The sequence below is a fragment of the Natator depressus genome, chromosome 6, assembly GCF_965152275.1.
Source record: "Natator depressus isolate rNatDep1 chromosome 6, rNatDep2.hap1, whole genome shotgun sequence".
NCBI classification, from domain to species: Eukaryota; Metazoa; Chordata; order Testudines; family Cheloniidae; genus Natator; species Natator depressus.
Window position 1 is genome coordinate 13,443,816 of NC_134239.1, and position 71,381 is coordinate 13,515,196.

The 71,381-nt window shown below is 49.0% G+C and overlaps 1 protein-coding gene across 6 annotated transcripts; it reads right to left on the minus strand.

The window, feature by feature from the left end:
• Positions 1 to 3,847: 3,847 nt before the first annotated feature.
• CTNND1 (catenin delta 1) lies at positions 3,848 to 31,840 on the minus strand. 6 transcript variants are annotated; one of them, XM_074954514.1, is made up of 19 exons: positions 31,573 to 31,840; positions 29,554 to 29,625; positions 28,355 to 28,513; positions 27,535 to 28,067; positions 19,738 to 20,201; positions 19,470 to 19,653; positions 18,939 to 19,056; positions 18,111 to 18,264; positions 17,762 to 17,779; positions 17,429 to 17,497; positions 15,626 to 15,753; positions 9,286 to 9,436; positions 8,647 to 8,839; positions 8,381 to 8,495; positions 7,354 to 7,441; positions 6,852 to 6,899; positions 6,512 to 6,612; positions 6,118 to 6,180; positions 3,848 to 5,862 (listed from the first exon to the last, which is right to left on the minus strand). In XM_074954514.1, the coding sequence occupies exons 1-19, from the start codon at positions 31,765 to 31,767 to the stop codon at positions 5,854 to 5,856; spliced, it is 2,862 nt and encodes a 953-aa protein (XP_074810615.1). In that variant the 5' UTR covers positions 31,768 to 31,840; the 3' UTR covers positions 3,848 to 5,853. The 6 variants fall into 6 exon arrangements, with proteins under 6 accessions (XP_074810615.1, XP_074810614.1, XP_074810618.1 ...); XM_074954513.1 differs by having other exon boundaries at positions 3,848 to 5,865; XM_074954517.1 differs by lacking the exon at positions 6,118 to 6,180.
• Positions 31,841 to 71,381: the final 39,541 nt, after the last annotated feature.

Here is a 71,381-nt window from a genome sequence, read left to right on the forward strand (position 1 = left end):
TAGCCATCTGGTCTGACCCTGCCACTAGCTTCAAAAAGATCTCACAAAACTAAGTGATTGGGCAACAAAATGGCAAATGAAATTTAATGTGGATAAATGTAAAGCAATGCACATTGGAAAAAATAACCCCAACTATACATACAATATGATGGGGGCTACAACTAATCAGGAAAGAGATCTTGGAGTCATTGTGGATAGTTCTGACGACATCCACGCAGTGTGCAGTGGCAGTCAAAAAAAAGCAAACAGGATGTTAGGAATAATTTTAAAAGGGATAGAGGATATCATATTGCCCTTATATAAATCCATGGTATGCCCACATCTTGAATACTGCATACAGATGTGGTCTCCTCATCTCAAAAAAGATACACTGGTGTTAGAAAAGGTTCAGAGAAGGGCAACTAAAACGATTAGGGGGTTGGAATGGGTCCCATGAGGAGAGATTAAAGAGGCTAGGACTTTTCAGCTTGTAAAAAAGGAGACTAAGGGGGGATATGACAGAGGTATATAAAATCATGAGTGGTGTGGAGAAAGTGAATAAGGAAAAGTTATTTACTTGTTCCCATAATATAAGAACTAGAGGCCACCCAATGAAATTAATGGGCAGCAGGCTTAACACAAACAAAAGGAAGTTCTTCATACAGCGCACAGTCAACCTGTGGAACTCCTTGCCTGAGGAGGTTGTGAAGGCCAGGACTATAACAGGGTTTAAAAAAGAACTAGATAAATTCATGGAGGTTAAGTCCATTAATGGCTATTAGCCAGGATGGGTAAGGAATGGCGTCCCTAGCCTCCGATTGTCAGAGGGTGGAGATGGATGGCAGGAGAGAGATCACTTGATCATTACCTGTTAGGTTCACTCCCTCTGGGGCACCTGGCATTGGCCACTGTCAGCAGACACGATACTGGACTGGATGGACCTTTGGTCTGACCCAGTATGGCCATTCTTATGAGGGTAGGGGGAGCACACAGTGCCCCTTATACCGCACCATAGAGGTCCACTCAAGGGGTCACTCGGGCACTCTCCTATGGGTACTGTTAGGGGAAAACTTCCGACACCAGTGCACGTGGCGAGCATGCACACCTATTGTGGAATACACATGAGCAATCACTCGAAGAAGAATCTCCATCATTGGAGATTTTTAAGAGCAGGTTGGACAAACACCTGTCAGGGACGGTCTAGATAACAGTTCTGCCAAAAGTGCAGGGGACTGTACTAAATGGCCTCTTGAGGTCCCTTCCAGTCTTATGATTCTAACATCTAGACTTAAAAATTGAAGACGTTTCAGCATTGTCAAAATGCCTCCATTTAATATTTTCAAAGCAAACAAAAAAAGAGTTTTCTGATTTAAAATGACTTTAAAAAATTAAGCAGAGTAAAAATTTCAAAAGCCATGGTCAATCATTTCAGAAAATCAAAACAATGTTTTGGTTGATCCAAAACCAAGTTTGTTTTTTGTTTGGGGGGGGGGGGGGGTATTTTGTTTTTTAAAGACTGTCCTAATATGGGATGGGAGGGGGAACTTTTTCACACCCAGCCCTAATTACAAATGAACTGGAAAGTAGTTCATTATCCTCACTTGTGATGAAGACAACTTTCTTTCCACATACAGACAAAAAAAATATATAGTGATGCAGAAAATGCAGATGTGTTAAACCACCATTTACTGTCTCCATTTGTTAATAGACATTTAAAAGGACCACTAAGATTTCCATTGTTCCCCACCCCCAATATTTTAGCCCCCTCCAATTATCAATTGTCTACACTTTAACTTCTAATGTGTAGTGATTGCCATCCACATCACTTTCCTCCCAGATCCCATTTGTTATGTAGAAATTAAAATTCTAATTGTGATCTTCAGTTCTCAATGTGGATGGGCTTTTAACCAGGGTTGTTCTCTGGCTATTGTGACTTTTTGGGCATCTAGTAAATTCTTAACTCCCAATTTTGATTCACACTTTTCCATCTGAATTTTTGTTCACAAAGCCAATAGTCTTCTGCTTTGGGAAGCTGGCTCTTTGGCAGCACCAAGTAAGTTAGCGGTTGGAACTGTTTGCAATCCACCGATAGTGAATAAACAGGTCACAATCACGCCTGTAGGCCAGTGGTCTCCAAAGTGGGGTTTGCGCACCTCAGAGGGTGCGCAAGACCATGCCTGGGGGTGCACAGCAGGAGCGGTGCCGCTGAAGGAGTGCCACTGCCAAGGCAGCTGCAGTGCTCCTGAACCTTTGGTTCTTCGGTGGTCGCTCAGCTCTCCCCGCTCCGTCTTCGGCGGCCTACCGGCGGCTGCTTTTTTTTTTTTTTTTTGCACGCTTCCCTAGAGCTGGCCCTGGAGTGGGCGATCGAAAAAGTTTGGAGACCACTGCTGTAGGTAACCACCACCTTTCAGACCAGTGAGCGAGGCCTGTGTTTGAGTGTGGAGTCTGGACGTGTGCCACCACCTTTTGTGCTCCCTAACATGCAGTCAGACAAGGAGGAACCGTAACTGCTCAGGCCAAACCTCAAGTTCTGCAGTGGTACCTTCCATACTCAGCATGTCACTGCTCTCCAAGGTATTCCAATGCAGCTGCAAAGCTAGACCTTGCTTTTAGCTCCCCAACCCTATTGGTGCAATAACAGCTTAACCACTGAAGCAGCTCTAAGTTAAATATTTTACCATGGAAGTTGATAATGGAGCCAGCTAAGAGAGACTGCAGGTCTGGCTCCTTGTCAGCTCACATCACAGCAGAGGCCAGCACAGTTGCTACAGGGCAGCAAGGTCAGGGGCCCCTGAACTGGATTTAAAATAGTGTTTTCCATAATGCTGGTTTTCCAACAGAGGCCGTTGCAGAAGCCTATTGCATGTTAACAGCACTGTGACTGCAAATGACATTTTTATAATATATTTGTTTAAACAACCCACTGGGGGCAGTTGCCTACTATTCAGAGACTCGGGGGATTAAGAGCAACTGAGTTGTGCTGTTCAGAACTCCAGTTACTATATTGTTCCTGTGCATGGAAGCGTTCGCCCCATCTAGGGGCAACCTGTGGAAATTGGAGAGCAGAAGGGTTGTGGATGAAGAGGCATGGTGAGCCAAGAATTGGGACTGGCCTTATTGGGATCCAGGAAGTGGGTGGGCGAATTACAAGGGCCAGCTCATGGTCAAGACTGCTGGCACCAAAGGCCTCAGATCACGGGCACTGCTGCTATTGGCGAGGGGAGCCACCCCAGCCATCTAGATTACAGGGTTTAGGGTGAAACAAGGAGCAGTGTAAGGGGGATGTAGTGGAATGGTCGGCTGCTATGGGAATCTGGGATAAAAACAACCCATACTACTGGGCTGGGCTGACAAGTGCTTCTTTTGTAGCCAAGAGGGAGTGTTCTTATGAAGTGTCTCACTATGAGCCAGTGGTGCTCAATGTAGTGGCCTACAACCCCAGTACTGGCCACAAGCCAACCTATGCTGGGCTCATATACCCTAGAAAGCAACATGAATTCACCCCCTACAGTAGCAGATACAAGCAAAGGGTAGGCCCAGTGCTTAGGGCACTACCCTAGGACTTAGAGACCCTAGTTCAATTCCCTTATCTGCCACAGCCTCATGTGATCTTAGGCAAGTCCCATAGTCCATGCCTCAGTTCTCCAACCTGTACAATGGGGATAAACAGTACTGCCCTACCTCGCAGAGGTGCGTGAGGATAAAATACTGTAGCATCTGAGCTTCTCAGTCAAATGTAATTAGGAGTCAGAATACTGGATAAACCCCTTCCATAGTCCTACCAGAGGACCAGCCCCACACTGGTTTGCCTTACTCTGGCACATGGCTCCAGCCTGTTCTGAAGGAGCAACTCCACTTTCCCCAGATCCACACTTTAAAAACTTTATTTATATAAAAAATCATTTTGTTTTAAAAGCATTACAAGAGAGCGCGCAGGAATCAGACAAAGAACAGGTTCCCGGCACCCCAGAACAAGGGGTACAGAAGAGAGCAAAATAGTTAGTTATTGGTTCCCCGCTGCAGGCGCTAAAGCAGTCTGTAGGGGAAAGGAGGAGTTTTTGGTTCATCTGGAATTAAAAAAGGAATTAGTGTTTTACATACATAAGAGTTAGACCCCAGAAAGACAGCTTGGATTTGTACTTCAGTCTCTTCCAGGGGAAAGAGGCTGGAAGTGACAAAGGTGGGGTTAGAGAGGCACAGAGATCTCCCAGCCCAGACCTTCCCCCTTGTGTAGTGCATGCACAGTGGGGGGGAAAAATGAGAATCCCATTTGAGCATGCAAGACTAGAGCAATATAGGTCCAGTTTGTGGCCTTAAGGGGAGGCTTCCAGTTGCACTGTATGCAGAAGAGGGGCTAGGAATGTCTTCCATGGGGAGGCAAAGACACACCCCCTTCATCAGAGCACCCATGGTTTCCTCTTCCACCTGGCTGAATGGTGTGAGAAGGCCAAGACCACTTGGTGTTCCCACCTAAGTCCCTGAAGCTTCCCAGTCGCAGGTTGACAATGCTCTCACTTCCCCACCTCACTCCAATGAGGATTTAGGTAGGACAGAGAAGCCCTTATTTATCCCCACAACCCAAACATTCCTGGGAATCCAGCTACCCCTTGTGTCAAGGGGAGGTATCAACACAGTAAGACTAGAGCCCCAAGTGGGGAGGAGAGCAGAAGCTAGTCTATGCCAGAGATCCCCAACCCCTTGAATCCAAAACACACTCCTCCTCTACCAGGCAAGAGAGCCTATGAGTTGGAAGAAACTGTTTCACAGTGGCAAAGAAAGGCACATGTCGAGAGACCGACAGACACTGCTGCATTCACCCAAGGTGTATGGGATGGGGATAGTAGTTACAAGTCAGTTTTTACTTCCTATCACCATCCCTCCCAATCCATCACCCCCTCCTCCCGGCATACCCTAAGCCATGGCACTCTCAGACTTAAGACAGTTAACAAAACAGTGCACCTCTTAAAAAACCTGACATCCTCTTCCCATCTGAAAGCCAGCCCTGCCCTTGCTACATACCAGGATCTTCTCCCTCACATCCCTCGCCACTTTCTTCCAAGCTGGCTCCTCTCTCAAATACCTGCCCCGAACAACCCATCTGGATGAACGCTCACCCAGGCCCCACTAGAGAGTGGAAAGCAAAGTGTTCCAATCCCCACCCTTGCACGTCCATTTACACACCTCTCCTCCCCCATATAGAGGCGGTAGGCCAACTAAACAGAACTCAGCTCAGGACAGACCTTCCCCCAAACAATCATCTGGCATCCAAATGTAATCAATCATGAGACAGGAGTATTGTGATTTCCCCCTCCCCACAACTGCCAGTCCCTACCCCTCCCATCACCACTGCCTGGAATGTTCCCGTATTCCCAGCATCCTTTGCTGCAAAGTGATCACACACAAAAATATATTCTATAGGCTAAGAGGAGGCAGTGGGCTTTAACCCCTGCCTCCACGAGCAGAGCTGATGTCTCTTAAAGGAAAAGCAGACGCAGTACAACAGGGCTCCACTGAGATCCACCTTGCGCCGAGAGTGCAGCAGGAGATTGTGGCGTCAGGGGAAGAGTTCCTTGAAGAGCCTGCCTTAGTCGCTCCAGTGAGATCCATTGGAAGTATTTGGTCTGCAGGAGTTGCTCTTGGAAGGAAAGATAAAAGGCGTCCAAGGATCGAGGGGCAGCCGTCTACAGAAGGGAGTGGAGGGCCCCGTCCGGATGTCCCCCACCCCCAGGCAGAAGGGGTGCAGAGGGCCAATCATTTGGCTGGGTAGTTGGCACAAAGAGTCCAGCAAAAGTAAGGTAAAAATCAGTCCATTCCACCACAAAGTGTTGTATATAACATACTATAAGCCCAAACTGAGCGGAGGCAGGGAGGAGACTAGATCTTCTGCTGTGGAGAGAGAGAGAGAAAGAAAAATGAGAACTGGTTAGCACCAGGGGGAAGGAGTTGTCATCAAGCAGGAGCACAATGCACACCAAGCAAAACAAATCAAGGTAGATTATGGTCACAGATCAGCAAGTGATTGGGATCTGGAATAGAGTATGATTTGACTGGCCAAGCACCACCAGATTGCCCAAGAAGGTTATCCTCCAGCTTCCTGGTGTACATGAGCAGGAGACTCAAAAAAAGTCTGGGACATACCATAGGGGGATAAGCCAACAAGTCGTCATCCTCCTCATGCAGGGATTCCTGCCCTTCATCCTCCTGCAGACACATATTATTAGTGGGGTGTGGGGAAGGATGAAGACAAAGGAAGGGGAAAAGGGAGGCTGAGCTTGATGGGTTGAGAGGGAAGACAGGGACTGTCCAGGCAGCAGATAGGGCAGAGCAGAAAAGCAGCGTCACCTGACGAAGCCTGGGTCCTCTCCTTGGCTCCTTCCAACACAGAGGCCAATAAGTATCCTTCTTCCAATTTGCCTGTCTTGACGACCTAGGTCCAGAGCCCTTCCCTCCCCACCTGCCCCAGGTTTCTGGGATTCAGTAGAGCAGAAGTAGCAGGGGACTAAAGAGACTCGAGAGGGGTAGCAGGTTTTACCATCAGTGGTGCTCCCTTCAGCGGCTCCACATCGCCCAGGTCTCCAGACCGGTCTAGGGTCCTGTTGTGGTCTCTCTCGTCCAGCGTGGAGTAGTTGTTGTCTGGATTAGAAGGACACATGGCAAGTGAGACAGACCCCTCCAACCAGCAGCTGGGAGCTTAGGCCGCAAGAAGCTGGTAGTGCCAGTCAAGAGTTATTTACAATGACTTTCCTGATCCTTTACACATTCCCTCCCTCTCCAGTGTTGGCTCTGATCTAAGCAGCAGGACATGTTCTAGGCAGATCCCCACATACTCTAGTCTGCATGTCTGTGCCGTAAGCCAGCTGCCCGTTTCTTACCTGGTCCCATGTTGCTCATCTGGATCTCCTCTCGGGAGGATTTCTTATCTAGAGAAAGAGGATGGGAGTTTCAGACTCCAGATCTCAAGGGTACTCACCCAGCCAGGCAAACTCTCAGGCAGCAGATAAGCTGGTTCATTGTTTGGGCTCACTCAGGTAAGCAAGAAGTACCTAAACCTGCAGTGAAGTCAGATGGCTCACAAACTCAATGCAAGGTGCTATAGGGCCTTTATAAACACCAGCTACATTCTCAGTCTAACCCATGGACTGTTAAGTTTGGAGCATAGACACTGTCAGAGGTGCTGAGCAAACAGCTCCCAGTGAAACCACCAAGAGTGAGGTGCAGAGGCAGCTCTTGGAACATGGAGCCCACTAACTGCACTGGACAACAGGGTGGGTTTTGCAGAAAGAGCAACTGAAGCAATCTGAACGTAGGGGGTCAATAGGTATGACTGGACTTGTGAGGGCTGCATGGCTGTCTACAGGGAGTGGCATGACATACCTGCTTTTTGGTTCCTGTCAATGAGGGGCAAGGTGCTGTCATCAAACGAGTTACCTCCCTGGCTCCGAGAGGCATTGTTTAGATTCACCTGAAACAGGAGGGGGGCCTGTAACATCCATGACCCACACATCCCAGTTTCTAGATCACACAGACATAGGTCCCTTAGCCTGCCACACCCAGGCCTCTACAGCTGGAGCTCAGCAATGGCAGAATCCAGACCAATCCAAGTGTGCTGCCCTCTAGTGTCTGAAGAGAGGTCAAGCCCATTCCAGGGAAGGCTGGGAACCGCTGACACGAGAGGTTCAGTATGCAGTGGAAGACAGGATTTGGCCTGGTGAATAAGCTTCTTTGCATTTTGACTCTTCTGCAAGGAGTTGTGAGAATAGCGGTCTATCAAGGGGGAAGTTTAGTACCATCTAGGAACTTGCATATGTATGTGGGATCCAGTATCTGAGGTGCTCAGATACTCATCTCATGCTAATCATGAAGCCCCACAGAAAGGCAGGAAATGCCCATCCCCATCTGTCAAATGGGAATCTGACAGGGATTCAAGCCAGAATTCTAAGATCTGTTCCTAGAGAAGTAGCCAGATTGTCTGGAGTTCTCAGCACACAACAGTATTTATTTAAAACAAGAACCTTCCCAGCTGCACTGAGAATGGAAGCTGCTGGCTTCCGAGTATCTGGCCCCACGTGACTTGCCCAAGGTCACACAGGGGGAGCTGGGAACTGAACCCAGACGTCCAGAGTCCCAGGCCAGCACCTTAGCTACAGGATGGCCTTCCTCCCCAGGATTTCATATAAACACAGCTGGGATTTTAGCCCACCATGAGGCAGCAGGGCTACTGGCCAGCTTGTGTCAGAAGGCTGGACATTGCTCATCAGCAACAGGGAAGGAGTCTAAACAGGAAGCATTATTAGAAACATGCTAGAAGGTCCAGTGGAGTTCCCCTCCCCAAATACCAACCTTGTCTCTCCTCTGAAAGCCAATGACCCCACACCAACAACCTCCCAGTCACCTCAGGTACCTGGAAGTCAGATTTCTTCCATCCTTCCTTCTCCAGTGGCTTCCGCAGTTCCTTATACCCCCAGATTGTCTGCAAGACTAGGGCAGCAGCTCGGACTTCCCTCTCTGATCTGTTCCTGGAAAGAGCAAGACATGAATGTGAAGATGCAGTACAGGGTAATATCCAGTCCCCTCTGAGTCATGCATGGAAAGACAAAGGGTGGGAAAAAAGGGGGCAGGAAGTCTCAGGCAAGATTCCAGCATACCCTTCCCCTGGGACACACCTACCCAGATTTGTTGATCAGCACCAGCTTCTCGATGCCCTGAGTCTCACGCAATTTTTTTGCGGCCTCCAGGTTGTCCACAATGACCTCATTGATAGTGTTCAGGATCGACACCACTGTGTCCTCAGACAGGTTCTTGGCTGGGGTCTGCTGCCCGCCTGGCAGGTTCTTCACTAGGTTGGGGATGGCATGTTTACCTGGAGCAGGTGGGAGAATTAGGTCAGTGACAACTGGATCAGAAGGCATGATGAACACTAAGCAGCCAGATGAATTGGGGGAAGCCATGCAGGAGGGAAGATGAGTCAAGAGGATCATGGATGGACAGAAGTGTTTGGCCATGCTTGGTTCTGATGCTTTTCCCCCTCCCTCCACAAAGCCTACTGGAGGCATTCTGGAAGATAGCACAGCACCCATGTTAGTCATGATTGGGGTCAGAGGAATGGAACAGAAGTCAGCAGTTCCCAGAGGAATGAGGGGCATCACAGTACCCTTGAGGTGGCAAGGGCAGCAAGCAAGAACCATGACAACTCCTGGCTGATGCAGAGAAAAGACATGCCCTCTTGGTTGAGTGGAGTGTAACGGGGCGGGGGCGGGGGTGGGGGGGGAGCAGCTACAGAGCAGACATTGCCTCCACAGCTCTTACCTATCAGTTCTTTGTTGCGGGAATCCACTGCCAGGTTACGCAAGGCTCCGGATGCTGCTTTCACCACCCGCTCACTGTCATGGGTCAGGAGGTCGGCGACAGCAGAAAGCCCCTTCTCCTGGCGCAGCGCTGAACGGATGTACCTGCCATACTGCAGGAGGATGAGAGCAGGGTGCCATGGGGTTACAAGGGAAGGCAGGTAATGGGTCCTCACTGACAGCATTGTGCCTTCCCCCCCCCTTCCATCTCTAGGGCTGGCACCCAGCCCCATATATGAATGGGGGGGTGGGGGGGGGGGGTGTTCAGTGGAAGCAAGGAGGGTCCTCCCCAGGACGACTACGGGAATCATCCCACTCCAGCAGTCTGGTATTGAACAGATAACACTAGATGCTACCAAGGTGGGCAATGCCCCCTAACAGCCTAATCAATGCAATACTACAGCAGAACAGAAGTGGGAAGGTTTCCCTGACCCCAGCTAGTGAACAGTTTCTGGCAGGTCTGTGCACCTCAGGCAGTCCATAGGAGTATTTGAACTAGGAAGCTATGGTCATTCAGGGAATGAATGAGGTACTCCAATAATGGCTGAATCACCACAGTAGAGAGACTTGGGTAACCTTGTCTGGAAACTAGCAGTACATGAGTCCCTTAGATTAAACAGCACAGGAGAGACCAGGTTCTGCTTTGATGGACTTAAATAGCGCAAATTAACCACGTGTTCAGCCACAACACAGGAACCAGAGCTGTGTTGCAAGTACCACTAAGACAGAAGGGTAAGTGGTCATACATCAGAGCATGAGCCATGGACTTACTGCCCAGGGTCAGGAAGAAACTGCATATGGGACCAGTCATTAAGAGTTGTCCATTATGGCACTTCTCACACCTTTATCTGACACAGCTGGCCTGACCACATCAGAGACAGGATACACTGCTGGAGAGACCATTGCCTGACATTTGCAGGAGCATGGGTAGAGGCCTCAACCAACTCAGGAGTCCATTGTGCTAGACGTGGCAAGGGACAGTTCCCATCCCAAAGAGTTTGAACCAAAAATACAATTTACTATGCAGTTATGGGCAACTCAACCATTGACTAGAGAAGTTGCATTTAATGCAGGGTCAGTCTGAAAAAGGAAAGCAGAGGCTCCCCAAGAAGCTAGGCCCCAAAACAAGTTATGTTATTCAGACAGCTTGCACAGCACATGCAAGACGCCGCTTCAAAGGCACAGACGACAACTAGTTTAGCTGGACTTCGGCATCTGACTCACAGCTGTGGGACTCAAGACACTAAGCACCCCTTTGTGGGACACAGAAGTAGTTGTGGATGCTCCACTTTAGGTCCAAGTCTGTGCATCCCTGTGCCGCAGATCGGAGATTTTAGGTAGCAGTGCTCGGTTGGGGCATGCGCACACAGCAGCTGTCTCAGTGTCACTGGCGCCTCTTGTAGCGCACGCAAAACCCGAGCCCCTCTGTTCCTTCACCACCGTGGAGTCAGATAGCAAAAATTCCAAAGCAGAGGGGAGGAGGGCGGGTAGTGGAGCATCCACAAGGGGACACATCTTGAAGAACCATAGTTACTGCACAAGGTGAGTGACTATTTTGAGTAGTGTCCCTGTGGGTGCTCCACTTTAGGTGTCTGTAGAACACCTCCCCCCCTGTGGATGGTAGGGGCTTCGGCGCCTCCGTCTCTCTCTCTCACTCACACACCATTAAAGGGATATTCTTTAGGAAGGCTATTGATGTAGCCATAGCACATTTCTAGTGGTAGATCGTCTGCTGTTTAGTAATCTCTGTTTCACTCTTTCTGAACAGTCTAGTTCTCCATTTTGAAACCACGTAGGAGCCATGCTTTGAGGTGGAACTTCTCCGGATGGGGATGGAGTGTTTGGCCCTTGTTCTGTGACAGAAGATCCGCCCATAAGGAAAGGGTGTGTGGAGCACACACTGCCAGGTGTGAAAGGTAGGGGAACCAAGTCTGTCTGAGCCAGGTGGGGACAATCAGAATGGCGTGCACTCTGTCAGTCCATATCTTGTGAATCAGTCGTGAGATTAAAGGTATCGGCAGGAATGCATACAGGAGTGATGTGTTCCACAATATGAGAAAGGCATCCTTGTCAATTAATATAGAATATGCATGTGATGTTGTCCATTAGTATGCAAATTGATTTGTTCTGTATTATTGGCAGGAAGTGATGACATGCATTGTGTACTGCTCTGAGCTCTAGGAGGTTGATGTGAAGTTGAGTTTCCATCACCAACCACTTGCTCTATATGATGTGGTGGTCCAAATGAGCGCCCCAACCCATCAGGGACGCGTCTGTCGTGATAGTGAGCGATGGAGGGTCCTGTTGAAAGGGGATGCCCATACAAACATTTTCTGGTTTCATCCACCAGTGTAAAGATGTGAGGGCCTTTGGAAGCCATGTGACTCTTTTGCTTAGGCTGTTTGCACTGGGCATATACACAGCGCTCAGCCAGCCCTGAAGACAGCGCATGTGGAATCTTCTGTGCTTTACGATGAAGGCCGTGCCCGCCATATGTCCCAGGAGCTGAAGGCAAGTCCTCACAGAGGTTTGTGGATTCCTGGTGATAGTCGAAATGAGTGTGTTCATTGTCACGAACCTGTGGTTTGATAGTATTGCCTTGGTTTGTACGGAGTCGAGGTAGGCGCCTATGAACTCCAGGCGTTGTGTTGGGGTTAGAGTTGATTCTTTGAATTTATCTGAAACCCTAGCTTATGGAACAGCTCTATGGTTATTTGTACCATGTGTGTCGCCTCCTCCCGGGTCGTACGTTTCAATAGGCAGTCGTCCAAGTACGGGAAGATCAGCACCCCTCTGGGTTGTAAGTGTGCAGCTATTACCTAGAGAGCGTTTTTTAAAAAAAAAACTTGAGGGGCAGTGGAGAGGCCAAAGGGTAGGACTCAGTATTGGTTGGATCCTACTGTGAACCTCAAGAATTGTCTGTGGGCCAGATGTATGGCGATATGAAAATATGCACCTTGAAGGTTGAGGGCTGAAAACCAGTCCCCCCTCCCCCCTACACCCATCTAGTGCTGGTATGATTGTGGCTAATGTAACCATTTTGAACTGTGGCTGCGAACAAATTTGTTTACCTTCCGGAGATCTAAGATGGGTCTCCATCCACCGCTTTTCTTTTTGGTGAGGAAGTAGTTTGAGTAGAAATCCTTCCCTTCATATTGATTTGGAACTCGTTCCACAGCACCCAGATCCAGGAGGTGGTCCACCTCCTGTTGTAGGAGGTGCTCGTGAGAGGGGGTCTTTGAAGAGGGATGGGGAAAGGGGAAGAGTGGGTGGTATGGAGAGGAAGGGGATAGCATAACCAGATCTTATGATTTCCAGTACCCACTGGTCCTTTGTTATAGCTGCCCAAGTGTGGTAAAATGGGCATAAGCGGTGGTGAAAAATGTGCATAAGTGTCTGATAGTGCTATAGTCTGGGGGAGGTCATTCAGACCCTTGACCTAGACTTCAAAATTGAGGCTTGGTTGTGGATGGTTGAGAAGAAGAGGCCTGATGTTGCAGGGCTCTACGTCTTTGAGGACGTTGTTTATTCCGATTATGGTCAAAATGCCGCTGTTGTTGGGGGTGGAAAGATGTGTCTTGTTCTTTGATATGGTGTGAAACGACATCGTTTGCTAGGCAGGGTGTATGCGCCTATGGTATGTAATGTGGCCTGAGAGTGCTTCATAGTACATAAGACCTCATCTGTTTTAGACGAAAAGAGCTTTTCACGGTCAAAAGGAAGGTCTTCACCTTTAGCTGTAGTTCTTTCGGGATTCCCGACGCCTGCAACCAGGATGCTCTGTGCATCACCATTGTTCGTGCGGCTGTGTCTGCCACATCCATTGAGGCCTGTAGAGCTGTGTGGGCTATTATCTGTCCTTCGGTCATGATGGCCTTGAGCTGGGGATGTTTGACTTCAGGAAGATCCTCTAAGAATTCCTGCAGTTTGCCATAATTAGAGAAGTCATAATTTGCCAAGAGGGCAGAATAGTTCACCACCCTGAATTAGAGTGGGGCTGAGGAGTATATTTTACAACCAAAGAGGTCTAGTCTATGTTCCTTGTTCTGTGTAGAATGGAACTGGGGTTGCTTGCTGCTGTGATTGACAGCTTCCACCACTAGGGAGTTGGGCTGTGTCCCATTCTCTGGCCAGGAGATTGCACTGTGTCAAATAGGAGCGATTGCGGTGCTGAGGAGACCATTATGTCCCTCTGGTGTAAAAATAGCACCGGTTCTGCTGTGGCCAGTGACATGTTGGTATTGCGGTCAGTTTTCGAAGAGGTAGTTGGTGCTGTTGAAGGTCGATCTGTCAGTGCCTACAAATGAGTCAGTGCTGGTAGCAGCAGCATGGGAGTCAGATGAGCTTTCGGCACCAGCTCCTGCACCAGGGTAGTCAGTGCTATGGAGGACACTTGGTGCCTCTATTCCGAGCTGGTGCATCGGACTTGGCAGAGGTCCGCGAGGGGACCGTGCCGGAGGTGCCTGGGGTCTCATAGGAGCTCTCTTTGGATGAGCTCGGCACTGAGGGCAAGGACCTCACTGGGGAACTCCTCTATTTCAGGAGGTCAAATCTCACTTCCTTGACGTTTTGGAAGGCTGAGTATTGCCCTTGTCAGAAGTTTTGCTGGTCTGTGACTGAGTTGTTGGTGTCTCCTGAGATGGCTGCAGGGACTTTTCCATCATAATCATTTTAATGCAGAGATCTTTGTCTCGCCATGCCCTTGCTTTTAGACTTGTACAGTGAGTACATTTCTGGGGGATACGAGTTTCCCCCGGGCAGAGGACAGAAGATGCGTGGCTGTCAGACGGGCACTGCCTTGGGGCAGGAGTCGCATCTCTGAAAACCAGGTGAGCCAGGCATATTGTGTCCTATGCTTTTTCCCTACAACTGGGTTGGGAAATGTGAACAAAAAAACTGTTTCTACTGCTAATCTAAGAAACTAAAACTAAAGGGAAAGAAAAAGAAAATCCCCCCCCCCAAATAACTGCCTAAGTCAAGTCTAATCAAACTAAGCTAAAACTACGATGTAAATGATTTTTTTTCCTAAAGATTTTTGAAGAGGCAGCACTGCCATTGAGCTCCATCTGCAGCAGAGGATGATAGAGAAGGAACGGAGGGGGTCAGTTTGCGTGCGCGCTACAAGAGGCGCCAATGACACCGCGAGACAGCTGCTGCTCATGCCCCGAACGAGCACTGCTACCTAAAATCTCTGATTTCCAGCGCAGGGACGCACCGACACCTAAAGCGGAGCACCCACAGGGACATACTTGAAGAAATAAGAGCTCCTGATTGGTCTTCCCTGCAACATCACGCTCTGTCATTTCTCCTGTCTCTCTCCTCCTACAGCAGGAACTGCTCAGCACTCCTGCATGAGGCTTAACCTCAGAGACAACCCACCACCAGCTTGTGCAACCAGTTATATTGCACACTAATACAGAGTCGATGCCCAGGGCACAGATGGCTGAAGATGTTGGGCAGACGGGGAGACATTGGCATTTATACTGAAGGAGTGCCCACACATGGCTCTGGAGGAAGGGGTATGTGCTAGAATTAGAGTTAGTATCTTTCCACGAGATTACCCGTGTCTTTGACTTTGGGCTGGTCCCAGTAATGAATCTGGGAGTGGGACATGGCTCCCACAGCAGCTTTGATGTCATGGTAATGCTGGAAATCAGTTACACCAATGCCCAGGGGCCCAAGAAAGACCACCCCCCTCACCCCGCGCAGCGGAAATCTGTTGCAGAAGGGGAAGCTCCAGCAGCAGCGCCCACCCCTGGTCCCCAGCAGCGCTGGGCAGCCCCCAGCGCCCCTCCCCCCACCCAACAAGCCCCCACATCCCCCACCCATGCCTCGTCCTGGGTAGAAGCTTTGGGGTGCCAAGGGAAGCTCCAGTGCTCCCCACCCCCTGCACCGCCCACCCATGCCCTGTCCCAGGAAGAAGCCTTGGGGCAGCAGGGGAAGCCTGATCGCCCTACACACCCCCACACCATCCCTGGCAGAAGCGCAGGGGTGGCAGGGGGAAGCCCCAGTACCTGGACACCCCCTGCAGCCCTGGAGGAGCTCTCTCACTACTGCAGCCCTAGGGCCAAGACACAAGGATAGAGCTTCTTGGGGCTACAGTCAGGGGCAGAAAGGAGGGCTCACTTGTTCTGGCCCAGGAACCCTTAATCTGCCTCTGGGTACCTGGACCCCCTATGCCAGTACTGGATGGGTGATCCCTCCTTTCTGATGTGCCCCAGCCCCGCCCAGCTCCAAGGCTTCATTCTCTCCTCGTTTTTAAGATCAGGTTCCCAGTCTGTCTCTCCTTGGAAGTGACTCACCGTCCAGCGACCAGCACACAGGTTCTGGATGGCTCCTGCTGAGGCCTCTAGGATGGCAGGGGTCTTGCTCTCCTTCAGCAAGGAGATATATATCCGGACTACTTCTGGTTGGAAGAGGAGCTCATACCCTAGAAAGCGAGACAGGGAGTAACAGGTAGGGCTTATCCGAGAGGTTCATTAAGTAGCAGAGTAAGCAATGGCCTATCCAGTAGGTTAGACAATTGACACAAGGTGCATGTTTTGCCTCTCCCCTTCCCAAGTGATTAGAAGTAGAAGAACTAGATCAAAACAATTTAGTTTTTAAACCATTGCCCCATAGCACTGGAAACCCGGATAGCACAGCACTGTGGCTGGCACTCCTGCACTAGCCCAGACAGTTACTTCAGTCAAGTGAAGCAACAGAGCACTCAGACAGGTGCTAGAATAATTTTTAAAATCTAAGGTGTTACTAAGAAAGGGTAAGGTTTAGCTATTTGATGCGGCATGCCCCTTTATGCCATTCCTCTTACACCAGGCCAGATTTAGGGGAGGTAATGGTCACAGCAGCCAACCACAGCAGTGTCCGAAAGCTTGATACAGGGAGAAGAGGGAGGACTCAAGCCTCATCACCAGTAGATACTCTTGGCACCTACAGAACTAGTTCAAGCAACTGTAATGTTTACAGAAGCCTTTCCCCACCAACACATGAGCACAGCAGGAACACTTCAACAGTGTTCACAGCCACAACTGTACAGAACAGGTCTTCAAACCAGATCAGCTGGAAGTGCTGGGGTTGCAGTCACATCCAGGTGACATTAGGCAGAGGGGTTTGGTCTCCGGTCCTGCGAAGTGTTTTACTGAAAAAGACTAGTCTACATACTGATTAGGGTGCAAAGTCTCATGAGCACCTGATCCTTTGTTTGGAGTAAGGCCAGTAAAGTTTCATTTGAAATTTTCATTTTTAAAAGCCAAAGTTTCTGCAAGAGTTTTCTGAATTTTCTCATTTTGTCAAAAATTGAGTTTTTAGGTTTATTTCTTCTCCACACCTCATTTTCCAGTGGAGAAATAGAGAGAGAGCCAAAAATTCACAGATGTTTGAAGAGAGCCCTTTGAACTTCAAACCCTGTACCTTTTCCAACCAGTTCTAGTTCTGAATGCCTGCAGCTCCTGGAGTTTAACACTCACTCTTTGTTTTACCAAAAGGTATAATGTGCACAGTCTCGTCCTGGTTTCAAAAGAATCCAGGACATTTGCCAATACCACTGCTGCACTTGTTCTGCACAGCAGGAAAGTTAACAGTAGCTACTAGACACTTGCCATGACAACAGTATACCTGTTATTGCCCTTACCTTGGTCATGTGTAGCTCCAGTCACCCATGGTGCTTATCTGCTCTCCCCCCACACCCCCCAAATCACTGTAGTATCTGAGTACCTCATAATCTTTAATGTATTTATGCTCAACACCCCTTGGGAGGCAGGGTAGTGTTGTTATCCCTGTACAGATTGGGGACTGAGGCTAAGTTATTTTCCCAAGGTCACAGTATGGCATAGCAAGAAATTGACCCCAAGTCCTTGGCTAGTGCCCTGACCACTGCACCATCCTCCTCCTTATAAGCCAAGCAGGAGTGGCTCTTCCCAAAACTCCTGTGTGTCATGGATTTATTACACTAGGCAGCATTTATTTTCGTGTAATTTAGTTGTCTGTATCTCCACCCCTCCTAAAACCAGTCTTTGTTTAACTGGCTTCTATTTAATGGAGTTTGAGATAATATCACCAGGAGCTGGGGGAGGAGAAGGGTAGAGCAAATGCACTGGGGAGCATACCTTTTGCAGGGCTTGTTCTTTTGGGAAAGTCCACTGTATCGGCACCAGGCTCTTCTAGAGGCTTTTTGCCTTCAAAAGGAATGAAAGTAGTGAGTACAAGGTATTAGCATAGCTTATTCCACCACCTCCCAGCCAGATCCCTTATTTCTCTCACTAATTGGAGCAAGTGTATCAGAATAAATCTTCAGGTGCTGTTGGGATAGTGTGGGCATCTCCTACAGAGAGCATTCCTTAGCCAGTGTTGTGAACATCCACCCCACATGCACTCACTGGGAAGTGGGCAGAGGAGAGAACCCAAACTAACATGAGGGAAAAAGACAAGAGAGTACTCACCTCTGGAGAACCACTCGTCTATTGGTGAAGCGGAGAGAAGGACAGGAGAGAGAGGAAACAGGAGAGGATATGTACCAACAGGATCACAGGGTGGTTTGGCAGGAAAGCAAGGAGGAGGGAGAGGGGAAAAAAGGAGATGGGAAAGGCCTGAAGTTAGTGGAGATCCTTCTGTCATTTCCCTGATAACACAGCACATCAACCCACCACAGGGCCCTGAACACCAAGGGCTAGAGATGCAGGCAGGGGCAGTCTCACTGCTGTTATAAGAGTGATTTAGCCTTCTTGCTAGAGATTGTTAGCACATGATGGTAAGAAGCCCCATTTTCCTCCCCACTAAGACAGGCATTACCTTTGCCTTTCTTGGCACCAAAGCAGCTGGCAGCGTGGGGCCCAGCATTGTTGGCGGGGTTAAGGGGCGTCTCCTGGTAGCGCTCGGCGTGCGGGATCTCACGGTGGACTTGATACGATAGGTTCCGCAGCAGGCAGACACAATTCTCCACCAGCTGAAGAGAGGAAGCGGGAGGGGGGAGAAAAGGGAGGGAGTGTCATTCACAATGAGACAAGCTGGCTTACCAGTCACCTGATACTTCAGAGCCATAAGGGATAGTGTGAAGGTTCAGAGGTCACAGGGAGGAAGGGGCAACTGTTACTTGGCTTAGGGCAGTAGCTCTCCAGCACTTCAATGCTTCAGGCTACTGCTTAAGAAGATAATTCCATCATTACCTCTCCTTCCCAGCCTCAGATCCCCCAGCCTGGTGCTTGATCCTCAGATCGTGCTTTGCTCTGTGGGCACCAAGGCTTGGTCACCTGCTGGTGATCAACTCATGGACCAATGTTTGGATACCATTAATTCAGAGCAGCCTCTACTTCCAAGCACAGAAAGATCAGCCCAGGCTGCAAACCATTCTGAAAAACTCAGTCCCGTCCCGTTTTAAAGGTGGGGACGTCAGGTGGGTCCAGAATCTCTTCCCCTCCTGGCCCTAGAAGGGAACTGATGCTGAAAAGGAGGAAGGAAAGTCACAGGAAGGAAAGGCAGTGACTGAAGACAGGTCAGTACTACATCTCTTCCTACAGGCACCGTCAGAAACAAAAGCAGAGCCAGATGCCAGAACAGTCACTGGTTTGGCCCCCGTAACATGCTCCCATCTACTGGGGATGGAAAGTGTTGCTCCATTACCTTGCTGTTGCAGTCTTTCTGGCCAATCTCTGACTGGACAATGTATATCAAGGCATCCACCAACCCATCGCACTCACGCAGTTTCCGACGAGCCTCGCTTCGCTCAGAGCTCACATTTCTAGAGGGGAAGAGAGCATTGGAGGGTGAGACAGCCGTAGTGGCAGCACCTCAGAGCCTCTGAAGGACTAGATTGCTCTCATGTTCCTGCTCCCACCAAGCTGAACGACCCAAGTCTCTCCCTGACCTAGAGAAGGACTGAGCTAGACAAGCCATAAAAGGCACACCAGGGACTGATCATGCATTGGAGAGGCAATTAATATCTTCCCATCACCAGCACTACCACTGCCATGCAGTTCTGCCTCTAGTCATCCAGATACCAAGTCTAGAAATCTCCCCTTCCCCAAAGAGCTATGATGAAGAAAAAGCCACCAGCCTCCTGAAGGTGGGAGGGGAATTCCAGTTACAGCACAAGCTCAGCCTGAGGTGCCACAGGCTCAGATGCCACCTTCCCGTCACCTCTCCAGCATATACCTAAGGCAGCCAGCGGTGTTGGTGAGCACCGACCCCCACTCTATGTGGCGTGGCTTGGAGTCCTCGTTGGGCTCTCTTTCCCAGCCGGAGCGTGGGATGATGACCTCATCAGTGAGGGCATGCAGCGCGTGGTCCACAATGGCCATCTTTATAGAGTCATGAGAGGAGAGATTCCACAATGTCCCTGAGACAGAGCACATGCAGCCAGTGAGACCAAGGCACTACACAGGTCCCCCTCCCCAGCAACCACTCCCAGACCACCCATTACCTGTGATGACCTCAGTGAGGTCCATGTCACGGGCCTTGCGCAGCAGCCGCACCAGGGCAGGGACACCATCACAGTTCTTGATGGCAATCTTGTTGTCCTGGTCTCGGCCAAAGGAGATATTCTTGAGGGCCCCACAAGCCCCGTAGTGTACCTCCTTCTTGGGGTGGTCCAGCAGCCCCACCAGCACTGGAATGCCCTTCAGCTTTCGCACCTCTGTCTTCACCTTGTCATTGCGGTAGCACAGGTGCTGCAGGTAAGCTGCTGCGTTGGATTTAACCGCGTCCAGACGGAAGTTCAGCATGGCAATCACCTCAGGCAGCTCTGGCTGGCGCCAGTTGGCTGGCAGGGTCCCTCCCTTCCGCAGGCTGTCCAGGCTCGCCAGGCTGCCCCGCTCATGCTGGGCCAGTGGGGCCCAGTAGTACTGATCAGGGACCACCTCATCCACCAGCATATCCTCATAACTCCTGCAGAGGAGAGAGGAATGGAGTTAGAAAGGGAAACAGAGCTTGAGCTCCGTGAAGGGGAGTGGACCTCAGTCTCCATCCCCTAGCGCTGGGAAACAGAACCAGAGAGGCTAACAGAAGTTCCATTGCGAGACTGGGACTCTGAGAACACTAGAAACCATGCGCCTCTGCACAGGTAGTATCAGCATCCCTTCATACAGGCCCCCAGGACTAGAGAGCTCTTTCCCTCTACAGAAGGGTAATTCTGTGTTTATGGTTCTTGGCTTCTACAATGAATAGTCTCCACTGGCAATTGCGGTGAAGGGGGCCAGATGTGGGTTTCTGTCTGCTTGGAGCTGGACTGTGGCCAGCCAGGTCTACACCCTCTTCCCCTCAGCCCTTCAACCTAAGCCATGTGATGGTAGCAGCTTCCTTTGCCTGGACAGATAAATGTACAATAGCAGGACCAATGTCCAGGGCTCTTCCTGTCTGCCCTTTGGGGCAGCATCTTACTAGGCTTAGAGCACCTGACACAACAGTAAGTCAGGGCACCTGGATGTTACATCAGCATGTCATCATCCCCAGAGACCCTAGAACCACAGAAGCAGCAGCTCTACTTTCTTAAGACAGAGAACGGTCTGCAAATTAGTTCCATCTTCTGGCCGCTAGAGGGCAAGCTGATGCCACCAGTGTAAATCCAGATAAGTCAGAGACGGAAACAACCTATTAGGTCATCAAGCCTGCTCTCCCCACCCTAGCGAAGAATCATTCCTATTTAGTGTTCTCCAGAGCCTCTGCCAGGCTGGTTCTAAATGTTTCATGCAAAGAGGACTATTACAGAGTCATTAAGTGGGTACAGCCTCCTGTTAGGTAGCTGGATCAGATTTCAAGAATACCCAATTCCTATGGGATACAATAAATGTCAATACTGCTGCTGCTGCATCAAGACAGTCAATTCCTCCCTTTGCCAGGAGTCGTCATACAATGACGTTGAAGATACCAAAACACGCACAGTTTAAGTGCAAAATTGCTTTTCACAAAACGCTTTGAGAAGCCAAATATGGACAGAGTTGTTTTCACATAACTAATTTTGAAGTCAAATATCAGAGGGGTTCGCCCTGGTGGGGGGGGGGGGGGGCAGAAGAGAAGAAAGAAAAGGTTTCAGAGTAGCAGCCGTGATAGTCTGTATCTGCAAAAAGAAAAGGAGGACTTGTGGCACCTTAGAGACTAACCCATTTATATGAGCATAAGCTTTCATGAGCTACAACTCACTTGCATCTGATGAAGTGAGCTGTATGTAGCTCACAAAAGCTTATGCTCAAATAAAATTGTTAGCCTCTAAGGTGCCACAAGTACTCCTTTTCTTTTTGGGGGGAGGGAGGGACAGAGACACACACACACACACTTAAAAAGCAAAACAAAAAAAAAACATTCTCCCTGAACAGAATGTGGTGCTGATCCTGGCCTAGGGGCTAATGCAATACAAACAAAATTAGTCTTCCTACATGGAGACTAGCAAGGGAAAAGCCTATACGAATGTCAGCTTGTGGTTACAGCACTGGAGTGCGACTCTGGAGATTTCACGTCAGTTCCCAGTCCTGACACAGACACTGTCACCCTGGCCAAGTCTCTGTACATCTTGGCTACCCCTCTTCTGCAGAGTGGAGAAAGAATATTTCTCCCCCATACTTTGACTGGTCTATTCAGGGCTGTATGCTCTTTGAGGCAGGGGCTATCTCCATTGTACATGTGGTGCCTAGCACAATGGGGCCCTAGGTAACCAGGAGCAATACTGACCAGTCTAATGTCACTTTTTACTGGACACAGACAGAGTAAAAAAATAGCACACATGCTGATGAGTCCGTTCTGTTAACCTTCTCAACTGCGTTGGGTTTGTTTTAGGACTGTCAATTAATCGCAGTTAACTCATGTGATTAACTGAAAAAAATTAATCTGGATTAAAAAATTAATCTGGATTAATCAACTGCAATTAACAGTGCAATTAAAACTGAAATTAAAAATTTTGGCAGTTTTTCTACATTTTTATATATTGTATTCTGTGTTATAATTGAAATCAAAGTGTTTATTTATTATAACTATTTGCACTATAAAAATAGTATTTTTCAATTCACCTCATACAAGAACTGTAGTATAATTTGTTGTGAAAGTGTGACTTACAAATGTAGGTTTGTTACCTAACTGCACTCAAAAAACAATGTAAAAACTTCAGAGCCTACAAGTCCACACAGTCCTACTTCTTGTTCAGCCAATGGCTAAAACAAAACAAGTTTGTTTACATTTACAGGAGATAATACTGTCCTCTTCTTATTTCCGTCACCAGAAAGTGATAACAGGTATTTCTATGGCACTGTTGTTGCCGGTATCACAAGATATTTACATGCCAGATGTGCTAAACATTCGTATGCCCCTTCATGCTTCAGCCACCATTCTAGAGGACATGCTTCCATGCTGATGGCGCTCATTTAAAAAAAAAAAAAATGAAAAAGTGTTAATTAAATTTGTGACTGAACTCCTTGGGGGAGAACTGTATGTCCCCTGCTGTTTTACCCACATTCTGCTATATATTTCATGTTATACAAGATTTAACAAAACACAAAGAAGGTACCAATGTGAGATTTCTAAAGATAAATTTTGGGTCATGTGCTGTAGTTAAGAATCTGACGTGCCTTCCAAAATCGGAGAGGGATAAGGTGTGGAGCATGCTTTCAGAAGTCTTAAAAGAGCAACACTCCAATGTGGAAACTACAGAACCCAAACCACCAAAAAAGAAAAATCAACTTTCTGCTAGTGGCATCTGACTCATATTATGAAAAATGAACATGCATCAGTCCGCATGCCTTTAGATAGCTATCGAGCAGAACCCATCATCAGAATGGATGCATGGCCCCTGGAATGGTGGCTGAAGCGACATATGAATCTTTAGCACATCTGGCACGTAAATATCTTGCGACACCGGCAACAACAGTGCCATAAGAACACCTATTCTCACTTTCAACAAGAAGCAGGCAGCATTATCTCCTGCAAATGTAAACAAACTTGTTTGTCTGAGCGATTGGCTGAACAAGAAGTAGGACTGAGTGGACTTGCGGGCCTAAAATTTTACACTGTTTTATTTTCGAACAGTTTGTTTTGTTTTGTTTTTTCCACACACAATTCTACATTTGTAAGTTCAATTTTCATGATAAAGAAAATCTGATACAAGTACTATAGTGCCACTGAAAGTTTTTACAGTGCAAATACTTGTAATCAAAAATATAAAGTGAGCACTGTACATGTTGTATTCTGTGTTGTAATTGAAATCAATATATTTGAAAAAGTAGAAAACATGCAAAAATATTTAAATAAATGGTATTCTATTCTGTTTAATCGCGCGACAGCCCTAGTTTGTTTCAATCCCTACAACGTTGAAATTAAATCTATCATCCCAGGCACAAAAATATCCTCCTACTTGCCTGCCCTTATTAGGAGAACAGAAAAGGTTTTTTTGTTTTTTTTAAACAAAGATTTGCCCCTTTGTAACTTGGATTGCAGATCTAAGCAGCCTAGTTTAAAAGTAAAGCCAGTCTTAAGAAAGAGGCATTGCAGTAAGAGGCTGCTTAAAATGCCTTGCATGTGCAAAACTCATACAATGCAGTGTTCACACAGGTGTTGACCAGGCCTGGAACATGCCAGCACAGTTATATCAGTGTAAGCACTAGTACAGATATACCTATACTGACAAGAACTTTTATGCCAATATACTTTGTCAGAGAACTAGTGTAAATTATGCCAGTAGAAACCACTTTATGCCAGGCTGTACAAGCTGCATCTACACTAGGAGGGCTTGCTGGTATAGCTACGCCTGCAAAAACTTTTCTAGTATGGACAAGACCCCAGCCAGGTCCTGTACCTTGGATCAGCTTTGCCTAGAGGAGTTTTTGACTGATCATGCAGTTGTCTCTTTGCATCGGATCAAGCGTAGGACATGCCCACTCTTACATTACAACCATGGATTATTTGAAGGGTTTCTGATTCCACTCACTGGTGAGCATGCTGGATATGTATTAGACAGAAGAAGTAACGGTCTGATCAGTGGTACAGCTTCAGGTCAGACCAGTTACTCCTGTTGGGGTGGCAATTCTGTTTGAGTCACCCTCGGAAGCCATTTTGATTGGCAAGTTCTGGGTCAATGGAGATTTTGCTGCTTCGCCACCATCAGTGGTTACCCTGCAATCCAGTGCCCCACAGCCATGTGTCATGGTGACAGGGTGTACAGACTGACTGCCATGTCACCCTCTGCAGTCTGGGAAAAAGGCTGAAGCTCTAGCTCCACAAGACCTGATCTCAGTAACACGCCACACTGAAGACAGTTGGTTCCTATGCCATGGCTGTGGTCAAGACGGAGTACTCCTTAACTGTTATATGTAACTCCACTCCAGCTCAGTATTAAGCATCCACACTAAGCTGGGCTGCATCAGGACACTGGCAGTTCTGAATGCCTCTTGCTACAGTGAAAGGTCAACTTGTTTCTATTGACTCAGGACAGTCCAAGTGTTTCCATGGGAAAGCGAAGGACAAAAGAATTCATCTACAGTGCTTTGATCTCATTCAGTTTCATGTCCTGAGGTTTTGTGCATGCTTAACAAGTTGCAACTAGACATGCAAGATGGACCCGTGTCCATCATGGCTGATTATAGCCAGTAGAGACACTAGGCACACCGGGGGTGGGAGAAAGAGATGGATTGTTAATGACTTCCTTCAGGAGGGCAATTTGCCAAGCACGCTTCAAAGTAAGTAATGTTTAGGACCTTGCTCAAAAAAACATCTTGGGGTTGTTAATCTTGCCAGGTACCATCCCCAAAAGCAGGAGATTCAAAACAAAAAGGTAATTGAGATAGTGGTGATGAGCCAACTCCAACAACACTCGGATTCCATGGATTTCTGTGATCTTTATCAGCCAGTCTGCGGATAAAACACAGAGCCTGTTCCACAGCTGGGGAGCTGGAGGACAAGGGCATGACAGCCATACAGATTCTGCAGTTTGTGACACCAGTGACGACAGAGTACTGCTAGCTGCCAGGTGCAAGGATGCTGACATGGCGTGACCCTTCAGTGAGTTCAGTTCTTCCCAGATGAGAGCCCATGGGGCTGTGCTAGGACACTGCTTCTTCTCCCCAGAGCATGCCCCACAGAGTTCATCTAGTGCCCCTTCCTGTTTGGTGTCCGCATAAAGCCACCAGGGAGCTTGAGAGCCCTTTGCAAGTGCTGCAGCAACCCCAGAACACTTGTTGTCTGTATCATTCCTTTCACGGAGTATGAATCTTACAGCCTTCCACTCCTCCCAGACTGACAGAGTGGGGGACCTGGATGGAAGAGGGGCTGTTGCTCAGCCTAGATAAGAAGGCATCAAGATGCCAGAGTCCAGAAAGGCTGCAGAGCAAGTTACTCAGAAAAGATTTCTCATCCCTAGTCCAGACTCAGGACTCGCAAATTTGATCCCTCTATGGCGCTGAGTAGCAGGGCTTCTAGCCTTTGGAATTTGTTCCCCTTGGCAGCCCAGAGCCAGAACTAAGTGACCTTCAGGACTCAGAGAGATGCGAGTGGGGTTAGCTGGATGCTGAACCAGGCCTTTATAGTTTCATTCTCTACAATCAAAGACTAGCTCTACAGCAACATGCATGCTAGGAATTTTACTGAGCATTCAGCTTCGGGGCTCAGACCCCCTCAGACACAGCAGCACCAAGGCAGTGAGTAAACCTAGAGCTTCTCAGCTCAAAGGAGCCAAGTCCCTTGCACAAAGCCAAAGCCTTTCCACAGATTTTTTATTTTATTTTTTTTAAACCACACACGCTGGAGCAGGTTGGAGCATCAAATACTTAGATAGCATAGAAGTGCAGGCAACAACTTCCTGTGGGGATGTTCCTGTCTGGTTCCCTTCCTCACATTGGCTCCTCAGTTTATTCTGTGTAAATAGTACATTAGCAGCACTCCTAGGACAATACAGTGTCACAGAAGCAGCAATGCCAGACTTTTATAGGACCCCAGAGTGCAGTCATCCCGTCAAAGCAGCACTTGGCTAATCAGCTAGGGAAGTGACTGATTTGCACAAGGCACAGGGGATCCAATTGCTATTGTCAGATTTGATCACTTCTCCTCCCCAGTGTGTTCCTTCAAGGCGCTGTGCACCCCAAGTCAGCCACCTGCCCAGGAATCAATCCTCCTTCAGGCTGACCCCTCACACCCTAGAATCCCAGCTCAGCGGTAGCTGCAAGTTTAAGTCAACACTCTGCGGAGACGTTCACGTCTTTGCATCAATGTGCAGCAACAACAGATTTGATGCTGCTGTGCAGTGGCACTAACCAAAATGCATTCTTTGACAGCAAACTTATTTTGTCCAACCCAAGCAGACTCAGGCTATAGGGCACAGGTGGGCAAATTACAGCCCGTGGGCCACATCCAGCCCACGGGACTGCCCTGCCCAGCCCCTGATCTCCTGGCCCAGGAGGCTAGCCCCCAGCCCCTCCCCCGCTGTCCCCCCTCTCCCACAGCCACACGGCCGCACAGACAACACTCTGGGCGGCAGGGCTGCCTGCTCATACAGGGCAGCGCGGCAGTGTGTCTGGCTCCGGCCAGGCAGCGCAGCGGCCAGATATGCTGCTCTGAGCAGCATGGTGAGGGGGCCGGGGCTTGGATAAGGGGCAGTCAGGAGATGGGGTGGTCGGATGGGGTGGAGGTGGTCAGAGGGCAGTAGCCAAGCTGTTTGAGGAGGCACAGCCTTCCCTACCTGGCCCTCCATACAGTTTCGCACTCTGATGTGGCTCTCGGGCCAAAAATTTGCCCACCCCTGGTAGGGCCAGGCTTACAGGAACAGAAACCCCTGCCAAACTGGCAGGGCGCATCTTGACACAATGCAAAGGGGGGCTGGGGAAGGAAAGAGAGATCAAGGCATCTTAGGACTCACAATCAGTCCCTGTCTCCCTCATTAAACTTTGCCCACCAACATCAAAACCATGGGGCATGCGATCAAGAGACAGTATGTCCAGAACAAAAGCCTCCAGACAGTGCACGATAACTCTGTAGTACTCACTGCTGCAGGGAGGTTAAATGCCGCAGCTGCATAATTTGAGAGTCAACTAGATGCCACAGCTATGACAATTAGGCTAAGACATTCAGGAGTAATAACCACAGCCCCAACACAGCCACAAGCTATTAATAGTTGCCTTATGGAGGTCCACACCTTTGCTGGAATCACCCACTGCTGGGCACGGGGGGGGGAGAGGAGAGAGAGAAGAGGGGAATAATACTCAGGGGAAAAAAGTGTTCTGCTACAGTGTGTAAAGCCTGCTGTTCCTACCTGAGTCGCCGCCTGGGGTCTGAGGGAGTCCCCGCCCGCCTGGCCGTGCCGTAGTCAGGCATCATCCCATAGTCCAGGTCTTCGTAGCCAATGCTGCGCTGGTCGTCCTCCAGCCCATACGGTTCTGGGTGAAAGCGGTTCAGGTCCACGTTGCTCCCCCCTACCCGCACCTGTGGCTGGGGACCATAGATATCCTGACGGCTGGGGGCCCGGTAGCCATCCATGGTGGGACGATAACGTTCATCAATACGGGTCACACGGGACAGGCTGCCATAGCTGTGGTCGCTGCCAGGGTAGCCGTCCTCATAGGGGCGACCATAGCCATCTGAATAGTGATAGTTGCGGGGGAGTGTGGCAGTGCCAGGCTGGCTCATGTAGCTGCCAGGCCCCCCATTACCATTTTTACGGAAGTTTCTGTCCACTGTCTGGATGTAGTTATTGGAGACAGGAGAACCCTCCACAGGTAACCCATCTGGCCCAACGGGGACCTGCTGTACTGTCCGCGTGGTCACAGTCTTCACCACCTTCTTCACCTGAAGAGATGGGAAAAGGATATGCTCTCAGATCACAAATGCAAGGGCTGCCGATGTCCCCTAATCATCCAAACCTCCCTGCTATCTCAGGCTTGAACTCCCCCAGCTCTGCTTGTGCCCCTCCATCTTGACCAGTAGCCCTCATCCCCAGCTTCAGTTAACAGTGCTACAGAAACACATAGGATAGAGAGTTTAGTGTACAGGCCATCTCACCAACCCCGGGGGAGGGCAGGCCAGATCAACACTACTGAAGATAAGACAGTCCCCTTTCTTTTACTGTCCCTCACCGTGGTCTCTGTGCGCCGGGTGGTCCCATCATCAGATGTCTCCACTGAGACAACCGACATGGCACCCTCTGGGTCCTCCTCCATGGTATACGTCTCCTCCACAATCTGGCCCGGGTCCTGCATCCTGGGGATTGTGCTGTAGAGGAGGTGGCTGCGGTCCTGGGATGAGGGAAGAGCACACCAAGTCAGCCCAGATTGTGAACAGTGCCAGATCCCACCCACAGGAGACAGCATTTCCACGACCTTAGCTCTCTATCTGTACTGTCTAGGCAAGGATGCACTCAGCCATCTCCTGGCTAGAGCAGCATTTCCAAAACAGTGGGTCCCAACCCACCAGTGGGTTGGGGGAAGGATCTAGGTGGGTCACCCGTCATTGCCCCCCCACCCTCACAGGCCCCAGATGCTCCCCCAACCCCATTCTCACTGTGCTAGGCTGGCACAGTAGGCAGTAGCATCTGGGGAGCAGCAGCCTGGCAGCAATGGTGGCCAGACCAGGGGGTGGGGAGGAAGCCAAGCAGGGTGCTCTCCTCAGCTTGATGCAGGAGGAAGACAGATTGCATGGTCCCCTTGTTGGGAGGGAGATCGGTGTCATTTGGGAGTGGTGCATAAAGGAAATAAGAGGATCTCAGAGCCTGGAGGGCTGTTCTGTGTTTCCTGTTGGATCCTGTCTTCCATTCTCATTTAAAGGAGTGATAACTGAAACTACATGGGTGTAGCAGGAGCCCTTTATTAGAGAGTTTTCTATCCACAACACAGTGGGGAGGGTCTCCCCCACACACACACACACACACTTTAAATGGAAACCACTAGCTACAAGAGGAGACTGGCCCTGTGCTGACACTGCCCCTCACATATTTGGTTGCCTGCAGAGCCCAAGCCCATCCCTCCAGCTTCTACTACAGGGCATATGCCCTAGAAGTGAAATGGGAGGAGTGCCCAGGATGAAGGGATTTGTGGTAGGGCTTTCTGCCGAAAGCCAGAAAACATCTACCCAAAGGAGAGAGGCTTCCCTGGCATCACTGTTGCTTGCTGGTGGCTGCAGAGAATGCACTATGGCACAGATAGGGGTGGGGAAGCCTTGCCAGCAACACCTAAAAAGATGGGTCCCTTCCACAAGGAGGAAAAAACCAGCCACTGTGCCCCTGAACTCAGGCCTTGCCCCCAACAAGAGATCCCAGCTCCTCCCAGAAGTCCTTTACCGGTGGTCCGTTGAGTTTCAGATCTGGAAATTTCTGCCTCTCCAAGTCAGCATCGCCCAGGAAACGGCCGTTCTGAAACAAGCCACATCAGCTCGTTATAATGCTTCCTAGTCCATCGCCTAGGATGCATCGTCCTGTTGCCTCCCAGCAAGAAAGGCCAGGCCTCATGCCCTTGGGATTAGTGCCCCACTCCACCTTGTAAGGACAGTACTGACAGCCTCACACCCTAGTCTCAGTTCCAGACTCAGCAGCATCCAATTCCAGTGCCCCAGAGGTTAGCAGCAGGTAGAGGTGGTAAAGAGCAGCCAGGGCGATTCCATGCCCTGAGATCTCAATCCCCTAGGTGAAGGGCATGGTGCTGCAGAGATTGTGCTACACAGCCAAGCAGGAGACCGATGCTATTCCCCAGTGCAGTCTGGAGAGTCCCCAGGAGGAGTTAAAAAGCAGCCATTTCTAGTGTTCCACCCTCCAGACATCCCAGTGCTCCACATGGCAGCCAGACTCCATGTACCTCCTACCAGAAGGGCTAAGGCCCCCTTCTGGGTACACACACCCCAACTCCATCAGAGAGAGAGAGAGACACACACACAAGACATTTCACATCTTCTTTTGATGTGGAAGCCACAGGCCACCAGATGAGACATACCAGCATTTCAGGGAGATTAGAGGGAACAGAACAGCGTGGAGAGTCAAAAGCAGACCACAGAGCATAACTGCTTATCACTGCCTATCATATTCACATACGTTCACTTCTCCTCCCACTTATGGCCCAGGGAACTGTTCTCCCCCCCGCCACTTTGAAGAATAAAAATCCACTTGTCTAACTCCAATGTGGCCTGGGAAATTTCTCAGTAGCACCAGTATCCTCAGCCAGACAACCAAACCCTCTGTGCATTGCCAGTGCAGCTGTCCTCTGGCCCTTTAAAACAGGGCACAGAGGGTCTTGACTTCTACCCCTTAACAAAATCCAACAGTACAGAGGGTAAGATAGCCACAAGAAGAGAAAGGAGATCAAGCCAAATGTACTGCCTGCTGCAGTGTAAGTTAAGAGCCCTGGAGACTCAGGCAGACTCTTCCCTCATCCCCTCCTGGCACTTGGCCTGTCCCATCTGACTACTCAGTGTTTAAAGGTGCTAGCCTGGGACTTCAGAGTAGGGTATTGAACCCAGGTCTCTGCCACTCTACACTTGCTGGAGCCTTGGAAAGTATTTTGATCTTTTTGTCTCAGTTCCCGATCTGGAGCTATGGGGATAACAGCAGCTCTGCCTGCCACACCAAACACTAGGGGGTGAATAAGTACATTGAAGATTATGAGGTACCCAAATACTGGGACAGTGGGGGCCACAAATACAACATGGCCTCTAGATTGGTGCAGCAGCAGATTTCTTTTTTTCCGGGGGGGGGGGGGGGTGCGCGGAGGAGAGAAGTGGCACTTAGCTAGAGCCCAGAGTGCCACTCAAAGCCACCTGTGAGTTCCTGGGCTCTGCCTACCACATCCCCAGGGTGGGCACTTTGTACAACAGGTGTCACGTCATCAGGTTATAGACGGTACCAGGCAAGCACCCCAGGAGAGCAGAGACGCCGGTACCTCTGGCCTCACAACTAGTTATAGGGCTTTGGGGCAAGGGAGCCAGAGGCCCCTGGTTTTCTGGGCAGGGCTGCATCTGTCGCGGAGTCCCAATCCACAAGTCTACAGCACTATGGAGGCTGGCCCATGCAGCTGTTCCCCAGCGCACTAATCCTACACTCAGATGTATGGAGGGCCCTCTGTGCATCAGTGAGAGGTCAAGCAATGCCACCTCACGCCCCCAGACCTGCAGTTCATCTGGTAAGTTCTTACAGCAGTTACTCAAATCTATTAGGTGCAGAGACAGCTCCTCTGTGAGCCAGTTGGGAGGGGGCAGGGCAACTCTGATAGGAGCCAGACTGCCAAATACTCCTCCCACATCCACCACAGTTCATGCAGGAGCAGCCAAAAAGGGCTCTGCCAAGCCCACCTCTCCCCCAAGGGGGTTTTACCTGATGCCGGCGGGTGAGGGTGCCGTTGGCCATCGTCTGGCTGGCATCCTGCGGGGAGACCCGGACGCGCTCCAGCTGCGCCGAGACGTGGCGCCGCTCCTCCTCCAGCGCCCGGGTCAGCTTCTCAAACTGTGCCTCCTGCTCCTTGACGGAGGCCAGGATGCTGGCAGTTGACTCCACTTCCGAGTCGTCCATGGTGACGAGGGCCCCACACAGGGGGTGGGGAGGAGGGAGGGTGTAGGGCACGGGGCGTGTGAGAAAACCAGCGTCAGACGGGTTGGGGGGGGGGGGGGGGGAAGAAAGAGGGGAAGGAGCCCCTCACTTCACGACATACAGTTGAGGGAAGGAAGGAGAGAAGAGATCAGAGGAGACAGATGAAATATCAATCCCAAGGCCAGGTTCTCTCAGCACTCAAAGAAAGAGCAAGTGTCAATTCTGCCACCCTTCCCATGGGACAATAGCAGCGGCTGGCCAGGGCAACTGTCCTGCCATACATGGCAGAAGTGTCACCTCTACTACAGGAAACCCTGATCTGTGCTCTCAGCAGCTCCCGCCTTCAAGTCTAGGAATTAGACTTTTCAGTTTCCCTTCTTTGATGAAGGCCTCACCACGGTAGGATCTGTACAGGCAAGGCAGTTCTATACCCCCCTGCCCCAGTGCAGTCCTGCCAGAGCCAATCTTCTCTCCTCTGAAAGGATCCCCTTATGGATAGGAAGGGAGCCAACCCTGACCAGGAGAGAAGCATGAGCAAGTAGCCCAGAGGGAAATCTCCAAAGCCAGTAGTGCTTAACACACTCCCATTTTATTCGAGGGGCATCTAACACTCCCCTCTCACGACCTGGAAGGAAGGAAGGGTGAGTGACAGTCATAGGACAGGTGGTGATAAGTCTGGCTGGAAGGGAGAGAGGAATCATAGGCTCCTTCACCAGCTCCAGGTGAGAAGAGGCCCTCTAGGGAGGTGTTTTGACTAGAGTTTTGGTGGGTATCTGCTCTGGTAAGGGGAGAGGCTTCTTGCCATCCCATTCATTGATGGAGGCAGAGTGCTGCAGTTTAGAGGATTACCTACTTGACCTGTGAGACCCAACCCAGTCCATGCTAGTTCAGTCCAGAGTTTCACAAACCCCATTAGACACTGCTCCCGTAATGGGTCCCTGCCCCATGAGGAACATTCAGCTTCCACATTAACTTTATGAATCTCAACCCAGTGAGGCCTATGACAGTCTGACAACCTGTGAGGAACATCTGTGACCCTAAGTCCTAAAGGAGCAGGAGTCGCACTGCCCTCTGACCCACCTTCTGTATTTGCAGAGAATTACATTACATATAGTGAAAAAAGGAAGAAATCAAAGAGTTTAATTAAATATTTAAATAAGTAAAATAGTTTTCCATACACACCTGTAAGGAAGGAAGGTCGGATTTGATTGGCTAAGGCACAGCACAGCCAGATCTAGATGCAAAAAATCATGGGAGAAGCAGACCAGCCACCACCAGTGAGGAAGCAGGAGGGAAGAGAGCTGTAGAGACAGTCAGGGAAAACCAGAGTGAACATAACGCAGGGAGGGAGGCAACAGACGGCAGGCTAGAACTGAACAGTAGTGAAGGGGATTATGGGAGGGGACATGGAATTGCTCAACGTGACCTCAAGTACCATTTCCAACCCCTTCTGCAAGGGATGGGGATGGTCATGGGAGAAGAGAATGCCTCTCATCAGTGGGGGCTCCTCAGGGTCAGCTGTACACATCTTGTGCAGCATCCAACACAGCAGATCTTTACTTCCTGCTGCAAACTGGTGCTAACCAGACCTGCCCCAGTGCTGCCTACCCGATTCCAAAGGTTGCTGGTCCCCACTACTTCATACGGTCATCCAGATGCATTCCCACTAGTTTACCAGGACAAGGTAGCCTTTCACTGGCACCCTCAGCACCCACTCTCCTGAGAAACCTACACTGATGTAGAGGGGTGGGCCCCTCCTTCACCCATCTCTGAGCGACCACATCCCAGCATATCTGCTAAGATATTTTAGCAACAGATACAGCCATGACAGGGCTAGTCTGGCCTCTGCACCAGCTGCCTTGGCTCACTTTCCCACACTCCCCAGCAAGACACCAGTATGTGGAGAGTGGGCTGCAGGCAGGCTGTGCACCAAAGTTACAAGGAAGACATAGGCACTGTTTGAAAAACAGACACAGGGTGCAGGGACAGGAAGTCTGTGCTGTATTTCTTCCCCTCCAAAGCATGCCCTGCCCCATTCTTGCTGATGTCCCCCAGCCCATTGCACCCTGCTATTCCAACCCTGGGCTCCACCTATGCCCCTCAAACCTAATATACAGCAAACCCAGTTACTCCAACGCACGGATCTCTAAAGCAGAGGCCTTCCAGTCATTTTACTTGTAACAGTAAAACCAAACCAGGCTTGCCCCTTTTAGCAGGTCTTATTCCTTCATTGTCCAAGACCTCTTCAGACATACAATAGCCTTCTTGGCTTCAGTTCTTATCAGGCACTACAGCACAGAGAGGACTTTGAGCCCAGCAAGAGATTTTTAATTTGCTTTGGAGACAGTCTGAACTGCATTTTAACATCTGGTGGCCTCCGCCCTGTAATCTTCCTTCACCAATAAAAAAAATTCAGTTCTACTGCTGGGCACATATGAAGCATGAGCAGAAGAGACCGTGATAGGCACGGACACACCTATCCCCACCAGCACGTGCTGCTTCTCCCAAAGCACAAATCAATTTGCTTTATCTTCCAGCACCATGGTTCTGGGGTGAGAAAGAAGGAAGTCTGTCCAGAGAGAAGTGATTGCAGGCTGCCTGCTAGCCCCAAATGGTTGCTGAGAGTGACTTTCTACTGCCACTCTAAGCAAGGGTGAGGGCTGGGCCCCAGGCTGCCCATGGGCTCCAGCATTTATGGGGTACTGGGGCACAGGGGAGGGGGACACAGACTTGTAGTTAGAGAGACTGCAAGCCAAAACTTTGAGACAGGGCAGCACTGCTGACTTGACAGACAGAAACCTCCTCCCCCTTCACTATCTATTAGCCAGTGAAACACAGGCAACCAGCTCCTTCTCCAAGGATTGAGCATAATCACACCCCTTGGGTCTCATCAGCAAAGGGGCTTCTGAAAGCCATTGCCAGAACCTTTGGCCTATTTTTTTTTTTTTTTTTTGCGCTTCTCCAATGTTAGTTTTCAGAGCAGAATTTTGCCCTCTGCTCCACCCTGGAGAAAAGCCACCCCCTCCACAAAGACCTTTTTTTTTTTTTATGGTGTCTGCCACCCAATCCCAGCAGAGTCATTATTAGACAGCTAGTCCTGTCACTTCATAGCACATTTGTGATAACAGCTCCCCATCCTCTCCCCCTTGGCATCAGCTGCCCTGTTAGCCATGTGGAATAGGTAGTTTTCAAAGCAGAGAGAAGAGGATGAGCCTAGGACTTGGGAGCCCTGCGTTCGAGTCCCTACTCTGCCACAGACTTCCTGTATGGACCTTGAGGAGTCATTTATCTGTATTGTACAGGAGGGAATTGAGGCAGAGAGCAGCTAATAGCGCCATCCTGCCTCACAGAGATGTTGCAAGGATAAGTATTTAAAAGACTGAGGTGCTCAAAGTACTATGGTAAGAGGTACCTAAAAGATATTGCAACCTTCTGCCTAGCTGCCAGCTTAGGCCCAACTGAATGGGCATCTGTTGTCACTGGCACGGATCTGCACAAGAGAATACTTAGCAAGCCCATGCCCTTTGGGAATCTGGTTTTAACAGGTGCATTTAGCCAGTTCTTTAGTTCCTAACTTAATGCAATGAACAGAATGGTTAGGAGTATGATGTACAAGATATGGGAATGTAGCAATAATGAGGCAGTTTCCTTCTTGTCTCCTTCACATTAGAGGCTGCGAGACACAAAGAGAAGGGGCAAGAATTCAGTTCCTTGCCCACTGTGTCCTTATTCCTGTGCTATACCCAGTCACGTTGGGCTTCTCCAAGACTCAGCCAGGCACCCTTCTGACCAAAATTACAATCCCAGTGTTTTCCACGCAAGAGAAAAGGGACAGACCTGCCATTACATGGAGGGAAAGGGCTATGACATCCTGAAATCTATGATCCCACCTCCCCTCAGGGGAAGGACCAGCACTGTAGAGAGATCAGTGTTCCCAGTCAGCCAGAGAGCACTCAACAAGATGGTGCCTTTGCTTCCCTCTACCCACGGTAGAACAAATCTGTGTGAGCAGCACTCCAGACCAGGCAGACACCCACATGTCAGTCTGGTTCACTTGTTCAGGCTCTGCCTTGAGGACCAAACTGCATCAAACACGCAAGTCCACCAGATCAGGCCTGTCAAGTATCCATGACTAATGGATACAAACAGCCCCACGCTGGCACAAGTACTCCCCAGTCAGAAACAAGGTACAATCTTCCTCCAGAGGAGTGTGTGTAACATGGAACCTTGGCAAACCAAGTGTTCGTGGTTATTACCCCTTTATCACAGTAGCACCTTGGAGTCCTGTTGTGCTAGGTGCTGTAAATACGCTGAGTTGTATAAGCCCTTCAGGTCAAGAGCTATCTAAAAAGGCAAGACAAAGGGCAGGGAAGTGAAACAGGCAAAGCAACACGTTCAAGGCTTCCCAGCAGGTCAGTGGGAGAGCTGGGGAAAGAACCCTCCTGAGTCCCATGCTAAGGCTTAGCCACTAGAGAATATTGCTTCTTTCGATGTCTCCTTCTGTATAGGCTTCAGAGATCTAAGTTTTCATTAGCACTAAGCAGTAGCAGTTCTAGAATAGATTACATACAGAACACCCTAATCCCAGACACCATTCACGCCACAGTATAGCAGCATCCTACCATATTCAGCACTCAGAGGTTGAAATTTTCAGACAGATGCCCTTAAACTTTGTTTGCATGCAAGGCTGAAGCAGCTCCTTCAGCCTTACGTCTCTCCCACTTTTCAACACCAAGAATGCCCCACTCACCCTTCCCCACACCCTCTCTCCAATACCCCTCGAGTGTATCTGAAGGGAGCAGTTTTCTGAGATGCACCCATGAATAGTACCTCATTACCCTTAATTCATACAGTGCAGCAGCACCTCATGCAGTCTCTCCAATGGCTGCTAGTCTACACTGGGAACGCTCTCCCAACACTTTCGTTTTTGTTTGTTTGCTTAAAAAAAATAATAAACCACCCACCCCACCTCCACGAGGGGCGCGGCTCCCAGGGCTGGTGCACTGTCTATACTAGCGCTTTATGGCACTGAAACTTGCTGCACTCAGGGGTGTGTTTTTTCACACCCGAGCAAGAAAGTTGCAACACTATAAATTGCCAGTGTAGACAAGCCCTCAGCTTCCGATGATAGTGTGAAGACTTGGTCCCAATCTTCAAAGCAGTAGCAAAATCAAGCCTCAGCTCCATTGGACCAAATTTTGATCTATGAACCACTGACAGCTGTGCTTTTCCACAAAGATGTGGATGTGGATCACAAAGCATGGAAGAGCTATGGGGTCGAACTAACTTCCCGAGGAAACCAAGCAAACCCAGAGTCTGAGCATTTTTAGGAAATGCAGCAAAACCGTCCTCTTCCACAGCCTTGTCACCCCCTAAAAATGGCTTATGACACACTTGGACCCAAAACAAAACATTTACCTGGAAACACGTCAGCCTTAAAACAAGAAACAAACAACCAACCACACATTCCTTCTCCCCCCCCCCCCCCACCCCCACCCCACACACACACAGAGACACACTAGGTACATCTCCACAATGGTTTATTTTGCACAGGTCAGCAAGAATCTTCGGATTTATAAATGTAAACTAAGTAAGATAAGGGCTTAGCATCTTTCAGGGCTAACATCAAGACCCCCTCTGTTCCATATAATCCCTACTGAGAGTATATCTTCACTACCAATGTTGAAGTGCAGTGCTTTAATGCAGCTGCGTAGTCGCGGCACCAGCGCTAGGAGAGAGCTCTCCCAGTGTGTGTGTGTGTGTGTGTGTGTGTGTGTGTGTGTGTGTGTGTGGTGGTGGTGGTGGTGGTGGTGGGGGAAGCAAGCCACCCCCACGAGGGGAGCAGCTCCCAGCACTGTCTACACTGCCACTTTACAGTGCTGAAACTTGCATCTCTTAGGGGTGTTTTTCACATCCCTGAGCAAGAAAGTTTCAACGCTGTAAAGTGCCAGTGTAGACATGGCCTGAGTACTTTAGAGCAGAGTTTCTCAAATGCCGCTACCAGGGGCTTTTATTGTGGCCAAAGCCTCTCCCCTGGAGCCACAAATGCCAGAGGAGTAGACAGCTGGGTGGGAGTTCCCACCTTCCCGGGTTCAGTGAGTCTTGGGCTTCAGCCCTGGGGTGGTGGGCAGCAGGCTCCATCCCCCGGCTGCCTCCCATACATACCCCTGCTGCCTCCCTACCCACCGCCCCATCCAGAACTTAATTTGTCCCCCAGCTTCCCAGAATTGAGTAAGTCTGCTGTGAAAACTGATATGTTTATATCACTTTTAACAGCAGACTTAGTAGCTAGCAAGTCTTTTAAAAAAAAAAGCGCAACGGGAACAACATGCAAAGCACCTTAATTGTGTTTCTATTCTGTTTTGGTCCAGTAAAGAATAGACACAACTATACATTATTTTTATTGAGTCTGCAAAAAAACCAAAACCCTACATAAATGAGTTACAATTTGAGCATGTATGTGGGCATATTTGTTTTTCCTAGAGTTAAGTATTTTACGAAAAATTGTCAGAGCAGCCACCAGCAAGAGTTGGTGGCTGAAATTTGAGGCCATCAAAAAAATTTGTTGTGACAAAAAACAGTTATTCACCCTTCTTGTAACTGTTGTCGTTAGAGATGTGTTGTTCATGTCCATTCCGATCAGGTGCACACGTACAGTAGCCAGAAGATTTTTCCCCTAGCAACAACCGTAGGGTCAGTCTGGGCACCCCCTGGAGTCGTGTCTTCATGGCATCCAGTATAGAGACCTGCCGACCCCGCACAGTTACGAGAAGGTGAGTAAGAGTTTTCTGTTCGAGTGCTTGTCCATGTCAATTCCAACCAGATGACTCACAAGCTCAAGTTCAGGAGGTGGGGACAGAATCTTCCACTGATTGGAGCACTGCTCGTCAAAAGGCCGCATGTCTCTGGCCTGCTGGGTAATGGTATAGTGCGTGATAAAGGTGCGGATGGAGGACCACATCGCTGCTCTGCAGATTTCCTGAGTAGGGATCTGGGCCAGGAAGGCTGTTGATGAAGCCTGCGCCCTGGTGGAGTGCGTGGTGATCGGGGGTATGGGAACCCCTGCAAGGTTGGATCATGTTCTACATATGCGAGTGCTATAGGAGGAGATGCATTGTGAGGACACGGGTACGCCCTTCATTCTGTTTGCCACTGCCACGAAAAGCTGGACTGATTTTCTAAATGGCTTTGTTCTTTCGATGTAGAAAGGTAGCGCCTCGTGAACATCTAGTGAGTGAAGCTTCTGCTCCCTGCCACTAGAATATGGTTTAGGGTAGAATACCAGGAGAAAGATGTCCTGGTTGATGTGAAATTGCAAAACAACCTTCAGGAAGAAAGCAGGATGGGGCCTGAGCTGAACCTTGTCCTTAGAGAACACGGTGTAAGGAGGCTCTGATGTTAGGGACCTGAGCTCAGACACTGTCCTGGCTGAGGTTATTGCTTCCTGCTCTACCTCTTACAAGGTGGCGTTCCTGGTAGCATGTCACTAACAGTTCAAAGGTGGACCCCCCTCCCATGAGTCTAGAGAGGGCCAAGTTGAGGTCCCAGGCAGGGATAGGCTGACAGACATTAGGGTATAGCCTGTCGAGTCCTTTTAAGAACCGGCTGACCATCTGGTTAGCAAACAGCGCGGCCCTCCTCACCCAGGTAAAAGGCCCAGATGGCGGCTAAGTACACCCTTATTGATAATGAAAGCCCTGCTGCTTTAGATGGAGGAGGTAGTCCTGAATAAGCGGCACTGAGGCTAGCGTCAGGGGCGAATGGTGCTGCACTGACCAGATTGAAAAGCTCTTCCACTTGGCAAGGTATGTGGCTCTTGTAGAGGGTTTTCTGCTGCCAAGGAGTACTTGCCTAACCTGGCCTGAACAGGAAAGCTCCATCAGGTTTAACCATGGAGCTTCCACACCATGAGGTGAAGCAACTCGAGGTTTGGATGTTGAAGACACCTGTGATCTTGCGACAGAAGGTCCGGGCAGAGTGGCAGGGTGATCGGGGCTTCTACAGACATGTCTAGGAGAGAGGTGTACCAGTGCTGATAGGGCCATGCTGGTGCTATCAGTATGACCTGAGCTCATTCCCTCCAGATCTTGAGGAGTACCCTGTAAACGAACAGTACAGGCGGAAAGGCGTATAGGAGGCGACCTCCCCAATGGAGGAGGAACGCATCTGCACTGGAGCCTGGGCTGCAATTTTAGAAGCAGAACTGCTGGCACTTCCTGTTGTACTGAGTGGCAAATAGACCTATCTAGGGAAAGCCCCGCCTCTGGAAGATTGAAATCTCAACATCCAGGCAAAGGAACCACTCGTAGCTATGCCAGGGTTCCATGTTACACACTCCTCTGGAGGAAGATTGTACCTTGTTTCTGATTGGGGAGTACTTGTGCCAGCGTGGGGCTGTTTGTATCCATTAGTCATGGATACTTGATAGGCCTGATCTGGTGGACTGAGTGTTTGATGCAGTCTGGTCCTTGAGTCAGAGCCTGAACAAGTGAACCAGACTGACATGTGGGCGTCTGCATGGTCTGGAGTGCTGCTCACACAGATATGTTCCACTGTGTGTAGAGGGAAGCAAAGGCACCATCTTGTTAATTGCCCTCTGGCTGACTGGGGAACACTGATCTCTCTACAGTACTGGTTCTCCCCCTGAGGGGAGGTGGGATCATAGATTTCAGGGTGTCATAGCCCTTTCCCTCAATGTAATGGCAGGTCTGACCCTTTTCTCTTGTGTGGGCTACGATGTGGAAAACATTGGGATTGTAATTTTGGTCAGAAGGGTGCCTGGCTGAGTCTTGGAGAAGCCCAACATGACTGGGTATAGCACAGGAATAAGGACACAGTGGGCTGAGGTCGGTCTGCCAGCTCATTCTGTACTCCGGGGAGGTACAATGCCTGCAGGTGTACTGAATGTTCGACACAGACGTCCCACAGCATGAGGGCTTCCTGGCATAGGGGAGAGGAGCGTGCACCCCTCCCCCCAACCCCATTTGTTGATATAGAACATTGCCGGTCATGACCGATACACATTGTCCCATTAAGCATGCTCGGAAGGTCTGGCACGCCAGAAGCACCACTCTCAGCTCTCTGACACTGATGTGGAGAGCCAGATCTGCCTGAGGCCTCGAGTCCTGTGGTCTCCCACATATGCACCCCAGCCCAAGTCTGATGTGTCCGTCACTAGTGACAGAGATGGCTGTGAACTGGTGAAGGAGATGCCTGAGCATACCTCCTGAGGGTCAAGCCACCACAGGAGGGAGTTGAGGACCAGGCGAGGCAGGGTCACTATCCTGTCCAGGCTGTCTCTGGCCAGGCAGTACACGGACGCAAGCCACAACTGAAGTGGTCGAAGCCCGAGCCTAGCATGCTGCACTACACAGGTACATGTAGCCATATGACCAAGACGCCTCAGGCAGTTTCTTGCTGTGGTGGTGGGAAGCCATTGAGGTCTCAAATCAGGGCCTGAAACCTTGCTTGTGGTAGGTATGCCCTGGCCTGGGTCGAGTCCAATATTGCCCCTATAAATTCCATCCTCTGGACTGGAAACAGAGTGGATTTCGCTTCGTTTAGAAGACCCAGGTTGTCAAAGGTGGCTCTGATGAATCCGACTTGAGTTTCCACTTGAGTCTTGGAGTGGCCCTGGATCAGCCAGTCATCGAGGTAAGGATACACCTGTACCCGGTGCCTGCGCAGAAATGCAGCGACGACTGCCATGTGTTTGATTAAGACAAGAGGTGCTGCTGACAGGCCCAACGGAAGGACTGTAAATTGCTACCACACCACAAACCTGAGATACTTCCTGTGGGGTTGGATGACCGCGATATGAAAGTATGCGTCCATCAAGCTGAGGGCGATATACCAGTCTGCTGGATCCAATGAGGGAATGATGTCAGGCCAAAGAGACCATACGGAACTTGAGTTTCTTCAAACTTGTTGCGTTCTTGCAGATCCACGATGGGTCTGAAGCAGCCTTTGGCTTTTGGTATTAGGAAATACCAGAAATAGAAGCCTTTGCCCCAGTGCTCCTGAGGAACTTCCTCCACTACCCCTAAAGAGATCAAGGAGGTGCAGTTGCTCCTAAGGAGCTGCTTGTGAGAAGCGTCCTTGAAGAGGGACAGGGAAGGGGGGTGGAAGGGAGGAAGCGCACAGAATTTGATGGAGTATCCCCTCTACCATGCGGAGCATCCATCAGTCCAAGATGATACTATACCATGCACGGTAGAAAGGGGGTTTTGGGGATGAGAAGGTAAGATGGGGTGTATCCACTGTTAGGTGTGCTACACCATCCTCAAGCAGGCCTTCAAAAGGCCAGCTTGGACCCTGAAGATGGCTAGGGATGTCCTGAGCCCTGTCCAGAAGGTTGGCATGACCTTCCCCTGGCGTTAAGATTCCTCCTTCTGGACCTGTGTTGGCTGTTTTGCTGACCAAACCGCTGCTGGGGCTGTGGGTGGAAAATGTCTCCTTTGTGTTGAGCGAGTATAGAGGCCCAGGGACCTGAGGGTGGCTCTGGAATCTTTAAGACTGTTCAGACACTTGTCAGACTTTTCTGAGAAAAGAGAGTCTCACCCTCAAAGGGCAGGTCTTGAATAGTTTGCTGTACCTCATAGGGGAGGCCAGAAACCTGGAGCCATGTGCCCCTTCTCATGGCCACACCAGTAGCCATAACCCTGGTTGCTGCATCTGCCCTGTCCAGTGCCGCCTGAAAGGAGGCTCTGGAGATCAGTCTCCCTTCCTCAACCAAAGCTGAAAATTCAGTGCAGGAGTCTGAGGGGGAACAACTCCATAAATTTAGCCATTGCCAAGCAGGCATCGTAGGAGTATCTGCTGACGATGGTCTGTTGATTGGATATACGGAGCTGCAGTCCCCCTGTGGAGTAAACCTTTCGCCCAAAAAGGTCTAATTTTTTGGCGTCCCTATTCTTGGGCAAAGGGTCTTGAATGTCTCTCCTGCTGGTTAGCAGAGTCCACCTCCAGGGAAACAGGCTGGGGGTGGGAAGAGAGATGTTCATAGCCCTTGAAGGGCACAAAGTACTAGTGCTCATTGCGCTTGGCCGTAGGTGGCAGTGAGGCTGGGGTCTGCCAAAGGGTCTTGTTCATGTCCGTTATTGTTTTTATTAGTGGTAAAGTGATATGGGTGGGGCCAGAGGGAGCCAGGATGTCCACCATAGGGTCCGCATCATCCACAACTTCCTCTGCCTTAATGCCCAGACCCTGGGCAACTCGGTGCAGCAGCTCCTGCAACACTCTAGTAGCCCCAGGTCTAGAAGGCTCCAATGTGCCTACTAGGCTCTCATCTGGTGAGGAGGAAGAGGAAGCCACCAGGGTAGGTGGTTGTTCCCTATCGGACCCACCCGAGGGATCTCTTGACCCAGTGGGAAAAGCGGAAGGCTGGCCTGGTCCCGCAGGTGCAAGAGACATGCTGTGTCTGTGCTGGCATAGAGTCTGGTGCGGCATGAGCGCTGGTGTTCCTGTGGGCACCGTGGCAGCTGGCACCAATGACGGAGGTGGTATCAGTGCTGGTTCCGAGGGTGTGTCTTGCACCGAGGCTGCAACGGGGGCCGCTGATACCTCCAGTGCCGAAGCAGTTGGTTGTGATGCCGCAGTCAGCACCAGTGCCAAGAACAGTGCTGCAGATGCCGGCATTAACGCCTGAGGCACTGGTTCTGGGACGAATGTTACGGAGACCACTGACACTGCACCTGACCCTGGGCTTGATGGAAGGCTCACGGAGTACAAGAAGGCCACTGCTGTGGATTTTGCCACTGAAGGGCCCACTGGATTGGGAGGGACCACCTATGGTGCTGCGAGGAGGATCTTCTGCTCTTCTGCAGAAGTCCGACTCTGAAGACCAGGGTGGCGCTGCTCCTCTTGAGGTAGAGCATCAAGAAGCAGGGAACCAACTACACACTCTGGATGGGGGGAGGGATAGCTCAGTGGTTTGATCATTGAACTCACAATCCTGGGTTTAGTAGGCCAATCTTTGAGAGGGCTATTTAGGGATCTGGGGCAAAAATTGGGGCTTGGTCCTGCTTTGAGCAGGGGGTTGGACTAGAGGACCTCCTGAGGTCCCTTCCAACCCTGCTTTCTATGATTCTATGGTGGAGCTGGCCGAGGTGATGGGAATTGGCATGCTATCATTTCTGGCTTTCCCTTAGAGATGACGAGGGGGGGGTCTAGATGAGACCTGCAGTGCCAGGACACTCTCCTGTCTTGTTGGAGAGAACGGCACTGTTAGCCTCAATAGGTCCCGTGCCACCTCAGAGGTGGATGGGAGCGGCAGATGCTCCGATGGGCGTGGTGAGCAAGATGGGCCAGGACTAGACTGACTCCTGCCCAAGTGAGACAATGTGGCCCGACTGAGGTGTCACTGGTGGCTGGTCCCTCGGTTTTGCTGAAGGAGCTCGACCTCTCTCTGACCTTTGTGTGACACCGATTGGGGACCAGTGCTGAAGGCTCAAATGACCCCGAAGAGGTTGCATAACAGTGCCTAGCTTCCCTGCCAGCATCTTTCTTTGGCGCCCAAGTGCTCCGCGGTGAAGACAAAATGCTGGGATCCGCGGTGCCTGGGTCCGACTCAGATTGGAGAGCTGCCTCCATAACGCACTCTCCCTCTCCTTGATGGCTCTTGGTCAGAACTCCTGACCGATCTTGCAGTGGTCTTTCTGGTGACCCTCACCAATGCACCTTAAGCAGGAGGTGTAGGAATTATTTTTTGGCACGCGCTTAGCGCAGATCTGGCAAGTCTTCAAGTCCGGGAATCATGGTATTCCCCAGCAACAAAATGGGGGAGGAAACCCCCTGTAACTAAAACTTCTAAGGAAACTACTAAACTAACTATACTAACTAGTGGAAACTAATTACGCACAGCGTACAGAGTACTGCTAATCCACTTGCTGAAGCAAGAGAAGAGCAAGGGGAAATTCCAGCTACAATCACTGGCGGTAAGAAGAAACCTGGGGGGGGGGGGGGGTGCAGGGTTGGTAGGGTTCTATATTGGACGTCATGAAGACACGACTCCAGGGGGTGCCCAGCCCAACCCTATGGTTGTTGCTAGGGGGAAAAAAAATCTTCCCAGTACTGTGCACGTGCGCACACACCTGATTGGAATTGACATGAACCACCACTGGAGGAAGAACCTGGTGTTTTAGAGGAATAACTAAAGAGATATGCCTTGTCACTCAGATTCCAGTGTACATTGCTGGAAGGAGTGGGTTCCAGAACTCAGGCCTTCCACAGAATGCTACAGTGGAGAATGTAAACCCAAGAATTTACAGATTAACCTAGCAGATTGTGGTTTACACAACAAGCCAGGGAAAGGGTGAATTACAGAGATCTGTCAGATAACTAGGTGCCACAGCACACAAAAGGCTCTACATGTGAAAGCCTGCCCGCATTCTAAAGCGGATCTGCAGTGCCCCTGCCACTTGTGCATTCAGACCAGTTCATCCAACTCAAGATGGGCTGTTCACTGTGTTCTAGAGATGAAGCTTCTAGGTTCCCTGAGGGTAGGGGCCCCAAGCCTTGAAGCCCCAAATGCAGGGATCACTCTGACAAGGTCTGACTCAGAAGAAAATAGTCTAAAGCTGGCCAGAAAGCTGCAAGAGAACTACTGCACAACTGCTACCTGAGAACTGAGATGCAGCAATGGGGTCAGTGACCATGAACCATAGTGGCAAGATGTTTGTCATACACAGCAGTGGGAGATGACCTCACCAACTCCCCTCCATGAACATCAACTTCCCCACTTCAGTACTGAGAGCACAGAAATAGCTCCATCCCAACTAAAGGAGACTGACACCTGGACAAGATGTTTGTCATCCAAGGACCAGGACACCAGACACCCCTACAAAACCTCATGTCACAACCCCGGGGGTTTCTCCTTCCTTTGGAGAAACTCTCCTTCAAAGACCCCCAGGCAAGTTAGAAGAGCTTATTCTATGAGTGGCTTTCAATATCATAAGCAAGAATGGACACCTTACACACACAGCAATGAACTTCATAGATCAAGAAACATTTGTGTTACACCTCAACACCTGAAGCCAGGCTGGTGAGGCAGGAAACACCCATGACATCAACTTGGGACTGAGCTACTCCAAGAGCTCTTTCCAAATAACCTCCTCCAGTGGTTTGAGACATGGTGTTTACAGGTTGGGTGTTATCAAGCAATAGTTTTTAAAACAGCTGATACAAGGTCAATTACCATCCCATCTTCCCAAAAGAAAAGAGATAACCCTCAGATCAGCAATAATGAACCCCAGAACTTCCCTTTAATAGCAGAGGCATCATGTTACCAAGACTCAAATCATATGCTATGGCACATTTTGTAAAAATTAAGCATAAATAATTAAAACGGTATGTGTCCATAAATTGAGTATGTGGTGGCATATTACTCTTGCTTACTTTGCACCGGTTCACCTCTGCTAATCCAGCGGAGCTCTTAAGTCATCAGTATGACTTGGATGGGGGCGGAGGGTTGTTTCTTGTTTAACACCCCTCCCCACACACACACACCCTTGGGACTTCTACCCATTTCCAAACAGAGGCGCTGAAGAGGTTTTTACAGGCATGAATCAGCCATCACTCCCCTATGAGGGAAGTATTAACCCTAGCATACCACTGGGAAACTAGTATCAAGAGGCAAACTAACTTGTGCAAGTTAGAGAGCCTAGGAGTCCTGACCCAGTTCCAGTTGACAAAGTAATAGTAGATGAAGGGTAAAAAATTAACCTTATTTCCACACTCAGTTCACAGTAGCACATAAAGTCAGTTTGTTTTGCCCCAACCCTCCTGAAAGATCTAGAGGTCCTCAATTCTAGTCCCCATTAATCTGGTCAAGATTGGAGGAGGGGTGCACAACAAAATGGCTGAGAAAACTCAAATTTTCACAAAAAATGTTTAACAGACAAAATTTCAGGTTAAGAAAAGTGTCAATTTCATAAGGGGAGGGGGACCAACTAGCAGCATAGCCCCAACCCAAAAGGCAGAACAGACCACAAGCACCACCAAATCAGAAGCTTTGATTCACCAAGACACACTCAAAGTCTGGAACCAGCCAAGTTGCTAGAATAGGATCATTTTTTGGCTTGAAGTCTGACTGTTCAATCTAGAAATGACGCAGCACCCAGAGACCAAGTACCAATGAGGGAGTACACACCTCAGAACACTACCTGGCCTTTAGCTTTTCCTCTCCTAAAGGAGATTCTGGAATAGCCTGGAGGAAGAGAGAGGTAGATAGTTTCGTAATAGTAATGGCATGTCTGTCAATACCACATTATACCATGGCTGTTTGGTGGTCTGAGTGAAGTGAGCTGGGGCTCCCAGCTCAGTTCTCAGTGGACAGATGCTGCCACCAACACCTTCTTGTTTGCACTGTCAGGAGACATGCCAGGGAGAGCCTGGGCCATGGAGATGTCAAGGATTTTGGACTCCATGGCTGCTGCTTTGACAGCCTTCAGATTCTCCAAGTGAACTTTGGTGCTTCTGAAGCTCATCTTTGCTTTGTTTCATTCACTTGTTTCTCTGCTTCTCAATGTTGTGGCCTCACATCCTCCCCTAGGAAAGTAAAAGGGACTTTCCTAGGAAAGCTGTTATGACAAACCACAAGCATAGTTTTTAAACACAATGTGGACTTTGCACTCCCTGATGCCCCCCAGTCAGCTGCTTCCCCACTGGGAGATCTGGATCCTCCACATGCAGGCATTTTAGACACCATGTACTCATGCAAACACCACAGAGCCCAGCCTCCTTGGAATGAGTCACACTTCAGCAACGAGGCTCTGGCTAAATTCAAGGTGTATCTCACGGTGAGCAGAGCACTGGCCTAGGTCTGAAAGAAAAAGCTGCTCCCTAGCATGTGTCACACACACACACAGGACTGGTCTAACTAGTCACACTGATATCAAAATGGTCTGGCTACTTCCCTCTCCCCCACTCCCTGTCCCCTCCCAGAAATGAGGATTACATACCTAAATTAGGAAGGCTTCCTGTGAGAGAGTTACCTGCATCCCTGCTTGCACCAACACCACAGCCTCACCTAACCTTATATGTGGAAGGCTCAGCAACTAGGAGAGGCTGATAAGGAGGGAGAGATAAGAAAGGCAGGGCACTTACAAACCAGATTTGGGGGGGTGGGGGCGCTAAAGCAAAAGGGAGGAGGAGGAGGAGGAGGAGGAAATAGATGCAACCCCTCCTCCCCCAAGCAAGAGACTCAAGAATGGGACTTTACTCTCCTAAGTAGGTCTGGAGGATAATTTTCTACACACAGGGGACTGAGCAGTCAGGAAAGGAATTGGAAGTAGAGATCACAAATGACTAGACCAGTGGAGAGCTCTGCTTCTCAGGGGAGACTGTGGAAAGTGGAATGGGAGAGTTTGAGCCAGTTTGCTGCAGGTCCCTAAATCCATCTCTGTTGCAGAGGGGAAATTCCTTTTGATCAGTAGTTCTCAAACTTTTGTACTGGTGACCCCTTTCACATAGGAAGCCTCTGAGTGCAACCCCCCCTTATAAATTAAAAGCACCTTTTATAGATTTAAAACCATTATAAATGCTGGAAGCAAAGCAGGGTTTGGGATGGAGACTGACTGCTCACGACCCTCCCTCCCTCCCCCCACCATGTAATACCCTCACAACCTTCGGAGGGGTCCCGACCCCCAGTCTGAGAACCCTTGCTTTAGATACACAAGAGACCCACTGAGTAACAGTGGGGATTCCCCCACACTATTGGGGTACCCAGGAAATTCAACCTCTGCATTCATTCCACATGAAGATTCTACAAACCTCTCCTCTGCCCTCATTTCCCTATCCCTCCAGACCGAGGCAATTCAGCCACCCTGCTCAGAAACACCATTGCAACAGGAGCACAACATGAGCGCTGATCTGCCCAGGCTGTAACTCGGTTACACCTCCTCTCGACTTGCAGGGGGAAGAGAGAACCAAGTGGAGATGGCAGAAGGGAAGGAAGCTGGGCGGGCGGGTCGGCAGCAGAACAGAGGGAAAAGATTGTTCCACTGGTATGTCAGCAATCTGGCTCCAGGGCAGCTGTCCTCTCTGGCAGTCAAAGGCAGATTTGTATGCGTGTGTGTTCAAGGGCTGCCCTCCTTGGCAAGAGGCTGTGGGCTCAGCTACGCAAACGCCCGAGATGCCCCCATTCCCTGCACAGCTGGGGACCCATACAGAGTGGGAGAAAAAAAATGCAGAGTAAAAAAGTTATTTATTCCATTTCTGTCTAGACAGAGGTGAATTATCCCTGTGCAGGCACTTCCTGACTCCCCTCAGAGATCGGAGAGCAAACTCCTCTCCACATTCAGATTTGAGAGTAGGTATGCAGCAGCAAATTGGAGGGGGGCCCCACTGGCCATGACGGGGCAGCCTGTCACAGGTTTCATGCTAACTGCTACTTGTTTCTCCCTGTACCCTCCTCCCTAAGGGCTCAATGCAGCTTGGAACAGAGTATCTTAAGAGCTCCCCACTTCGAGAGGAAAGAGTAGTACCATACCAAAAGTGGCTCTGAGGAGCCAAACCACTGCATTCTAGATATTACAGCCACAGGAACTAGCCTCAGCTCTCCCCTTCCTGCAGTAAAGCCAGATCCAGCCCCAGCCCCTAGAGGGCATGTGGATCCCATTGCACAAGATCCACCCAGCCCGCTCCTCCTCTACTTAAACCACCACAGTGGAATACACCTTCAAACCTGAGCCACGTACCAGGACACTAATGCCAGGGTCCATGTCCCAGCAGGAGCCACACACTAGAGTGCTGGATTGATACCCCAGAGCTGCCTGCCCTCCCCACACCAGCAACCATTCACCCCAGCCTCTCTTCCAAGCATAGCAGGATCCACATAGCAGGCCATGGGCACCCATGTCAAGATTCACACTCCCAGCCCCCACCCCAGCACAGGAGTCTCACATGTTGGAAACACTTTAGCAGCACAAAGGCAGCTCTCTTCTCTGTGGGAATTTGCAGCTGAGGCTGAGCTGCTCTCTGGGGACAAAGGGATTTCACAGGCAGACGTCTCCCCTCTCCCCCTCCCTCCCAGCTTTTCCACTTCCTGTCACAGTAGCACCAGACCTAGGGCTCAGAAACAAACAAACAGAAAGCGCTGGATTCTGGGAAATGGGCCAGAGCATTCCAGAGTGGCCCATTCGCCAATCACCAGCCAGAACTCCCACTTCGCCCAGTGGAGCTCCCTGTCAAAGAAAACAGCCCTTCCCTCCCCACTGCACTGCCCCCTACGCACACCCCTAGGGCCAGCCTGAGAGGAGGCCATTTCACAACAGGCATAGCAGGTGAAGAATCAGGGACTCTGGGGTTGGGGGCAGGGAGAAGGTTACAGATTTACAGTTCAGCTCAACAGCTCCTGCCACTGTGCCTACAGGGACTCCTTACGAGACAGCAGAGAACATAAGCTAGTTAAAACCCCAGATCCCATGCTCAAACCCCTCCTCCTAGCACAGCTCTGGGTCAGAACCCTGTCCCTGAGGAGCCTTGAGGCTCTTCAGCCCTTTTCCTCCTACAGCCTTGAAAAAACATTTTCATCTCCCTACAGGTTAGGATGTCCCCTGCCTTCATTCCCTGCTCTCCCCACCCCTCAAAAGATGCTCAATGGGAAAGTCCACACAGCCTCTGTAGCACTGCTTTACAGCAAACAGAGGCCCCATAAGTTCGTACAGATAAGGCCTCTCCTATCAGCTGCAAGGGAGCAAAGTCCCTCAGGGTGAGGAGGGCTGATCCCTGGTGACAACACAACACCATGCCAGTCAGGAGTGTGGCCTTCTCACACAGAGTAAGAGTGCAGCAGATGGGAAGGGCTAGCAGAGCCACAGCACCTAAGAGGGAATTTAGAGCAGACTCTTCTGCAGAGGACCCACAACAGATGCTGCAATACTAGTAGCATATCACACTGGAAATACCAGTTAATGAGGACAGTCTAGTTTAAGGGACATCTACGGTAGAGGGACTGCACCTGGACAGAACGTACCAAGATGTTCCCATGGCACCAACATCCCAAGACTATAGCTCTGCCAGTCACAACTGCTGCCTAGCACTGAGCCATAGGGACAATATGGGAAGTCTGAGCAAAGCAGCCAGAAGGAAAAGTGATTCAGCTGGTGGGCGGATGCCAAAGTTACATGGACTTCACTCCTGCCCCATTCACTTGCCGTCATCGGTCTTCAACCCTCTGTGCTCCCCACATCCCACCTACTGGGCTCAGGCCATTTCCTCTTTGACAGCACAGCTGCAGACATAGGGGAATCCACACAGCTATGGAGCAGAATAAGGTGCTGCAGCACAGGAGAGATAATCTGACCAACTGTTGTACCCTGCATACAGAGGGCTACCCTGCATCTGGTATGAGGAGGGATCAGAAAACACATGAAGGCACACAGGGAAATAGAATGAACCGGGAGTCGATTTGTAGGGGGCACTGCACAGCTTGCGATGCACTGGCAAATTGCCTTATACAGTAAAGCTTCCATAGCTCCTATCTGCCTTTAAGGTCCATATCAGACACCCAGAAGAGGGGTTTTGAATTTCTTTGATTTAGCTTCGGATCTTAAGTGAGATCCCAGAAGAACAGCAGTTGCAGGAATTGGAGCACATGTTTCTGCCACCATCCTGACTGAAGAATGACTGATCCTATCGGAAAGCCCTACAGTTTTACTTTCCATTTACAAAGTTCAGTCACAGAGGGACACCCTCCACTGCTGAACAGCTGGAAAAATAAGACATTTTCAAAATTGATTTCTACCCATTCCCTCACCCAGACATGCACCTCCTCCTCTGAGCCCATCCCTCATCTCCTCAAATGAAACCCTGCCAGTTAATTCACTGAGCTCCTGTTTCACCACTCTGAACAAACAGGCAGGTGGTTTAGAGAGGCGGAAGTAATGTTGTGTGTGGGAGTGGTGGGCAGGGAATTGCTGAAATCAGTCTAATACAGCATTTCCAGGAAAGGGAAATCTGCACAGTGAGGTGGTAATTGCCTTCCACACAAACCATGCTGCTGTGCTTGATACAAGCAAGGATGTTCTGTGGGTTGCCAAATCTCCTCTCCCTCCCTACCCTCCCCCATTCAGGTACGCTCACAAGCTGACTCACAAAGGGTATCAGAAGGAGATGGTACAAGAAACCTAGCTCAATTCAGCATGACCTCATCGGATGCCCCTTGTTCCAACTGAGCATGCGTACACACACAGACAGATTTAGAAATCCTGATGAAAGAAAGGACTGGGTAAGGAAAGCAATTGGAGGAGCAGGATATGAGAGCCAAAGACTGAATCACCCCTAAAGGGGAAGATTCACTTCACCAACTTGGAACAGTAGCCACCTTCCCCTGGGGGTGTGGAGCTGTAGTGGGTGCTCACAGCTCTTCACACCATGGATGTACTACCAGATATCACACCACCCTGGGGTCCTGCTGAGATCCACAACCGCTCCTATGCCCACACACCCCCTCCCATAGAGAAGAGGAAAAATAGAACTGTCTTGGTGAATATATCATCTGGCACAGTATTTGAGACCAGAGCTCACAATTACATGTAACTGACTGTGAGCAAGGACGAGGACTGGAATAACAGGATGCCACACGTCAGGATTAAAGTGCATCAGCAAACTGAGATGAGGGCAGAGGGAAGGAGACCTGAACAGGACCTGTCTATCCTAGTCAAATAAGGACTGAAAGGCATTATTATGAATGCTAGAGAACAAAAATACAGTGCAAACAGGGTAGAGAGCTTCCCATCCCTCCAACAGCATTGGCACTGCCCCACCTCTACCTGCCCCAGGGCACACAGCAAAACTGGAGGACTTCCATTATCCATAGGCCGTTGCTCTAACACCTTTCTCCAGAACTGCATCTGTATATCCCCTCCCCCATCCATCCCCCACCCCCAACAGCTTTCTCTTCCCTCTGCCCAGAAAGGAAGGAAACCAATATTTCCTGATCAGACAGGAAGTGACATAGAATCTTGCGGGAAAGGAAAGGCACAAAATACGACATCCTGCCAAGCGCTGCTCCCTGCATCCCCCAAAGTGCAGAGAGGAGACTCCCTGGAACCAATGGGGAGACAGACATTGAACTATAAACCAAGGCTGCAACACAGACAGTACCATCTCTGCCACAAGGTATCTGCACAAGGGGAGAAGGAGCGAGAGTGGTTTAATTCACCCACTACATCAGGTGCCAACAAAGAGGGTCATCTCTTCACTAAACTTACCCAACTCTCCACCCATGCCCTCAGAACAATGGGCAGCCAGACAAGGCCACCTCCCCCTACTGGAGAATGTCCCCTCTCCAAAGAGCACACTAAATAGCCACCTTGCATTGCTAGAGCAGTGCACTCACACCTGAAACAGGAGTATCCTCTCTGGCACCATGCCCCCACATGGTTTTAGTGCCATGGTATGTCTCACTGGAGTTACTCACAAATGGGGAGTGTATGTCCCATTTCCACCTACTACTAGCCTCCTTAAACCTCTCACTTTATTGAAGCTAAAAGAATCTGTCAGGTGTGCAGCCCCTCATGTCCAACCATCATTGGTGGATGACCCCAGTTTTGGTGTCACCTCCCACTTAACCTCACAAGCACCCGGGGGAGGCAGAGAAGGGAGGAGAAATCCCATACTAGGCATTGTAGGAAATGCTAGCGGTGAAGCACGAGTAGTTGTAACCTGGGATGCTGATCAGCTGCAAGAAGTGAATGCCTATGCTTGTTCCCGACAGCATAAATTTGGGGAGCAAGAGCACAATGAAGACCCTCCTCCTTCTACCCTCTCCCCACCTGGCTTGTAGCCACATCTCCTGTTTTGCACATAGAGGTGAGCCCTTCTCAGGCTGGCCACAGAGCAGGTGTTTGTGGACCAGCAGAGTGGCCTTTCAACCAGGCCATTTACTGGATACAGAAACAGGGTGAGGCTTCAGGGGAGGGAGAGAAGGTTTCCTGTTTGTTGTCAGTCTGATGTAATCTCCCAAGGACCACATCCAGTAACAGTACATTGGTAATTAAAGTCACAAGAGGGAGCATTCAAAGGAGGTGGGGCTTGGGGTCCAAGCCTGTTTCCACATCACAGAGGATCCCTCCAGGGAGTGGCCCCCTGATATGGGATTTTAGTTCATAAAAGGAAAGTGTCACTCGCTTCACCCTCCCCCTTACCCCGTAGACAAAAATCAACCTGTCTGACATCACATAGCTAGGTAGTAGCAGCAGCTTTGCATGCAGCAACACGCTCTGAGGAATGCACTCCTCCTACAGGGCAGGGGCATGCCAGAAACATGCAAACGAGATCAGTGAACTACTGATCTAGTGAAGGAAAGAGGCCTTTGCAGTTATGTATTTTCTCAGGTTGATGTGACACACCCACCCGCAGAAGTTATCCATACACTGTCGTTCTGGCTGAGATAACCCACTTTTCTCTTAGACAGAGCCCTCAGTTAAGAGAAAAGGAGTAGGGATAGCAGTGGAGGAGAGGACAGGGTGCAGAGGAACCCTTAACTGGGGAACAAGATGAGACAAGAGTCTCATCAAGGAGCAACAAGATTTGTTTTGCTCCCTGCATTGATTAGAGACACCCAAGGATTAGACGGAAAGCAGTGTGAGATGGAGGTTGGTGAAGAATCCTCCCAAGTTCTGGGGTTAGAGGCACTTTCCTGCTCCTACTCAGGATGGGAATTCAGCCTCCATGTTGTTAGTGTACTCCTGGGCCACCCACAGCTCCTCTACTATAGGCCACCTAAGCTCGGGGGGGGGGGGGGGGGGAGAGCCACACACCAGCTCCTGAAGCATGTGGTATCTGTTCACAATAACCCTTCTGCAGTTGCGACAGCCACAAGAAGAAGAGAAATCTGAAGGGAAGGAAGTGGGCAGAGAAGTGGTGTCCACACCATTTCTTCCCAACCCCCACTTTTATGAAATAGCTGCCTGCTGAAAGAGCATGCTAGGGAATGATATATGCCAGCAGACTTCAATCAGACTTCCAGATTCCTACAGCCAGGATTTGCTGGTGGAGGGAAGCCAGTGAACTTTGAGTAGGGTTTGCCACAATGGGTGTTACTTCTATTAGGGGTAGAGCAGCCAGGGCTGGGAAAGAAGAGATGGAGATAAGTCTTGTCCAAACGTGTTTAGCCAATGGACTGACACCAACATCCCCCATTTCCCATCCCAACATGTGGGCTTCCAAATTAAGTCAACTGGATACAGTTAAGCGTGAAGCCAGAAGCGGTTTTTCACCTGTCCTGGAACATTAACAGCCATTTTAAAAGAGGTGCAAAGAGTCTCACTGCCGCTTTGGCAAATGCTGCTTGGTTTCCTAGTGCGCTACCTTCTCAGGGAAACCCCAGATATCCCTCTAATTCCCAAGTTTTGCCAGACTGCTCTGGTTGCTGGAGGAGAGGCTATTCTTTCCCTGCACTGGTATGCCCACCACACCATCTTCAAGGCTGTGCTACACCACCACTCCAGTCTTTGCTACACGAGCAGCAATAGTTTCTGCACCAAGGAGGGTCTGCCAACACAGGGCCCTCTACACCAGCCATCATGGTGGAGGATATGGTTAATAGTTGTTTTTAACAGCATGAGGGGGACAGTGTTGGAGCCAGATCTGCCTACACTAAGACAACCGTAAGAGCAGGGAAGGGATACCTCCCATCATTCTTGCTCAGACAGATATACCCTTAGTTTGTAGGTCTACAAAGAAGTGCTTACGATAGTACTGCTGTAGCACAGACACTTGCTACACCGGCGGAAGAGCCTCTTCCATCACTGTAGTAAATCCACCACCTCGAAAGGCTGTTCCTCCATCAACCTAGTGGTGTCTACACTGGGGTTCAGGTCGGCTTAGCTACGGTTTCTCAGGAGGGGTGAATTTTTCACACACACACACACGTACGTGACATAGCTAGGTCAGCCTAAGTTTTAGGTTAAGACCAGGCCTAAGAGGTCAAGGACCAAGGTCACATTTGGCTTCCAGGATTCACACCTAGAATTTCCACTGTGAGCATCAGGGTACAGACACCTGTCCATATTCCTTGCTCAAGGGCAAGGGTGGGAGCACAGATGGCACCCCATTAAAAGCTCAAGTGTCTCTTCCTCTCTCCTGGGCACACTGCCTGATAATTAAGCAGCACAAGCAACCATTCTCTTCCTCTACAGCCACCCCCTCAGTTCCCTCCCTCTTCGTTGTGTGGTTTGATACAGACCACTAAATAAGAAGTGATATCACCAATGGGGAAATTCATCTCCTCCTTTAAGAGGAACCGAAAGCTGTTGTCCAAGATTTGATGACCATGTGGTGTCAATAACCACATCTAACCCCAGGCCTTGTCCCCACCCAAGACACACAGTCACAAGGGAACACAAGAAACTTAGTAAATGCTTTGGTTAACAAGATCAACAATTCTACTCAGGACAAGTCTCCCTGGCAGCAAAATTCAATAGAAACATCAACCATCTTCACTAAACCACTACTGGCAAGTGAATCACTGTGGGAAGAGGCCAGAAAAGTCTGTTGGAGCTCTGGTTCCAATCTGGCAGTGGCTGAAAGTAGACATTGGTGGCCTATGTGAAAGCAGGTGCGAGTCAGCCCATTTCCTAGTGAGACAGGTGTCCAGACAAACTGGTCACCATTGCCCCAGTTGTTGTGGGTCTTCTAACCAAGGACTACCTGGGCCAAGAGTTCCCCCTACATGTGAAGGGGGATTGTCCAATCTAAGCCCAGAATCGAGACACAAAGGCAGTAGCTTTTACTGCTATGCCAGGCCTGTGTCTGCCGTGTGGATCCAGGAGACTTTGGTTATAAGGGGCTATAAATCCCGACCTTTTCAATAGCATTATGCTTACAGAAAACATTCTTGTCCTCCAAGCCATAGTTGAGTACCTCAGAGAGTCAAGCCCTATGAAAGGCACAGAGCGGTTTCACAGGACAACTGAGGCTACCCATTTTAGCCAACGGGTTTGAGTTTTATCATCTCATTAGCTAACATACCTGTACATTTAGAAACCCAAACTGTTGGCTGATTCCATCTATCACTGTTAGCAATTGAGGCTGTTAAAGAAATTATATGGGAAAGGATGTCATTTTCTTCCAGGATAAAGACTCACTGAAGCCATCGAGCTTCACATCTACTGATGCAGCCTTGTTGTCCAAGGATCTTAAAGTGCTATACTAACATTGAGTTAAACCTCACAACCCCCACAAAGTAGGGAGCTACTCCTCTTTTCCAGATCGTGCCTCAATTTCCCTTAGGGTAGACTGCACAAAGCCAGAAATAAAACTTGAATCTCATGACTGAGCCCTGTCCTCTAGATCAAGCTTCCTGAGCTCCACAGCAACTGCACAAGAGCATCCAGGCCTAGCATCAGAGCCAGAAGGGAGGCAGCTAGTCATATCATAGAAAACCTGCATGAATCAAGCAAAGTTGTCCAGCACACACCAAGCCAGTTGTTTTCCTCTTCCTACCCTTCCAGAAAGGCTCCTTGTAAGATTTCCGCAAGAATGCACTGCACAAGGAAAGGTCAGTCATCTGCAGGCACAGGGTCCCAACCAAGTTCAATCAGACATTGAGGACGACAAGCTTCAAAACTGCTTTTAAGCATGTGAGCAAAAAGTATTTGTGACAGTCTCCTCTACTTTGCTATCTGCTTAGAACCAGCTCTGTATGCAGGGCATACAGCATGCTGGCTTCCCCACTCTTCCCTAAAGCACTCCTGTTATTCCAGTCCAGCTCCTATCTCACCCACCAACAGTTCTTTCAATGCACCTCAGTTCTGCCTTGCATCACCCTTTGCTATTCCAGACTTGTGCCTCTGAGCAGAAAGTTGGTTACACCAGGTTTTGTGGTTTGGCTATGTACACAACCATGTGCATTGGGGAGCAGGGGGTGAAATGAACAGGATGAGCTCCAAGTTCATCTTTGTGCCCTGTCTGAATTTGAAAGTGGACCTGAAAACTAGAGTCTGCATCAGTTCTAATCCCCTGCTCCACCATAAACAGGAAAGCAGCAACTTCTTTGGGGAGCTGAAGGAAAGGACAATACAGAAAATGTATATTCCTATAGTGAGAAGGGATTGGAATTCAAGACTCACAGAACCTGTTCCCAGTTCTGCCACCACCTCACCATGTGACCTTGGTGAAATCACTGTACTTCAAGTTTCTCCATCAGTAAATTTGGGACAATCATGTTTTCTTGCCACTGAGGAGGGGCTGAGACTAAGTTTAGTGTCTCTAAAATGCTTTGAGTGCCTCAGATGGAAGACACTAGGGAAAGGCTAAGTATTATTACAAGCCATATCTAGTCCTGTTCCAAGTGATGAATGGGAAGCACAGAAAGGATCCAAGAATCCCGCTTCCGGTTGGGCTCAGTGAGGTGCCCAGTGATGCTCCATCCTATCAACAACCAAAAACTACAAGCAAAGCAAGAGAGGGGGATGGAAGAAGCGTTCAAGGCCTCTATCCTACTATTAAGGAACCCATGGAATTCAAGGTATTCAGACATTATCGAGCCTGAATGCTGAATCCTGGCACCTCAAGGGACCAACAGACTCCTTCCTGGAGGGGAAGGATGGTCCTGTGGGTAGAGCACAAGCCTGAGATTTTGAAGACCAAGATTCAAGTCCCTGCTCTGCCATAGACTTAGGAAGCTGAGGCACAGAGAGACTCTGTAAAACAGGGAGAACAGCACCGCCATACCTCACTGGGGCGTTGGGAGTGAGGAAAAAAAAAATACATTGAAAATTGTAAGAGGCTCAGATATATGGTGATGTGGGCCATATAAATACCTAAGACAGAATCCCTTCAAGACTACTTCCCCCCCACACCAAAAAAAAAAAAAAAAAAAAGACAGCCCCAATTCTATAAGAGGGCTTTGTACGATAAATGGCAACAGTCTCTCAGAACAAGAGGCACAGAAGGGGCAGGGTGAGGAGGGAAGAGATGTACTGCTATTTGACGAGAGCTGCCAATGAAAGCAGGAAAACAACAACTAGGAGTCCGGTGGCACCTTAAAGACTGTTACCTTAAAGACTGTTAGTTAAACTAACAGTCTTTAAGGTGCCACCAGACTCATTATTTTTGTGGATACAGACTAACACAGCTAACCCTCTGATACGAGGGAAAAAAATAGCCAGCTGCACCCAGCACACTTGGGAGTGGGCTGCTGTGGGATTTTTCCTTTACTGGAGACATTTCAATGTCACTGGTTAGACTGAGCCAGAGAAAAAGGGGGTTTTTTTTATTATTAAATTATTATAATAAATAAATTGCCACATTACCAGGAGTCTGTGGGGGTTGTGGGTTTTTTTGCGGGTGGGGGGGCACGCTAGATGGGCTAGCAGTTTTGACCCTCCCTAGAGGCACAGTCCCTTCCCTGCAAGAACAAAGGAGGAGGCAAATTAGATAACAGGAGAGTCTAGGAAGAGGTAACAGTTTGAGATCTGCCCTGGCCAGCTTTAGTCTAGTCTGCATAGGGTTCCTCACACACACCTAATCCTAATTCCCAACTCTTTCTCCCCTTCCACAGGCCAAAATCTTAGGGAGGCATCACAGCACATAACCTTGGGCCCGGATACCCCCCAGCCCCCAGGAAAGGCCTCCACACACAAAATACTCCCTGCTTCTAACACACATAAGCAACTTCCCTTACTTTAACAAAGGGAACTATGTTGCAGGGGGAAAGAGCAGGATACCATTTGCAATGCTAGCCGCCCCTTACTCCAACATTAAAGGCCTGTCCAAAGAGAGATGCATTCTCTCTCCTGCTCAGAATTAGGAGATTGGCACAGAAAGATTACTTCTTTTTTTCTTTTTCTTTCTTTTTTTTGGGGGGGGAGGGGGTTGGGACGAGAGGTCAAGGTTACATGCTTCACTCAAATCTCAGACACCCCAGAAACCAGCCAACATAACTCCTAGCATGAGAGGAGAAGGATGAGGGGGTTAGACAATGCTGTAAGGCAATAAGTGAGCCCAAGGCCACACTCCAGGCCCTACAGATAGGCCACAAGACTGACCATAGGAACAGGGTATTGCAATCAGCTTTGGGGGTGGGAAGTACCAGCAAAGAGTCGCACCACTCACGGCCACCCAGCAGAGACATCAAGTCATTCCGAATCTACTTTCAGAACTGCCCGTGTTCTTTTGCCAGCTGTCAGAGCACTTCCTCTGGGCTCCCTGGCTGTGAAAGGCTACTAACAGCCAACACCATGAGTTGTTCACAGCAGCTACCCTCTTACACCAACCCTTTATAATCCAGATAGGGAAGGAGTGGGGAGAGAAGAATTATGAGGGGTACTAAATAGAACATGAGCCATCACTGAAACCCACAGACCATTTCCAAACCTGTCCTCTAGCCACTCTCTAAATAGAACACCCTCTTTTCTTGCTCTGATGCACCCAAGACCAAAACCTCAGGTGAGGGGAGAAGAGAGACAGGTGCTTAGATGCAGGGCATGGGTCTTAACAAGTTTCCAGAAACTAGACTGCTTGCTGCTTTTTTCCCCACCTGGAAAATTCCCCCAGGATCTCTGGCCACAAGAGCCTTAAATATAACAAGACATCACAATCTGTGCACAGCAAAGTGAGGGAAAGAGAAGAGAAAGTATGTTTTTAAAAGTATGCTTAGGAGACAAATTAAACTTCCTATAATAATTTTAAACAGTAGCACAGACTGTTTCTCCACCCCAGTTTGTTGCAATTAGTGCCGTATCGAATTCCAGGCTTTTGTTTTGAATGGAGGAGTTAAGCTTACAGATGACGACTCTCAGGACTAGAAACTAGCCCAACGTCCTAGTTCCCAGTGAGCTGGCTACATAAGTACTTTCTTAGTAGCGTCTAGAAACCCCAATCCTCAACACGCTTCCAAGAGACTAAACATAGGAGTCTAAGGAAAGTTACAGGGAAACAACTTTTAAAAAAAAAAAAGTACCTTAGACTACAAAAAAGTCTATTAGACTCGGAGTTCCTAAAGTACTGCTTCAAAATAAGTTTGCTTAAAGCCTTTTTAAATTTTGCTTTCTTCCAGTAAGTTTTAACATAAGCAAAGTCTCGGGCGTAGAATGTGAACCGGGTTTAGATTTCCACACTTAATAGAGGCTTTAAGACGAAGTCATTCCTCATCCGCTTCAACTTGTTGATTAGAACTTAGAATCTGTGAAAAATATCCCCTTTTTCCAAATCTTTTTAACCCCTACCCCCAAATTCAGCATTAAAAAGAGGTTCTAGCTCAACATGGATTCTTTTTAGAAGACTAAAAGGTGAAAGGTCCCCACCCAACTGCACCTGGGGGAAAAAATGGGATCCACCCAAGCAGAAAGTGTGGATCTGAGACATAGAGAATAGACCGCAACACTCCCAACCAGAATACAGCTTAATACAAATACTTTATCAACTGCAAAACCTCCCTACAACTCAGTTTCCCAAAAAGTTTTAAAATTAATATCTTAAAGGGCACAAATAAAACCAAAAACCCACTTTCCAACCCCAGTCACATTCCTCCCCCAGCCTGCACAGAAGACACCACAAAAAACAACAGCTTCCCAGCAACTCAGCCCAGGAGAAGTTGTTAGTTTGTAGTACAAAAGGAACAAAAATCCAAAGTGAACAACAAGCGCTAAAACAACAGAGGAGATGAATTTACAAAAAACAAAAACAAAAACAAAAAACCACACGATTCTTACCCTGGCTTTCTCCCTTCTCAGGAGCTGCAGTGGCGAGATCTATAAGTTTGCTTCTCCTCCTTGTGGGTTTTTTTTTTAAGTACCGGGGGAAGAAATAAAAGCAAAAATAAATAAAAGTTGTCAGTGCGGCTGTTCCTCTGCCCTATAACTTCCCTTCTAATCTCTCAGGATGACAATGTCAGTCTCCAGCAAAAATTTCCCTACGTGAGACCCCTTTTTACGGTCTCTTTGCAAACACACACGCCCAAAACTCTAACGTGGACTTTTCCAACAAATCTCTAAAGAAAATGTAAGAGGCAAAACATTTGGCAAAACCCTGCCAAAATGTGGTGTCGGTTTAAAAAAAAAAAAAAGGCAAAGCAGCCAACGTAGTGATTTTTTTCCTCCACCTCTTTCTCCTCTGGGATCTGCTGCCGTTTCTTCCTTTCTGGCTTTTTTTTCCCCCTCGCCTCCTCTTTCAGATCTAACACCTAAAATGGAAGTTGCACCCGACCCAGCCAAAGACAAGCTGGCGGGGTTGATGGTAATAAACTAAGCTTTCCAACCAAGCCCAACGCCCAACCCCTCTTTCCCTAAGTGATGTCAGCTTCTGCGAAGCTCCAATGGGAAGCAGACATCAATGAGGGACCCGGCACTATCCAATAGAAAACTTTATTGTAGAATATTAAAAAAAGAAAGAACGAAAAAAAAGAAAAAAGGGGGAAAAACCAACAAAAGGAAGAGGGCAGAAAATAACTTTTGGGAGGGGGGGAAGGGAACAAAATAAATAAAAATATATTACTAATATCAATTGCAAGAAAGAGGGTTAAAACAGGCTTGGCAGAATGATAAATGTATTGATGTGATATGCAATTCACAGTCCAATTTCTTTTGATCGGTATGTTTCTTTCTCCCACTCACCTCCTCTGCCTGTTTGCAAATGAGAATAAATATCTTCATTTTTATTTGTCTCCTGTGCTTTTTATTTATATGTTTTCCATCTTTGCAAGAATCATGTGAAAAGGAGGAAAGACGATGGTACAAAAGATGTGTGGGGAAATGTTTGGATCTAGGGAGAATTTGGGATTTGAAATTCAACCTTGATTCTGCTGTTTTTGTTTTAATTATATGAGCCCAGATTGGGGGATTTGCAATCAGCTCTTGTTTTCTTTCAGTCAATGGCTTTTGCTAGCAATTAAGCAACTGATTTAAAAGTCTAGAGTGGGTAAGGAATTTACTTTCCTCCTTTTCTTCTCAAATCACTGAAGAAAATAGCTCTTTTGCTTTGTATTACTAATTTAATCCAATTTACAGTTTGTAAATTCCAAACCACCGATCAGGAGAGAGACAAAAGCTTCAACAAGTTTTCCTTCATCAGGGCCCTAAAGGATGTTTACTGTGATTACATTTGCAAAAGAGTGTTAACCTGGAAGATATCTAGTGCTATCTAATGCACCAGGAAAGTTAGGTGCCTAAATACTTTTGAGAAAGATCAGGCCATATATCTGAATCAATGGGCAGATCGTACACATTTGTCATTTTAAAGCAAATTCTTTTATTCTGTTTTTTAAACCAAGGGAGTTCTCCACATTCCCTTCTGAGCACTGCTTTCTGCCAGAAATCCCCCATCAGTGCCAACTGGGATTCCAGAAGCAAGAACTTCCTTGTAGCAGTACCATATCAACACCCAGGGACCTGATACTCCTCTCATTTTACCTCATCTTCACTGCAGTAGTTGTATACAATTGGTATTAGTGAGAGGAGACTCAGGCCCCAGCAATGTGAACTTCCTCATAGCAGTGACCTGTCCGTACCAGCTACCACTCCTACCATGTGATCTTTTTCCTGTTAGCCTGGCTAAGGAACACCAATCTCATGGGCTGCCTTTACACTGAGGATTTCCTGAAATTCTCCCACCAAGGCTAGCAACAGTGGGTGCAGAACCATGAATGGAAGTGGAGAAAGAGGGTCAGGTTTCAGGAGTAACTTTTAGTTTGGTGTAAACACAACGAGGAGTCCTTGTGGCACCTTAGAGACTAACAAATTTATTTGGTGTGACACCAGGGGCTCAGGCATGCAAGCTGGGCCAATCTGCTACCAGACAAACATAGGCCTTTTAGCACCTAACCCTGGCCACTGTGCATGCTCAATAAAGATCTCTTTCCTACAAGCTCTGGCTGCCTGCTGTAACATATATCAGTGGTTCTCAACCAGGAGTCCGGGGGCCCCTGGGGGGCCACAAGCAGGTTTCAGGGGGGCGCCAAGTGGGGCCAGCATTAGATTTGCTGGGGCCCAGGGCAGAAAGATGAAGCCCCACCACATGGGGCTGAAGCCCAGGGCCCTGAGCTCCTCCACTCAGAGCTGAACCTGAAGCCTGAGCAACTTAGCTTTGTGGGTTCTCCAGTAGCATGGGGCCCGGGCAGTTGCCCTGCTTGCTACCCCCTAATGCCAGCCTTGGGTTTTATATGCAGAAAAACAGGTGTTGTGGCAGAGGTGGGCCATGGAGTTTTTATAGTATGTTGGGGGGGCCTCAGAGAGAAAAAGGTTGAGAACCTGACTTATATTGCTTATGTAATATCAAAGCACCAGTGTAGACTGGCATCTGCTACATTTTCATCACTGTTCTGTCTAACATTGCTCAGAGCAGGTCTAGAAGACACAGTGGTAAAATCACTGGTGGTTGGCCTACACTGGCACGGCCACCCTGCTTAGTAGAGGTCACCAGTGCTAGGCACAATGGCGGAAGGATTTCAGAAAATCCCCACTATGACAAGACCATGTACACTGAAGAACTGTAAGCAAAGAAAATGATAAACAATTGAATATCAATTTCTGGGGAGGCATCTAATGGGATGCTGCAGTGATCTCTGTTATGCCCTGTGCGAATCATATCTTTCATGAAGATCTGGAAGGGGTCAGATGTAAATAGTATCCCAATTAAATCAACAGATGACACAAAGGGGTCTAATCCTGCTCCCATTGGCTTCAAGGGAAGTAGGACTAGGCACTAACTGGAGAATGTTTAAAACAGCACTGAGTGTAGAGAAATACTACAAAGGGATCTAGAGAGACAAGAGACATTGGCAGGAAAAAACAACAGGTTGGTTTGGAAAACTACAGCTAATCCATCTGAAGACACCATTTCCAAAAAGACAATTACTCACCTTCTTGTAACTGTTGTTCTTCGAGATGTGTTGTTCACCTCCATTCCAATCGGTGTGCAAGCGCCGCATGCACGGTCGTCGGAAACTTTTTCCCTCAGCAGCCCCTGTTGGTTCGGCTAGGGAGCCCTTTGGAGTGGCACCCTCGTGGTGTTCAATACATGACCCTGCCGACCCGACCCCCCTTCAGTTCCTTCTTGCTGGCTACTCCAACAGAGGGGAAGGAGGGTGGGTATTGGAATGGACGTGAACAACACATCTTGAAGAACAACAGTTACAAGAAGGTGAGTAACTGTCTTTTCTTCTTCGAGTGCACGTTCATATCAATTCCAATCAGGTGACCCCCAGGCTCTCCCACCGGGGTGGGGTCGGAGTTAAGGAATCACTGATTGGAGAACCACTCTGCCGAAAGCTGTGTCCTCTCTAGCATGTTGGGTGATGGCATAGTGGGTGGTAAACGTGTCCACTGAGGACCAGGTTGCCACTCTGCAGATCTCCTGGATGGGCACCTAGGCCAGGAAAGCGGCGAACGAGGCTTGAGCTCGTGTCGAGTGGGCTGTAATAGCGGGAGCTGGGACCTTGGCAAGGTCATAGCAGGTATGGATGCTGTCTGTGATCCAGGAAGAAATGCGTTGTGAGGAAACCGGAAGCCCCTTCATCCGGTCTGCCACCACTACAAACAGTTGGTTCAACTTCCTGAAAGGCTTCTTGAGCTCACTGTAGAATGCAAGCGTGCCCCGAAGCCCAAGGCAGGGTGAGGAGAGAAACAATCCCACCCACCAAGTCTATACTAACTACAGATAACAATAAACTAACTACTAAAACAAAAACTGGGTAGGACTAGGTAATAGGCTAAGGGAACACTTGCAAGCAAGCAAAACGCAGTTCCAGCACTGCCACGGACGGTAAAAAGGAACTAAAGAGGGGTTGGGTCGGCAGGGTCATATATTGAGCGCCATGAGAGCTCCACTCTAGGGGGCACCCTAGCTGACCCGACATGGGCCGCTAAAGGAAAAAGTTTCCAATGACCTTGCACGTGGCGCGCACACACCTGATTGGAATAGACATGAACAAGCACTCGAAGAAGTCTAATACTCCATGAAGGGGAGAAACTGAGGAAGCATTACGGCTTCCAGAGACTTAGGAGCAATAGCTATCACTGAAGGTAGACATGAGCTGGAAGCAAAAGAAGCTGTAGTGATTTGGGGCTGAGTACATTACCTCACAAGACAGGAAGGTGACAGTCTTATCTGTGGATGTGGGTGTAACCACATCTGGAATATTGGAGTTGATTCTTGGGTCCACAGCACAAAGGGGTTGTAATACCGGATTAAAAAGCTGCCTAGGAATTCCCCAAGCCTAGGGGGAATCCCAAGCCTACATAGGTCAATGTTACACCCTGCCTGGCTGGCCTCAGAATCTAGGCATAAAGGTGACATAAAGCCACTTTGACCCCCACCCTCTGGTTCCAAGTCTGCCGGATTCCAAGAATCAGGGGTGAATGTATTCTGTTCTGGGCACCATGTTACTAGAAAGATATTGACAAGCTGGAGGAGATGAGGAATGAAGAGGAGACTGATTTATGGGGAAAGATTAAAAGAGATGAATATGTATAGCTTGGTTAAGCAAGGAGTAAGTGATAACAATAACAGCTTGCAAACATTTGAAGAGAGTAATTCCCAAAGAGGGTAAGAAAGAGAGTGGTACACAGGGGGATAGCAATGGGGAATGGGATGACATTAAAAAAGGAAGCATTTAGGATAATTATCTGGAAAAACTTCCCTACAGTGAGATTTTGAAATCAACACTCTGATCTGCTGCAGATTCACAAACTTCCATGAGGATCTGGGCCTTTGAGCCTGTGAATTCCTCCGCATCCCACTATGGAGGGGAACTAAGAACACCCTTCTCCTCCTCCTTTTCTTCCAGCACCAAATCAAAGGGCTACCGAGAGGGGAGTGCAGCAGGCCATTGTTAGCTCTGCAGCAGCAAGGAGCTGGGCATCACTGCCCTTCACATCAAGCTGCAAACTACAGGTGGAAATAGAACCAAGACTCCTGGACCTAGCGCCCAGTCAGCCCTCAGAGCTCTAGCTCATTCTGGAATGAAGATTGGGTGCATTGCAGATGTCACCCCCATCCCCTCTGACAGCACTCGCAGAAAGGGTGTTCGCTGGGGTCGTGGTCTGTAAACACTGGCTGGCTTTTGTTTCATCATTACTCCTCTCACAGAAAAAAAACCAAGAGGGAGAGTGCAGGGAACAACACATCAGGGATTGGTTTAGTACAGCCCTCCCATGCAGTGCTGTCCACCCCGTCCTTTTTTCTTGGCAGGAGGCTTCTCCACCTCACTTCCAGTTTCTTATGTGGGGGATAACAAATGCTCCTCCGTCCCCGCACCTCAATTTGTGGGTCCCATTCAGAAGGGAGGGATATTTCTCCCCGTGCTCCCCCAGTTTACTCTACATCCCTTGGTGCTGGGGGAGGATAGGTGCTCCTGGCCACTCACACCTCCGCCCCCATGTCTTTCCTTAGAAGAGGGAGGTGTGCCCTCATTTCTCCCCACCTCCAGTGTATTAGGACTGCTGCACAGGAGCGGTTCCTCCTCTAGTTGGCCCCAGCAACCTGTGATGATGTAAGACTCTATCTGGGGGGAGTTTCTGCCTGAACAAGGTAGAGCAGGGGTTCTCAACCCTTTTCCTTCTGAGGCCACCCCAACATTCTACACAAACGCCATGGCCCACCTGTGCCACAACTGTTTTTCTGCATATCCAGTAGATTAAAAGCCAGGGGCAACATTGGGGGTAGCAAAGCAGAGCAATTGCCCAAGGCCCCAACCCACAAGGTGCCTGCAAAGCTAAGTTGCTTGGGCTTCAGCCCTGCATGGCAGGACTTGGGCTTTAGCTTTCTGCCCTGAGTCCCAGCAAGTCTAACGCCAGCATTGCTCTCTGATTTATTTTGGAAGACCCCCTAAATCCTGCTTGTGGCTCCCCAGGGGGCTTTGGGCCCCTGGTTGAGAATCTGTGAGGTAGAGAAACGAGTCAGTCAGGAGTCCGTAACATGCAAAATTAACATAAAAGTAAGCTCCTGTTATGGCGGGCATCACCAGATGGCACTGTTACCCAGAACCTTACAAGTTCATTTTCTTTGTGTGGGAGCAGTGTACAGTCTGAAGAAATGCTGTAATTTTGTTCATTTTGTGATGCTCTTTTCTTTTCAGGTGAACTGTTGCAAACACAGTGTTTCCTCTCTGCCTTATAACTAGAATCAATCCTGGGAGCAGAGTGGCTGCCTAAGATATGGGCATTGGTGTTTCTGCTAAGATCTCTGAAAGAGGAGTTTGCCTACTTGCCATTTGTGGCTACACCTGATTCAGGACTTGTTATATAGCGTAAATAAACAAGCTACACTAAGATACATATCCAGACTCTGCACTACTGATTTCTCCTTCACAGGAAGCAAACCTTCAGGACCCTGACATCTACATCACTGAAGTTTAAAAAAACAGGCCATTTACTCACCCTGATGGTCATTTTTAAGAAAAGTGACATCAGTGTTGAGACCTATCCTTTGAGCACTTAGCATACTTTGGAGGTGCTGTATAAATAAATACAGGAATATATAAATAATTAGAATAATTTGCAATCCTACTATTTTAAAAGTCTTTGGGCCAGCTCCTCAGTGTGTCTAAATCAACTTAATTTAAGTTAGATCCACATTGGTTTGCACCAGCTGCAATTCTGGCCCTTTGGTGTTTGTTTGTTGTTGTTGACATATGTAATTCAAACACCAGACAAACAGTTGGGAGAACATATTTCCTTCTGACAGTTTTGGCATACCTCTACCCCGTCCATTTCTACCAAGCTGAGGAAGCTTGCACTCCAATTCTCTTCCAAGGAGTCCTCCAGCAAAAATAGGGAAGAGAAGTCTTGGTGTTTTAAGAATTTCTAAGGTAAAGAAAAAGCAGATCCCTCTTTTTTTTTTTTAAATGCCTTCTTTATAGAACATTAGCAAAAGATGGCACAATCTTAATTTATTTATCCTTTAAAGTAACAGTGGACAGGATGAAACCCTACAAAATGTACTATAGAGAACAATCCTGTACTGGCTGTGAGATGGAGCCTGATCTAAAGCTAATTTACTTCAGTAGGAATAAATTCAATGATGGCCTTTAATCAGGCCCATGGATTGGACAGGACCTAATAGGTTTTTCCATTTCTACCTTCTATAATTTCATAGTGTTCTGTCACTGCCCAAATGGGATTCCGAGCAGTTCAAGCTTACTTTCAGAGTCAGATAGATCATAGCACTGTAACCCTTTCTGTCCCCGGTTCTTACAGCCGTAGATCGTGCCTCCATTTAAAGCATATTAAGAACATAAGAATGGCCACACTGGGTCAGACAAAGGGTCTATCTAGCCTACTATCCTGTCTTCCGACAGTGGCCCATACCAGATGCTTCAGAGAGAATGAACAGAACGGGACAATTTCAATTGATCTATCCCCATCTGGTCTCAGTTTCCAGTAGTCAAAGATTTAGGGACACCCAGAGCATGGGCTCGCATTCCTAATCATCTTTGTTAATAGCCGTTGGTGGGGATCTGTCCTCCATTAACTTATCTAATTCTTTTTTGAACCCAGTTATACTTTTGGCCTTCACAACATCCCCTGGTAACGAGTTCCACAGGTTGACTGTGTGTTGTGTGAAGTACTTCCTTATGACGGTTTTAAACTTGCTGCCTGTTATTGGGTAACCAAGGGGTGGGCAAACTTTTTGGCGTGAGGGCCATATCTGGGTGGTGAAATTGCATGCAAGGCCATGAATGTAGAGCTGGGGCAGGGGGTTGGGGTGTGGGAAGGAGTGCGGGTGTGGGAGCGGGTGTGGTGAGCGGGAAGGGGCTTAGGGCAAGGGGTTGGGACAGAGGAGGGGTGCAGGGTGTACGAGGGTGCTCAGGGAAAGGGGTTGGGGTGCAGGAGGGGGTGTGGAGTGTGGGAGGGGGTGCAGGAGGGGTGCGGGGTGTGGCAGGGGTTTGGGGTGCAGGTAGGGGGCTCAGGGCAGGGGGTTGGGGTGCGGGGTGCAGGAGGGGTTCAGGGTGCAGGTGGCTCCTGGAGCGGCTCCTGGGTGGCAGCGGCGCACAGTGGGGCTAAAACAGGCTCCCTGCCTGCCCTGGCCCCGCGCCACTCCCGGAAGCGGCCGGCACCACATCCCTGCAGCCCCTGAGGGAGAGGGGGCAGAGGGCTCCGCCCGCTGCCCTCTCCTGTGGGTACCTCCCTCGAAGCTCCCACTGGCCATGGTTCCCTGTTCCCAGCCAATGGGAGCTGCGGGGGGTGGTGCCTCCAGGCAAGGGCAGCGTGCGGGGGCCGCAGGGACATGGTGCCGGCTGCTTCCAGGAGCGGCGCAGGGCCCGTGGCGCCACGGGGGTGGCAATCCCGCAGGCCGGATCCAAAGTCCTGATGGGCCGGATCCGGCCCGTGGGCCATAGTTTGCCCAGCCCTGGGATAGCCCCTAGTTCTTATGTTACGTGAAGGGGAAACTAACACTTCCCTATCCACTTTTTCCATACCTTTCATAATTATACAGGCCTCTAACATATCTCCCCCTTAGTTTTCTCTTTTCTAGGCTGAACAGTCCCAGTCTTTTAATCTGTTTTCACGGGGAAGCTGTTCCATATCCCTAATCATTTTCATTGCCTTTCTCTATACCATTTTCAATTCTAATATGTCTTTATTTTTGGGATGAGGTGACCAAAACTGCATGCAGTATTCAAGGTGTGGGTGTACCATGAATTTATATAGTGGCATTATGATATTTTCTGTCTTATTATCTAGTGGTTCCTAATATTCTGTTAGCTTTTTTGGCTGTCACAACACATTGAGCATATGTTTTCAGAGAACTATCAGCATGGCAGACAAATACCATCCCACTGCAGTCTGGAAATGTTGGAAGAAATGTAGTTAGTATCATGGGGAGATTTTACAACTTTTTGTAGTAATACTATTTAATAACAATTTATAAAATTTTACATTTACATAGCATTATTCATCACCACTGAAATGCAGCCACCTCTGGAAGGGAGCAAGGCAACTGTTTATAGAACAGAGCAATACTGTATAACAGTTTAGGATAGGAAGTGAAGAAGAATCCTGTATCCCCTCAAGAGGGCAGGGGGGATTTAGGAAGATGAAAGTACTAATAAATAATAATAATCATAACTTTGCACTTCTGTAGCACCTTTCAAGGTGATGTACGGTATGTAATATTATTTTCATTTTGCAGATAGAGAAACTGTTGCACAGAGAGGTTAAAAGACCTGTCCAGCAGCATCACAAAAGTCAATGCTAGACTAAGGAATAGAGTCCAGGTTACCTGACTTCCAGTCCTCTGTGCTAAACTCTAGACCAACATTGCCACTCTGAGCTGGAATTTTGCTAGGACACCAAAGTCAACACCACTACCTTGTCAAGTACCAGAGGGGTAGCTGTGTTCTGTATCCACAAAAACCAAAACCACTACCTTGATGTCTTACCTGAAAGACCACACTTCCTGCAGCTCAGCAGCCCCAATCCCTTTATTGAGGCATAGGGGCCAATATCAACTCAGTCTCAGAGGGAAGATAGGTTTCAGAGTAACAGCCATGTTAGTCTGTATTCGCAAAAAGAAAAGGAGTACTTGTGGCACCTTAGAGACTAACCAATTTATTTGAGCATAAGCTTTCGTGAGCTACAGCTCACTTCATCGGATGCATACTGTGGAAAGTGTAGAAGATCTTTTTATATACACACAAAGCATGAAAAAAT

Bases quoted from the DNA above. Each gene is read 5' to 3' on its own strand.
- CTNND1 (XM_074954511.1), bottom strand. From the start codon at position 31,767: ATGGACGACTCGGAAGTGGAGTCAACTGCCAGCATCCTGGCCTCCGTC. The intron at 28,068-28,354 runs GTGAGGGACAGT...CCATCTCTTCAG, and splicing joins CCCGGCGCACAGAGACCACG to GTGAAGAAGGTGGTGAAGAC. The intron at 8,840-9,285 runs GTAAGAGCTGTG...CACCTGCTCCAG, and splicing joins CCGCAACAAAGAACTGATAG to GTAAACATGCCATCCCCAAC.